The sequence below is a fragment of the Phaethon aethereus genome, assembly GCF_964289735.1.
Source record: "Phaethon aethereus genome assembly, chromosome: 2".
Classification (NCBI taxonomy): Eukaryota; Metazoa; Chordata; class Aves; order Phaethontiformes; family Phaethontidae; genus Phaethon; species Phaethon aethereus.
This window is the reverse complement of record NC_138582.1, coordinates 79,467,682-79,539,770: the sequence shown is the minus strand read 5'-3', so window position 1 is coordinate 79,539,770 and position 72,089 is coordinate 79,467,682. Positions and strand designations below refer to the sequence as shown.

The window sequence follows — 72,089 nt, the reverse complement described above, 5'->3', positions numbered from 1 at the left end:
ATATATTGAGACATATGGGGAATTTGCCCAATTTCCTAACCATTGCGTAGCACTAGCCCATACAGCATAGGAATCAGTGTATATGGCCTATGCACCATTTCTAAGAGCTAATACTATGGCATAGAGCTCTGCTAATTGAGAAAAACCTTTTATTTGCTCAGTTACTACAGGTTCTTTGGCTACAAATACAGCAGCAGCCATTCCTTGCCATTCAGCCTGTATTTTGCAAGCACCTCTGTCAGTAAACCAGACACCATCTAGTTGACAGGGGTTGAATCCAGGGGTATCCTGGATAGAAAAACAAAGGGGTTCTATGTATTCAGTGGGAATTCCTATCTGCTTCATAATTTCAGTAACTTTATTCTTCTTAGTTAAGCCACCTACAGTTTCATGATGATAGATACACAGTACTCACCTTTGTACAGGGGTCTTACATGCTACACCTAAAGGTACTGGTTACGAGCAAGCATAGGTTTAAGAATAGGTATTGACAATGTAATTTTATGCTCCTTCCCTGGGTCAAGGGTTCAGTCACTGCCAGTCCTTTGTAAGCTGCTAACAGCATCTTTTCAAAAGTGGAATGACTGTGCTTATCAAGCTGCGAGATATAAATATATACTGCACAACAGTGACCTCCTGTGGTAATGTTTCTAGTTCTTTAGACAATACCGTCTGAATGATAGTCAGACAGTTTAAAACATGCACTAAGGGAGTAAACTTATACAGCGGACTCCCTGCCCGATGGAAGCAAATTGCTCCCTATCTGCATCTGGTACATATCATAGAACCATAGAATACCAGGTTGCAAGGGACCTCAAGGATCATAGAATCATAGAATCATAGAATAGTTTGGATTGGAACAGACCTTCAAAGACCATCTAGTCCAACACCACAGCAATGAACAGGGACGTCTTCAACTAGTCGCTTGATCAACCCCAACTCTCTCAGCCTGTCCACATAGGAGAGGTGTTCCAGCCCTCTGATAATTTTTGTAGTCCTGCTCTGGACCGGTTCCAACAAGTCCATGTGTTTCCTGTGCTGAGGGCTCCAGAGCTGGACACAGTACTCCAGGTGGAGTCCCACCTGAGTAGAGGGCCAAAATCACCCCCCTTGACCTGCTGTCCATGCTCCTTTTGATGCAGACCAGGAGATAGTTGTTCTTCTGGGTTGTGAGGGCACATTGCTGGCTCATGTCCAGCTTTTCGTCCATCAGCACCCCTGAGTCCTTCTTGGCAGGGCTGCTCTCTATCTCTTCATCCCCCAGCCAGGATTGATACTGGGGGTTGCCCTGACCCAGGCGCAGGACCCTGCACTTGGCCTTGTTGAACCTCATGAGGTTCACATGGGCCCATTCCTCAAGCTTGCCCAGGTCCCTCTGGATGGCATCCTGTCCCTCAGGTGTGTCAACCACACCACTCAGCTTGGTGTCATCTGCAAACTTGCTGAGGGTGCACTTGATCACTCTATGTCATTGATGAAGATATTAGAGACCCCTGAGGGACACCGCGCATCACCGATCTCCATCTGGACATTGCGCTGTTGACCATCCAACCAGTTCCACATCCACCAAACAGTCAAATCCATGTCTCTCCAATTTAGAGAGAAGGATGTTGTGGGGGACCATGTCAAAGGCCTTGCAGAAATCCAGATAGACGACATCCATAGCTCTTCCCTTGTCCACTGATGTAGTGTCCTGGTTTCAGCGGTTAAACCATGACATGTAGTCACTGCATCACAGAAGACCACTAGGTTGGTCAGGCAGGACTTACTCTAGGTGAAACCATGGTAAGACCATCGTCTTGTCCAACCTTTCTTGGCAAAGGTGAGGGTTAGACAAGATGGTCCAGCACCCTGTCCAGCTGAATCTTAAAATTGTCCCATGTTGGGGAATCCAGTGCTTCCCTGGGGAGATTATTCCAATGGCTGATTGTTCTCATTGTGAAAAATTTTCTTCTTGTGTCCAACCAGAATCTCCCCAGGAGTAACTTGTATCCATCACCCCTCATCTTCTCCAGGTGACTCCTTGTAAAAGGAAGTCTCCATATTCTTTGTAGTCACCCTTTAAATACTGGAACATGGTGATAAGGTCTCCCCTAAGCCTTCTTTTCTCAAGGCTGAACAAACCCAGTTCTGTCAGCCTTTCCTCATATGGCAGGCTTCCAAGTCCTTTGGTCACTTTTATGGCCCTTCTCTGGACCTTCTCTAGCCTGTCCACATCTTTTTTGTACATCAGGGACCAAAACTGAATACAGTATTCCAGGTGTGGCCTGACAAGCACTGAGTAGAATGGGATAATTCTTTATCTCTGCTGGTGATGCCCTTGTTGATGCAACCCAGCATCCTGTTGACTTTCTATGCTGCAGCAGCATAGTGTTCACTCTTATTGAGCTTGTTGTCCACTAGGACCCCCAGGTCCATTTCACAGAGCTGCTCCCCAGCTGGCTAGATCCCAGCCTGTGCTACACTGCTGGATTATGTTTTCCCAGGTGCAACATTTGCCTTTGTTGAACTTCATAAGGTTCTTGTTAGATGACTCTTCCAGCCTGTCCAGGTCTACCTGCAGGGTGGCTCTCCCTTCTGAAGTGTCCACTTCTCCACTCAGTTTGGTATTTTTGGCAAACTTCATCAGGGTACACTTGATCCCACCATACAGATCACTTATGAAGATTTTAAACAGTGTTCAGTCCAATATCGATCCCAGGGGGATCCCACTTGTGACAGGTTGCCAGTTTGAAAAGGAGCTATTTACCACCACCCTCTGGGTGCAGTCTGTCAGCTGGCTCCCCACCCACTGCACAGACCACTTATCTAGACCGTAATGCATCAGTTTCTCTAGGAGGAGGCCTTGGAAAAGATATCGAAAGCCTTACAGAAATTGAGGTAGGCAATGTCCATCGCTCACCCCGCATCAACTAAGCAGGTTACTTTGTAGTGGAAGGTGATCAGGTTTGTCAAGAACAATTTGCCCTTGGTGAATCCATGCTGGCTTTTCCCAGTCACATATTTCATTTGACTTGTGATAGCCCCCAGGAAGATTTGTTCCATAATTTTCCCAGGGACTGAAGTAAGACTGATGGGCCTGTAATTTCCTGGATCCTCCTTTAAGCCCTTCTTGTAGTTGGGGGTGACATTAGCCTTCTTCCAGTCTTCTGGGATGTCCCCCGATCTCCACGACTTCTCAAAGATTATGGAAAGCAGCCTTGCAATGATGTCAGCCAGCTCTCTTAACAGCCTCGGGTGGATATTGTCAGGGCCCACCAAATTGTAGGGGTCAAGCTCCTGTAATATATATACCAACACTTCCTTCACTGGCAGTGGGTCTGTGTTTGCATCAACCTGGATTTTTATTCCCAAGGCCTGGGGCCCAACAGTGCTGCTAAAGACAGAGGTGAAGAAAGTGTTGAGAACCTCTCCCTTTTTGGCGTTGTTGGTGACTAATTCAGCTCTCTTGTTTAACGGCGGGCCAATATATTCCTTCTGTTTGTTGGCTATGTATCTGAAAAATCTTTTCTTGTAGTGTTTGACATCTTTGGACAATTTCAATTCAAGCTGAGCTTTTGCATTTCTAGCTCATCTCTGCATGCCCTGGCAAAGCCCTTGTAGGTCTTTGTACCCCTCAGTGGGTATTCATCCACTCTTCCATCTCTGGTGCACTTCTCTTTTAGTTTTGAGCAGACTCAGAAGCTTGCAGTTAAGCCAAGGGCATCTCTTGCTCTGCCTACTTCTCTTACCTTTAAAGGAGATGAACCACTTTTGTGCTTCCAAGAGAGCGTTCTTGAAAAACTCCCAGCACTCACCAGCTCCTTTATCCTCCATGGAAATTTTCCACAGAACCTCTCCCAGTTGAGCTCTGAGCGAGTTGAAGTTTGCTCTTCTAAAATCTAAAACCTTTGTCTTAGTACTAACCTTCAGCATGCTCAACAGGATCCCAAACTCCACAATATTGTGATCACTGCAGCCAAGGCTGTCACAAACTAAGATATTACAAAGCAGGTTTTCTTGGTTTGTGAACAGCAAGTCCAGCAGTGCTTCATTCCTGGTTGGTACACCTAACATTTGTATGAGGAAGCAGTCTTCTGTGCATTCCAGGAACTTGGTGGATGACATGTGAGCTATTGTATTGTTCTTCCAACATATGTCTGGGTTGTTGAAGTCACCCATAAGAACCAGGTTCTGTTGGCTCAGAGCTTGCTTAAGTGATCCAAATATTGCTTCGTTGGCCTTTTCATCTTGGTTTGGAGGTCAGTAGCAGATGTCTACTATAAGATACCCCCTTGGAAACAACCCCTCTGATCTTGACCCAGAGGCATTTGATAGGGCTTCTACAATTGCCATAGCTGATTTCTATACATTCAAGGTTCTCCTTAACATAGAGAGTGACTCCTCCTCCTCTTCTTCCCTGCCTGTCTTTATGAAACAGCCTATAGCCATCCATCACGATTTTCCAGTCATGTGAGTTGTCCCACTGTGTTTCAGTTACTCCTATGATATCATAACTTTCTGACCAGGCACAGAGCTCCAGTTCCTCCTGTTTATTCCCCAGGCTGTGTGCATTGGTATACATACACTTGAGGTGGTAGGACTTCTGGTTCTCATCTTGGGAGGCAGCTAAGGAACTTTTGTCACTGTTCTGGTTGCCTTGGCTTATTCCCCAGTTGGCTGCAATGGCATGAGCATTGTACTTTGGACCTCTCCCCGCAAGTCTTTCACATCTATAGTTGCCATCCATGGAAAGGCATGTTAATTAAAAGACTTGACTATATCAGTTACATTGGGAGCAGTTTGTTGTCAGCATTCAGGGCTTTATAATCCACTGATAGTTGCCACTTGCCATTAGGTTTCTTTATAGTCCATACAGAAGAATTGCAGGGGTAATGGGAACAGGAATTTTCCCCACAAGTCCACTCATGACTGGCCCTTAGATACATCAATGCATAAGATATTTTGAGGACCTAGGAGTAAGGTCAGGTGGACTCATGCATTAGGCAGAATAAATTTAGCCCTGGCCAGTGGGTTGGTAGTGACTTGCTGATTGATGCCTACAATAGAAACTGGTAGCTTGCTAAGTGGAGGCCACCCTTTGCAAGTGTTACTTACCATCAACATCTGGGCTCCTGTATTGATAGGGAACGTTGTAAAGTAGCAATCATTAATTGCAACCATCACCTTGGGACTTGAATCCTTATCAGTGGGAGCAGCCACAGCAAGTACTTCCACTGGATCAAGCCACCCACCCCCAGTTTCCTATGTATTCATGGTCTAGGGACAATGTTGATAGCTTTGTACATCTCCCTCAAGTTCACATCCCTAACATACTCCAGCTCCCTAGGCATTACTTTTTTAAATCATACAGTGTTACTCTCATCCCCTGATATGGATCCCAGAGAAGTATCATGAGGAGTCAGTGGGAGAAACCAGTCCAACTGCTACAAAATGGGAATCAGCAGCCCATTTAACTGACTTGGTGAGAGTCCTTTATCTAAACACATTTTCTATAACCTCTTTTGCTCCTTCTACTCCCTTTACTATGGGGCAGAAATGTGCTAAGAAATCACCTCCCAGGGAATGGGCTCTGTGGGAGGTGTTTGTTCAGCACCTGGGCAAAGGGTGCTGGTCCTTCCAGTTCAGCTGAAACAGAGGTTTTCAGGAAAGCAGTCTGCAGGCTGGCTGCTGAGGTCCACTGCCATGCACTTGTGCCCTCATCATCATCAGGATGTAAAGTATGTTTATGTTGCCAATATAAAACACAAGCCCAGAGACTTCTAATTTTTGGCCCTGCAGTATCTAAAAATGTTACTGAACCTAATGCTAATGATCAAGCTTCAGTTGCTGTAAGGTGGAGCTGGTTGGCTCTGGCTGTTCAGATTTGTGCTGGACAGACCAAGGGTGTTTCCCTCGGATTAGTTTGATATCTCCCCTACAGATCTCTTAATTACAAGACAGTAAACCCTCTGGTAGCTGTACTAAGGTGAGGTGATTTTTGTGGCCTATTGTTTGGACTTGATAACTGGTGTCAAAACTAGGAAGGGGTGGGGGCTGAACAGGACAGGAGAGATAATAATCCCAATTATCATCTGGCCCTGAGAAGGGACCAACATCTGATTCAACATATTCCCAACCCAATCGTCACCACACAAGGTACAATAGATTTTAACTGCGTCAATCATAGTGGTTTCCAGCAACCTTCTCTTGTGCCCTTCTGCATTTGTAATTAACTGGGGCTAAAGTTTTGACTAAAGCAATTTAGTTTGCATTTCTAAGTATCTAAACTTTAGTTCCCAAGTACTCCTTCCATTATCATCATCCTCATTTTCCTTTTTCCATTGTACAATTTCTCCCTTCGTCAATCTTATCTGTTGCTGCTCTAAGACAACTGCTTAATAGGCAGCATATAGCATCTTTCCCCTTTTCCGTTCTTTCTGTTACACCAGTAAGATTACTACCCCATGTCTGAAGTCCTATCTTTCAGGCATTTGCATTAGATAAATGACTAACCATTTGCTAAAGGATGTTTTTTGCATGGGTTGAAAGGAGCGACTCCTTCAGGTAGCTGTGAAATTCATACAATAATAGTCAACGTACTCCTGGTAGAAGGATGTTGGAAGTCCCTTGTTCATCATGGAATTCATGTTCTTTGTTGCTGTTTTCACCTCTTCAATTGCTAGCTTCCCTAACTATATTGGGGAGACAGGGAGGTTACACCCGCACTTTTTCAATTGTTTTGCAGTTTGGACTAATAAACAAGCACACTGGCCTGGGACACAGGCACTTACCTAGACATGAATTTAGAAATGGCCCAGTAATGCACCTACTCACTGCCTCATCAGGCTGAAATTTCACCAGTGGATCACACACATCCACGTACTTTCTTTCACAGGCCTCTCTTGTAGCTGCTACCCAAACCCTCGGTATCTCCAGTACCTGGCTCTTCACCTACTCACCAGTTAATCCAGTTTAGTTGCTAGGAGATCACACACAAAAAATACAAAATTGTAAATAGAGTTTATAGAATGGATTGCAATCACCAGACACAGCAGGATAATCACATAGACCAGCAGCCTGCTGACTTGTCATGGACCCTTTTCATTTCCCACCTCTTGTCTGCTTTCCCCCACCTTGCTGTCCCTGCTGGGCACTCTCCAGACTCCCTCGCAAAGGGGCAGCCCACTGCCCTCCTTAGAAGGGGCATGGGATCTGCAAGTCCCGTCATACAAGGGGGGCAGGATCGATTTCCCCTGCAAGCACCTCCTTTCCTTGCACAGTCAGACCCACCTCCTCCTTCTTTCCTGCTGCTCATGAGGGTGCTGCCTTAATCTCCTGGCCCTAGTGTCCCAGCTGCCCTACTGCTATCCCTTGGCTCCATGCCCAGGGCTCCCTGCCAGCCCAACAGCACCCTGCATGACAGCAACTGTCATAGAAGGTACTTCTATACAACTGTTTCCCATATTTTCCTCCTTGAGTTGCATCTAACTCTGTATTTTCATGCTTCATTTTGATATGAGTGCATATGATGTGGATTTTGTAAAACTCCCCCAGTGTCTGTTTGTGCTGTATCCATCAGCTCTCATCATAAACTTGAAAATGAAGCCCATTATGACCTGTCCAGAGGGCCGGTTAAAGCTGCCTGTTAGAGGGAAGTGTTTTCTTTATTGTTAATTTTAAATACCTGCTAAATATCTACCAAGCTTTATGATGAGTTTTGGCACAAATGGGAGGAGTACCATTACAGCACCACAGAGTAAAAAAGGGTTCTTAATTTTGGCTGTTGTATTTTATTTACAAAAGAAGCCATTTTCTGGTGGGCCCAGCTTCATGGATATTACTGTCCAGGTACCTGTACTCACCATTACACTGAAGGCTGCTGCTCTCCTGTCCTCTTGCTGGGCACAGCAACCTCAATTTCATTAGAAAAAGCCTCACAGAATATCTGCCCAGTCTGTTGGAAAATGAGGGTTTTTTTCACGTTTCTCTCATTGTCATTGTACCAGAGCAGTATCTTTCCAAGAAAGCAGTCGGTCTCACATGCCCGTTTCCCACTGAAGGAGATTCAGTCCTTCAGCTCTACTGTTTCCCTGGCTCCCGACAGCCCTTGAAACCATAGCACTTGCAGACACAGCTGCCTCTTTGGTTTCTCAGCACTGTACAGGTTGTGTCAGGCTGAGGATTGTCTGCTCCTTAAGGCATGCAAAGCCCAGAAAAGACTGTGAGGACACCTCCTGGCAGGGCAACTGCGCTAATACCCACACCAATACCCACGCCACAGCACGTGTCCATTGACTGCCTCCTACGGACAGGCTGGGACCACCGAACATGAATTCTGTTTGCCAAGAGCGGTGAATTGCATGGGAAGCAAAGCCTAGGAAGACAGAAACTAACTACTGGCTTTCAACTACACTGAAACATATGCACCACATTGTGTGATTGAAAACTGCATTTCTGGTTCCTGTGCTACACCTGCAGCACTTAAGAGAAACATGGATTTATTCTCACTCGCTAAATGCAATATAAAAACTGCAGAAGCTCAGGTGGACGACAGCTTCCCTTCAGTAAGAACTCACAGGCCCAGCTAGAAGCATCTTCACAAGCACTGCTAACAAAGCGACATCTCAGAGTGCCTCACCATCCTACCTTCTTTTTCTCTGCATTTTCCTTGTCCTCAACATCCCGCTGACAAAGCCTTTGCACATCCAAACTCAAAGGCCGCCTTCTTGGCCTCTCTTCTCTGAGAGCTGGTGTGGAGGTGGTGGAAGGCAGCAGCAGTCTCTTCGGTCTCTTCACGAATGCCAGGACTAGGCCTAGAAAGCCTGTTGTCTCTGCGAAATGAGGGGCGAGCCCATTTTGGATCACATGGGGGGACTCCCAAGCGGTTGCCCTGATACATTCTGCCGTAGTAATTGTGAGAGCTTAGCGCAGTCGTGTCTTGTGCTCTCACATCTCTGACCTGTCTTGGTTTTCCTTTAGACCCAAACCAGTGGGTTTGACTTGTGTTCCTGACAAATGAGGTTTCCTTTGGAAACCGGGTCAGCTCCTCACCAGTGGTTTGCCCTAGGAGAAAGAGCACAAGATTCTCGGGGGGTACAAGAATTTTTCTAGTGGGACAAAAGGGGCTTGTTTATCCCTGATGAAGTGTACACTGGAAGCCTTTCGAGAGCCTCCTGGAACAGGCGGGAGGAGTTCCTGTCCTGCAGAGCGGTGTCTGCTGTCTGTTGGCAGACCAGGCTTCAGGGGTGCAGCACAGGGCCTAGCCATCAGGCTGTTTCTTTGGAGTTTCCCTGGTTCCTCCAGGCTTACCAGCATGCATTTACAGGCAGCCCTTCCTCCCTCTTTACACACTCTGTATTTATGGCAAGGAAAGGGCCAGCGATAACCCGGATGCTAAAGAAATGCTGCTGGGGGAAGACAGACAACCCTCCCTGCACTGGGGGTACAAGCTGGGTAGCAGCTTCCCTGCATGCATACCTGTGCCTGCAGCTGTGGGCTCAGGCAGTTCCTGGCAGCCCTTCCAGGCAGAAATACTCAGGCTGTGAGGCTGAAAGGGTGTTTTGTTTCAGTGCAGCCTGTTTTTCTTAGCCTTCATGAGACCACTTGTGCAGGTAGTGCCTGTCTTGCATGTCTAAAGCTCTTTGTAGATGATCCCCAAGCCAAGGGCCTGCTACTTTCCTGAGCACTGGGGTCTGTGGGCAGGACCAAGCCCGGCTTATGCAGCCTCAGCCAGCATGGATAGCAAATCTGCTGCTGTACTGCCCCGGTACTGCCAGTTTCACTGTCCTTTTCCTCCTTGCTGTTCCATAACAAAGCAAAGGCTTGGAAGATGGTGCCCCGGGCACTGCTTGTTGATCTGGTCTCTTTTGGTGAGTCTCTGTAGAGTTCAGACCTGAGAATGGTACTTTAGGAGGTACCTAGGGCTCCCTTCTGCCTGGGTTCGTTTCCCCTGCTGTGACCAGAGAAGCCCATCTAAGAGCAGAAAATCCCTGGCAAGGGTGTGCCAGTCCCCCCTGCTTCAGAGGAATGGGTGTGGGAACAAGGAAGGGGTGACTTGCCTTCCCCAGGAGGGCTAAACCAGTTGTCTTAAGCTGAGGGAGAGGCAGTGGCTACGTTTGCCTGCCTCAGGAGGCTGAGAAACTTCTGCAGGACCAGAAGCATATTCCAGGGGTGGGAATGTCCGTCTATTGCAGAGCCCATGCACCACAATATCCTCTTTCAATGACTACAAGAGGAGAGACGACTATGACACCTGGGAGAGACAGAGAAAGGGGAGCAGGCAGCCCAGGGCATAACCCAGCCTTAGACCAAGTTCTAATTGTAAGGAGATCTTTAGTGTATGTCTGACAGGTGTTTACCACATGGGACAGCTTGGCAAAGAAAGCCTCTGGAGGACTGCAGGAGTATGCCAGGCCTATATCTCCTCCTATGTTCAGTCTCTCTAACAGCAGATGACATTTAGGTTTCTTCAAATCAGGGCTTGTTCTGTCAGCGTAACTCCAGGACATAAAGTGCCACTCATTAAAAGCCTGTGGCTAGGTCTAGGTACAGTAGCCACCATGGCAGCTCATTCAGGTGAAGGTCAGCTGGACCCAACATGTGTGTCCACAGTTCAGGTCATTGCACACAGCTGACAAAGAACAATGATTAGGCAGATTTGGGCCTGTATATGTTTCAGCGAAGCACTGGCTTCCATGTGAAGACTTGAGTGCCTTGGTTTTGATCAGTAGTAGAGTCCTGCTGCTCCAGCCTTCAACACGCCAACCACTTTAAAAATCAATTTGTGGGCACGTAATTTGACACGCAGCTTCATAGCAATGGAACTCCTCAGGGTGATACCAAGAAAGGACCTGTAATAGAATCACCCTTGGAAGTGTAGCAGGAACCTGCCCGATAGTAGTCCAGCTGCCAAGGAAGACAGGAAACTGAAGGAATACCTGAAAGAGGTTGCAAAATAGGGCCATTCCAGCATTCCTTACATCTGAGTTTCACTTGGTCTCAGTTCACCTTGGCTGTGAACTGAGGGAACTTGCAGGGGAGCTGCTTGCCCCGTTCCTTTTCCTTCTAACAGGCGCTCTCCTTTGTATTCCTTCCCAGGCTGCTCAAGAGATAATCAAGTCTTGGAGAAGCTGGAAGAAAGCCAAGTCCCAGTGCCTGATTATGCCCTCAAATCATCAAGTGCCATGACACTGTACAAACCAACCAGTTCCAAAATGCTTCCTGTCCAGCCTGACAAGACAGGCATTTGAACACGTCCAGTGGTAGGACAGAAGGGGTGAGAAGGCATAGGCCACCCTCTGCCCTAAAAATGTACCTGCTGACAGAGTCCGTAACGGGCCAGACCACATGTGAAGAACAGAAAGCCTCGCTGACATTCTTTTCTTTTTCCACAGCTCCTTAGGACAGTTTGATGAGTCCCTGCTGTGTGTTCCAGAGGGGTCATACCAGTAAGAAGGAGGGGAATCCCAGTGTAGGAGGTGGATGACTACTGAGAAGCATTTCTCAAGTCAACAGTACAATAGTTCCCCTAACATTGCTCGATGATTGTGCTCATGTTTTAATTTCCAGGGGCTGCTGTCATTCATTCAAGGACTTCTCCATCCTTCTGGAACATGAAAGGAAAAGCTTTTTTGTATTCCCTGCTGCTGCTAGATGATGTGAAGTCTCCTGAGGTTATTCTTGAGGTAGGAGCATCAAGAAGCAGAAAAACAAAGGTGGGGAGGAGGAAACAAAGGTGCTGCTGAGAGTTGCCTTTACTCTTGCCTTTGCTCCTCCAAGTATCCTTTTCCTGCCTTCTTGCATGGACCTACTTACCTCCTTGTCTCTGTGCTGAGTATTTCCTCTCCTGGAGTGTCCCAGGTGCTCTGCGTGAGCTTCTAACAGGCTGGCTTGGTCCTGCAGTTTTTGTCTTTCCAGCCACTGTGAAAACTGTCAGCATGGCATGGAAGGAGAATGGACAAGGTGCCTGCAGAGGTTTGGGGTTTCAGCTTGCCGGGGATCTTAGTGAGCACAAGCAGGTGCTGAGAGCCTGCACTGCTGGAGGGCCCCACATTGTGTTTCCAAGCCATCCTGGCACTGTTCCTGAGCTGCCTGCACGAATTGAAGAGTTGGCTGATGCCGGTGGAAGGAGGTGGGACTGGATGAGAGGGAGCTGTTGCTTCCTCTTAGAGGAAGAGCTCATCTGGGTGGGTGCTTAGTTGCCACCTGCTCTTCAGCCACACCATCCCTTGTTTGTTCATGGCGAGTTGCTCTGGACCAGAAGAGGTCAGAGAGCTTCCACAAGTGCACCCAGCTCCCTGCCATCGAAGTGCTTCTCTGCTGAAGGGGTCTTGTGAGGCATGAATTCTTGTGACTGCTTCTCTGTTCAGTACCCACAGGGTCCATCTGAAGGCAGTGGAAGTGGTTTGGAGCAGAGCTGATTGGCCATATCAGTTCTTAATCCTCTGATGCTCCCGGCAGGAATGAGAGCCAGGGCACCCTTCTCCACGTGAACACAGTTTCTTCTTCTCCTTTCAGCCTGAAAATCACCCTGGAAACTGCTGGCCCTTCACAGGAAGTCAGGGACATATCTTCATCAAGCTGTCCATGGAAATCATTCCCACAGCAGTCACCATTCCCATGTGTGGTGGGTTTACCTTGGCCAGACACAGGTACCCACCAAAGCCACTCTAGCACTCCCCTTCTCAACTGCACAGGGGAGAGAAAGTATAACGAGAAGCTTGCGGGTCAAGATAAGGATAGGGAGAGATCATTCACCAATTACCGTCACAGGCAAAACAGACATGACTTGGGGAAAGATTAAATTAATTTACCATGAATCAAATCAGAGTAGGATAATGAGAACTAAACCCAAATCCCCAAACACCTTCCCCCCACCCCTCCCTTATTCCTGGGCTCAACTTCACTCACAATTTCCTCTACCTCCTCCCCTCGAGTGGCACAGGGGGACGGGGAATGGGGGTTGTGGTCAGTTCATCACACGCTGTCTCTGCCTGTCCTTCCTCCTCAGGGGGAGGACTCCTCACACTCTTCCACTGCTCCAGCGTGGGGTCCCTCCCACGGGAGACAGTCCTCCCCAACTTCTCCAATGTGAGTCCTTCCCATGGGCTGCAGTTCTTCACGAACTGCTCCACAGGGTGCCGTCCTTCAGGAACAGACGGCTTCAGCGTGGGTCACCCACGGGGTCACAAGTCCTGCCAGCAAACCTGCTCCAGCCTGGGGTCCTCTCTCCATGGAGCCACAGGTGCCTCCAGACTCCTGGTGTGGGGCCCTCCCTGGGTGCGGGTGGAGATCTGCTCCAGCATGGAGCTCCATGGGCTACAGAAGGACAGCCGGCCTCACCAGGGTCTTCACCAGGGGCTGCAGAGGAACCTCTGCTCTAGTGGCTGGAGCACCTCCTGCCCCTCCTTCTGCACTGACGCTGATGCCTGCAGAGCTGTTTCACATATTCTCACTCCTCTCTCTGGCTGCAGTTGCTGTGCTGGTTTTTTTCCCCTTCTTAACTATGCTATGCCAAAGGTGCTGGTGGGCTTGGCTTTTGCCAGCAGTGAGTCTGTCTTGGAGCCGGCTGGCACTGGCTCTATCGGACATAGGGGAAGCTTCTAGCATCTTCTCACAGAAGCCATCCTTGCAGTCCCCCTGCTACCAAAACATTGCCACGTAAACCAAATACACCATGGACCATGTTTCAGGGACGATGTTCCATGGAGACAGTATCTCCAGAGCTCCGGAACACTTTGCTGTCTACGTAAGTGCTTTCTCTGGAGTGGGGGGCAGGGGGTTGCATAGCATTTCTAAGCGGGGAGTGAATACAGGTGAGAGATTCCAGTGGCCTGTGGCTTCCTCCTGGCTTGCAAAAGAAACAAGATCCTCGGAGTTGTTCCCTTTCCATTGTATTCCTCTTTTATCCAATGTACGGCTTGAAAGGAAGCCATCAAGATGGTACTCCAGGAGCCACAGGGAATAGAAGCTGGCACAGTGCATGGTCCTAGACCTTCTTGGCTTCCAAACCCAGTGAGCATTTGTCATCCTTAGGTTACCCTCCTCTCACTGGGAATGTCTGCTCCTTTTCTGTCTGGCAGCCTAGACTTGTTGAGTAGGCAAATGTGGCATGCTGCCTAGCTGCAGCTTCTTGGCGTCTTCTTGTGCTCGTTCTCCTTGAACTATGTAGCCAAAATAAACTAGTACTTTACTTACTGAATTTAAGTCTTCCCATGGTGTAACAGGCACTATTGTTTTCCCCACCCCTGTCTTTCTCTAGGGCCTGAAGGAAGAACATGAGGAGCAGGGAACATTCCTGGGACAGTTCACTTTCCTGGTGGCACTAAATCCCAGTCAGGCTTTCCAGCTGAAAGGTACAGGGAGAAAGAGAGAGGGGAAATCTAGGAGAGGAGGAGAAATGCGGTTGGCTGGGGAGAAGCTTCCCTGCCAAAGGGCTATAGGCAGCCCTCTCCTTGAGTGTGTGCCACACTGGCCTGTCTTCTGCTTTAACTTCCTAACGGCGTGTGCCTGGACCGACGTTGTTGTGTTTTGTTTGAGGTTTAAGTTTCAGCGCTTACAAGCACCACAGTTGAACCTGAAATCAGCTTGATTGTCTGGACTCCAAGTGCATACAAGTGGCCACATCCCACAGTGAGCACTGGTACTGGCCTGTTAGTTAAAGCCTAGAAATACTGGGTTTTCTGAGGATTCTGTTGTTGCTGGTATTGACTAGTGACAGGGAGGCCTTTCTGTTTCAGTGGCGTTTTAGAGAAAACAATGAGACATTGTACTAACACCACTGGGTCTTCTGACTCTGGAAGCATGTGCCTCAAAGCAGGTGAGAAGGACTTGCCAATCTATTTGCTGAAGCTTCTGGTAGCTGCTGCTTCCTTTACTGTTCTTACAGCCAAATGAGGTAGAGCAGGATAAGAACGTTTTGACCGTGATAGGTCAAAAGACCTTGCAGGGCAGCCAGAAGCAAGTTGTTGAATGAGTCCATTTCTGCAGCACTATTCTGTCAGTAGTCACATGCCAGCAAGGAAAAGGGAACTCATTTCTTCTCATTTCAGAAGGAGCTCCCTGGCATTGTGAATTACATCAGGCTGCAAGCGCTGAGCCACCGTAGGCCCTGAGCCATGACACCAGCCTGTATCCACTCAGAGTCCATGGTGTTGAGTTAGGAGAAGCACTGAGTGAAATGACTCTGGAAGAACACTGCACGAGTTCCAGGAAGAGCTTTATCACCTGTGATGGAGTGTAAAGGATGTCACCAGGTATGCTCTCCAGGAAGACTTGAAGTAGGCTAAGCTCCCAGGCTTTACTGGATGGGTAAGGGGACACTGCAGAAGGCTCTAATCAGGGGCTTCTCTTCTCCCTCCAGCATGTATCCTACTCCAGATCCCTGTCATAGCTAGCCAAAAGGCTGGTGCTGCTGGAACAAGTGCTGTGCATTGCCACGCTTCCTTTTCCTGTTTCTCCACACTTCCTTATGAGGGAAGAGAGAGCCATGGTGGGAATTAGAGTTGTCTTAGTCGTACCTTCCTCTCCATCCAGATCTCCTCGAGAGAGGACTGGGAAGAAAGAATGGTCTCAGCAGTCCATATTTACACCTGCTGCTGCAGATCTGGTCACTGCAGCCCTACTCTGTCAGTAGTTACATACCAGAGAGGAAAAGGCAACTAATTTCTTCTCATTTCAGGAGGAGCTCTCTGAGTTTGTGAATTACATCAGGCTGCAAGTACTGAGCCACTGTGGGCCCTGAGCCACAACACCAGTCTGTATCAACTCAGGGTCCATGGTGATCGTCCTGAAGAAAGAGGAAAGGTGTCGGTTTCATCTGACAATAAATTCCATTAATTTTCACCAAGTCGAGTGCGAATCTGTTTTGCCTGTGACGCTAACAGGTAGGAGAGCGTGGCTGGGTTGGGTAGGAGGTGGTGCCAATGGTGCCGCAGGCAGCTCACGGCTTTTGGCATGTACTGAAGGCATGATGGCAGGCACACAGGCCAACACAGAAAAAGAACTCAATTTGATAGTCAGGATACACAAATAGCAGATGGAGAGAGATAAGTCTCTACTCTTGGCACCAAAAAGAAGTGCTAGAAAAGGAAGCCTAGTAATTAAAGAGTTAATTAAAGGGCAGGGAGAGGGACGAAGCCTAGAGAGATTTTGTCTAGAGATGGACAAAGGCCCAACTGTCAAAAGCAGAGTCAAGGAAAAAAAGGGGAAAGCAAAGGCAATGAGAAAAGACTCGACGGCTGCCAGCAACGCTTGCGCACTGTGTTACAGCCTGCCTGGCTTTTCTTGGAATTAAATGAGACAGGCTAGCATAACTTGCAGGTATCAAAGCATTCCCTACTGTTCAAATCAGCTAATGAGTGACAAAAGGAGCAAGGGAACAGATTGGAATTTGGTTTTGGAGGGCACCTGCAGTCCTGTCCAGTGCTGCTCCTTACTTTGCTGAGCAAATTCAGCAGTAAAAGCAGATCCTTGTGCCACGACACCCCAGTGGTTATAGCTGAGGAGGCATTTTCACTTGGACAAGCCTCTATTTAACAGCCGTCAAGTTTCCCAGATAAAGCGAACTACTTATGTTGGACATTTTTTATATGTTCTCAGTTTGAAGCGTCCTCTCTCTTTGTGAGGAGATGGCAATGACACACCCTAAAATTTACTACCTAAATTTATTATATGTACACATTTATTAGTCTCAGATTCAAGAAACACAAAATGTGATAGGTATTGTGCCTGGCTGGCATATGAAGAAGCGCGTGTGCTGCTGGGCACATATGCAAACAACCTCCAGCAATTTACCCTGGATACCTGAGCCCGCCAGAGACCACCTCAGCCAATGAGTCCACCTAGGAGACCCCTCCACCCATGGGAGGTGTGTGTGACCACGACCAACAGGTGACCACAGTTCAGATCCAAGCTGACTATAAACAGGGCCCTGCTGGAAACCCCCTGCTGGTGGGGTCTCCTCCAGGTCTGTGGACAGGAGCCTTCCCTTTGGATTGGGATGCCATCCAAAATAACTTCCTGGGATTTAGCATTGTCGCCTTATGCGAGTGTTCTGCGCATTTTGTGTCATCATTCTAAGCTTAGAATCAGACTCACACCATGTAGTATTAGCTCCTGACTGGTATCTTGAACCTGTAAATTGTGTCTGCCAAAGTGTTTGTAATATAAGATCCCTGTTCAATTTGACTGTTCTACCTTTTTCCTGACCCCGTTAAACTCTATTTTTTAGAACATATTTTGTCGGCCTTGCACTTTGCGACACCAGGTTTCCAAAGGAAACCTCATCTGTCAGGAACACAAGTTAAATCCACTAACAACAGAGGAAACATGGTGTTCTTCTGGTTCATTGTTGAAAGGAAAACCAAGACAGGTCAGAGACATGACCCATCCTGTAGAGCACAATACACAACTGTGCTAAGCTCTTGCAATTACTACGGCAGGATGTGTCTGGGAAAGTGCTTGGGCGTCCCCCCATGCTACCCAAAATGGGCTCATCCCTCATTTTGCAGAAACAACAGGCTTTCTAAGCCTGGCATTTGTGAAGAGACTGAAGACACTGCTGCTGCCTTCTACCACCTCCAAACCAGCTCTCAGGCTGCCCTCGTGTTCTTCCCCTGCCCAGCCCCCAGCCAGCCCAGGTGATGACGTGGAACATACACTTGGGGAAAGGTGAGAAGGATTTTTCAAACATTAGATCTTTTCCTTTTCATGGCTGTCTCTCTGTATCTGCTGCGGTGCGGGCACCGTACATCCTGCTTGCTTGGGACCAAGCGAAAACCTCCGTAATCTCTGTTCCTTCAAGACCGAGGGTGGCAAAGGTGCAGGGACAAGCCCAAGCTGATGCCCTGCTGTGTCCACCTCAGCACTGATGACGTGAGGTGGGTGGCAGGGCAAAGGGTGGCAGAAAATCATCAGCACGGGTACATTACGGTGTGTTATGGACTACCAGCTGCTGCTCTTTCTGTAAATCAAGACCAAAAAATGGAAATTGACAGAAACAAGAGCAAGACACATTTACAGCCTCCTTAAAGGAGGGCCATTTTCATGACAGCCTGTAGTGTGGTCACTTGGGCCCCGGGCCTTGCACCCCAAGCCCCCGCTCCACACTGCCGACCCAAGCACGGCCAGGATGCTGAGAAGGCTCCCCCAGAGAAAGGCTCCAGCCTCCCCTGGTCCCAGCTATGCCCCAGGGTCTGCCACTGACGGTGGGAAACGCGTCGCTTGTCCAGCCCAGGCCGGGAAGAGGAAGCCCAGGCCGCAGACTGCGAGGGAAGGGGCAGGGAGTGGCTCTCCCGCCCGCGAGGCAGCGACACCCGACACCCACCACTCCCCGTCAGCTGGGCAGAAGAAGATGGCAGCGCTCGCCTGACTAGGGGGAGCGGGGCGGGCCTTGGTGATTCAAAGAAATCCAAACTTAAGAAATTTAAACTCAATAACATCAAAGTGTTATTAAGCAGACATCTTTATTGCAGCGTTGGACGCATGGGGGATATCTCCTCCTAACATGCGTGTGTTGAAACAAAAGTTCATCCTTTATATTCCTTAAAGACATGAATATTCACACATTTTCCAAGAAATCACTGCCTCCTTGCTTATCTATTACATTTACATAATGCTGGCGTTGCAAAACTGCACTACGCATGCGTGGGGGTCTTGGGTGGTCGTTTGGGGAATTAGCCCCCTACTCCTTTTTCCCTTTTATGGTCATGGGTCTCTTGAGGATAATTTCTTCTCCTTGGATGTTTGCCCCTTCTGTTGTCCAGCCAAGCGGTTCCTTCATATCATCCTTGTTAGAGCATTCCTGCCAGTCAGTCTCTATGCTCAAGGTTAAGATATCTTGTCTGTTCTCTTTAATCTCTCAGTCCTTGCTCTTAACTCTTCTTTGTTTTAATTTTCATGAGGCCTGCTTTCCACGTGATTAACCATTTACACGTAGGTACAATGTTGGCATTGAGGAAATACAGCCTAAGGACTGTGAGAGTAGGCCGTTAAACATAACCACACCGTTATTAGGCTAAAGAATTCTATACTGAAGTCAGACTAATCATGTAATCAATAACCTTCCATATATTAAGAAATTTGCAAAACTCAAGAGTTGATTAATGACACATGCTGAAACCTTATAATTGTTTTAGATCCTTGTTTCATTGGGCGTCCCCCGTTGCCATGGGGACGGGCGGCGCTTGCGGCGGCGCGGCCGGCAGCCGGAGAGCGCTCCGTTGTCCGGCCCGCGCGTGGGGAGGGCGTCCCTCCCGGGCGGCGCTGCCTGGGGCGAGTACCGCGCTGCGCTCAGCCTCCCGCGGAGGGAAGGCGCGTTAGCCGGGCTGTCCCGCCGTGCCGCCGGCGTGAGCCCTCCTCCGCCCTGGGGCTTGCCTCCGCCTCCCGTCAGAAGGCGGCTCGGGGCGCTCTCCGAGGCGGGCGCTGGCCGCAGGCGCTCGGGAGCCGCTCGGTCGCCGCCGCCTTTCCTGCAGCGCGGGCCCCCACGCGTGCTCCGGCAGCGCCGGGATGCGCCGCTACCCGCCCGGCGGGCGAGCGAAGGAGCTGTCGGTCGCCGCGGCCGCTTCGCTGGTTGTTTTCGCTGGCTTCTCTACCCGCGGTGGTCGCGGCCGCTGCTCCCGGGTGAGGAGGGGTGCCGCTGGGGAGGCTTTCCGTCGGGCACCGCGGCCCGCCGCTGTGGGGTGGAAGTTGACGGCCCGATAAGGTGCAGCTCCCGCTTGTTTAACCCCCGGCCTTTTATCTAGGATTGATGATCCGTTTTAGAGGAAATCTCGAAACATACATATATATATATATTTTTTTTTTTTTTTTTTCCGAATTTTCAGCCATTGCATGCCGTAGACATCAAAGACAGCAGCAACCCAGTCAACTAAAAAGGAGACCAATTTGCGATAATTAGGTCGAGCAGTTTCAGATGGAGCAATTAGTGAAGTGAAAGAGAACAGAGTGTAATGTTTCTTTGCCTCTGATACCATGGAGAGTAAGTGCTTTGGGTTGTTTTTTCTTTTGGAGACGAGTTTCAGCATAGCAAACACTTGTGTTTACCTATGAGCTCCTTAATAGGCTGCCTACCTTAAGATAGTTTCCTTACACCTACGAAGTGGCATTTGATGCACTTGGAGTCACTTCTGTGAGTGTCCTGTGCACCTTTTATGGTGTAATTCCTTAAACTGTTTTTTTTTTTCTTGCCCACCACTCCATTTTCCCATTAATGAGTATTTATTTATATTTTCTTTTTGCTTCCTAGAAGTTGAGAAAGGAATGTGTCAGGAGGTAGGATGTTGGGTGTTTCTTTTTTTGGGGGGGGGGAGGTGGGCGGTTTGGGGTTTGGTTGGGGACTGTGTTTGGTTGTTTTGGAAATCAAGACCTGCAAACAGATAGGTACTGTCTTTACTTTTGTTAATGGGTGAGGAGGAAAGGAAACCAAAGGTTTAAGTGTTTCCTGCTGTCTTCTGTGCCTCTTACTGCTCTTGGCGTCTTTGGAAGTTGTTTTCTACATGAAGATGCACGATCCCCTGTATTAGAACGCTTTATGTGAAAACCTGAATGCTGTTTCAAAACTGAAACCAAAGCGTCTCTATGTTGCATCTGATCATCCAGAAGTTGTGTGTATTCCCCCAGAATAAGCAAGCCTGGCTGTCTGCTTCCAAGCTGGAATGCAGCATGTTGCTCAAGTTTCAGGTGGGCTCAATTTGTTGGTTGCCTGAAAAAGGGATGCTAGCAGTTAACTTTTACCATAAATATTTTCTTTTCCATTAGTGCAGGACGGCAATACCACATGCCACTGAAACAACGAGAGAGGTTGGTAACCTTGAAGAGCACACTTCTTCCAACATCCCAGATGCTGGGTCTCAGTGACTTTGCAAAAGCTCCCCATGAAATGCAGTCTGAATGCTGCAGGCAGTGGATCAAAGAGACCGATTCGGCTTACGTCAGGCTGGCAAAGCAAGGAGGCCGACCTGGTGAGTGTCTGTCTGTCTTGTTTGTTTTTCCTTTGTTTTCCTTGGCTTTGCTTGAGTGTAGTGATAGAAAGTGCTTGTAGGTACTACAGAAGAATCCTCTGGAGTTTTGAAATTAACCTATGGAAAAAATGAGCAATTGAAAATGTGACATAAGAGGTCACCTTGTCAAGACACCCCTGCAGTCTATTGTGTATAAGTACCTTTTAGCAACGTGTAATTTTGCACTGTCTCTCATCTAAGTAGATGATGACTTTTTAGCTGCATTTGAGTGAGGTCTTTACAATTTATGCTTGGGCTATTTAAGTAGCAGTCTGGTGAAAATGATTATGTCACAAAAAAAATAATCAGAAAACTTGGTAGAGGTTTATAAAGTGGGGTTTTTTTGTGATGACTTTCAGTTTGTTACATTGCTGTACACAGTCTGTTCTTGTACCAAGCTGATCCATGGTTTTGTTATCTCCTTTATTAAAGAAAGAAACTTGAGGAACTTGAGCAAAATGTCTTGCACGCATGCTTAGAGCAGGGTGACAAATCCAGAAATATGAATTAACAGACTGGTAGAAACATGCTGGAGTGTTTAGAGCAAGATAAACAAGGTACGGGTGGAACAGAATGCTGCAAGGTTCTGACTGTCTGTTTTATCAAGGAAGACAAATGCTTCTTACTGAATAATGTAAGAAATTTCTTCCTTATAAAACAGTAACCTGAAAATGAAGGTGATGCTTTTGCAACCAGATAAAAAGTCAGTGGCTTTTGTGTGGGGGTTTTTGTGTGGTTTTGTTTTTTTTTTTTTTCTCCAAGACCTCCTGAAGCACTACACTCCTGTGACAAGGAAGTCCTCTCTGGCAGCATATGCTGCGCCTGACTGGTACTTGCACTGCTCCAATCCCCCAGCGACCAATGAGCCACAGTAAGTTTGCTGAAACCCTGCATAACTTCTTGGGCTCTCCCTTCACCCGTTCAGTGTTTCAGAATACTTTTGTACTAACGTGCAAGATATGTAACCCTAGCACAAACAAGAGTTAAATCTTTGCCTGCAGGAGCTCTGTTTCCTCTCTACCTGATTATATGATTTGCAGAGAGTTCAAGGCTGATGACCATGATGGTAATAGTTACAAGATGAGAAGAGGGCCTTTTGATTTTGATACGAAAAGTGTTTGGCAGCGGGATGCTGAGGACAAGGAAAACGCAGAGAAAAAGAAGGTAGGATGGAGAGGCACTCTGGGATGCCGCTTTGTTTGTAAAGCTTGTGAAGATGCTTCTAGCTGGGCCCCTGCGTGTTCATACTGAAGAGAAACTGTCGTCCACTCGAGTTTGTGTATTCCAAAGCAATTTTTATGTGGCAGTTAGCAAGTGAGAATAAATTGTGTTTCTCTTAAGTGCTGCAGGCGTAGCACAGGAACCAGAAATGCAGTTTTCAATTGCACGATGTGGTGCATATGTTTCAGTGTGGATGAAAGCCAGTAGTTAGTTTCTGTCTTTCTAGGCTTTGCTTCCCATGCAATTCACCACTCTCTGCAAACAGAATTCTTGTTTAGTGATCTTGGGGGAGGAAGAAAGGAGGAGGAGGAAGGAACAGAAGACTGTTCTAAAAAAGGAGTTTGTTTTAGTCTAAAATGCAAGAGAGTGATGAAAGATACTGCACTAGCTGTCTTTGAACGGAAGATGTATCCAAGACAAAATAAGTATAGCACAAGCTATGCCTAGAACAAACCTTTCTGTGATGACCTTGACGTTTTGTCCTGGAAACCTCTCTCCCATCCTCCCTCTTTCATCCTTCCTGGCCCTGCCCATTTTAGATGCTGAAGCCTTATGTTTTTTTAATATCCTCTGTAATCTTGGTTGTCTCATTTACCATAGATCTTTGGAGTATACATGGAAAATACATTTGATATACTTAAAAACCAGTACCTCCCTTCTTGAATGGAGGGGCAGATGTTGGACATTTTAGGAAAAAAAAAAGTCCTTAGCCTTTGCTGAGATGAATAACTAGTGCAAATTCAGAACGACGGCTTGTGTAAATGGGAACACCTAATTTCTGAATAGGCTTGGGAATGTTTACTTAATCTGTGGAAATAGGCAATCAAGCAGCCTGTGCTTAAACTATAATTTGCCTGATGCTTGTAGGTGAAGCTTTTTTCAGTCAGAGATTTAAGGCACTGAAAACAGAAACTTAGCCTTCCATGGAGTCTCTTAAAGGATCGAACTAGGAGGGAGAGGAAGTGCTGTCCTTTGCTCCCTTACTTAAGAACCAATTATGTCCAGTGCTCTGAGAGTCAAATTTAAATTTGATAACAGTATCTGTAATTCAAGTCCATGTGGTGAATGGTAAAGTGAGACTGAGGTCCGTTTCTCTTTGGGTGGAGTTTGATCAAGACCCAGTTTCATTCAGTCACGTGAATGAAAGTTCACATGTGTTTTATTTATCACCAAATACAAAGTGAATTTATGTTACAGATTCATCTCAGATTCCAAATCTGTTGAGGCCCTGATATATAATTTATACTGATCTTCTGGAAGCTGAAGTTGAGTTTTGTTTAAGGTACTAAATCTACCAAATCTTTTTCTTTAAGATTAGGTGCCTGAGAAGGCAGATTCTGTGTCTCTAGCTTTAGCTCTACCTCTGAAATGGTTGTCCATCACTGTTCTTTTCTTGTACTGTGAAAAGTGTCTCATATCTTGAAACACCACGTGGTGCTTCTTTCACAGCTGTTTCTTGTATCTGTTCTTATGGGAGGTTTCTATCCTATGATTTAAGAGTACTTTCCTGAAGAGTCTTCAAGTGAGACAATGGAACTCGCCCTACCAAACAGTATTGGTTTTAGTTTTCTCACCATTGTTCTTGTGTATTCAAGTGTTGGAGATGTATTCCAAAGCACTGCAGGCAAACTTCTAAGCAATAGGCAACGTATTGGTTTGACCAGGTGATGATCCCGCAGCAGCAAACTACTTCAAGTATTGAGACTGAAATATTGAAAATATTTTTCAGTCCAGTCTGAATAAGTAGCTGTTCAGGAGAGAGATGTGTGATGCAATCGTGGAGATAATTCCCAAAGGGCTCCTTTAAGGGACAAGTGCAAAAACATTTTAAGCTCTAAGGATACCTGATCTACTCAGTTTGGAAAACATTGTTCCCCAATCGGCCCTTGCTCCGGGCCTTTAAGCCTTTTGTGCCACTTTGTTCTGAAGTATTAGAATCTCCACCATTCCTCATATTATGGTTGTCACTGTGTAGAGGACAGCTGGAGATCAGGGGGACCATTACATTGTTCTTCATGCTTTGGGATGGATCCCGTAGTTCCTCCCTAACACCTTAATCACAGGGATAATTCTTGTTCTGTGAAATTTGCGAAGTGGAAAAGATGTGTTAGTGCATGAAGGTTTTAGCCTTTGTACTCATGGCAAAGTGATGGACTACTAGCCCAGGTGGAAGCATCCTTTCACCTATGCATCATGTGGACCAGCTGGGTTGGGTTGAAAATGACCTTAAGAAGGAGGCAGGCCTGTGTATGGGTGGGTGATCCGTTGGAAGTGGTATCAAGGTTAGCATCAGCATTAGGCAATCTTCCTGCGGCGCCAGTAAGATCACTGCTTCATGTCTGAAGTCATCTCTTTCAGGCACTTGCCTGAAATGTATGTGTGTATATGCATGCATATATACACATGTATGTATGTGCTGTAGCAACAGGATTACTCATCTGAGGTCAGGAGTTTACCTCAGAGAGAGATTTGAAATGTAGTCTAGAATTTTTCCCTTGATCACAGGGGAGCCAGGATTTAATCCGGAGGCTTTTAGCTTTCCATGCTCGCAGCAGGTAGCCATTGTTCTTCATATGCCAGCCAGGCACAATACGTATCACATTTTGTGTTTCTTGAATCTGAGACTAATAAATGTGTCCATATAATAAATTTAGGTAGCAAATTTTAGGGTGTGTCATTGCCATCTCCTCACAAAGAGAGAGGACGCTTCAAACTGAGAACATGTAAAAAATGTCCAACATAAGTAGTTCGCTTTATCTGGGAAACTTGACAGCTGTTAAATAGAGGCTTGTCCAAGTGAAAATGCCTCCTCAGCTATAACCACTGGGGTGTCGTGGCACAAGGATCTGCTTTTGCTGCTGAATTTGCTCAGCAAAGTAAGAAGCAGCACTGGACAGGACTGCAGGTGCCCTCCAAAACCAAATTCCGATCTGTTCCCTTGCTCCTTTTTGTCACTCGTTAGCTGATTTGAACAGTAGGGAATGCTTTGATACCTGCAAGTTATGCTAGCCTGTCTCATTTAATTCCAAGAAAAGCCAGGCAGGCTGTAACACAGTGCGCAAGCGTTGCTGGCAGCCGTCGAGTCTTTTCTCATTGCCTTTGCTTTCCCCTTTTTTTCCTTGACTCTGCTTTTGACAGTTGGGCCTTTGTCCATCTCTAGACAAAATCTCTCTAGGCTTCGTCCCTCTCCCTGCCCTTTAATTAACTCTTTAATTACTAGGCTTCCTTTTCTAGCACTTCTTTTTGGTGCCAAGAGTAGAGACTCATCTCTCTCCATCTGCTATTTGTGTATCCTGACTATCAAATCAAGTTTTTTTTCTGTGTTGTCCTGTGTGCCATCATGCTTTCAATATGTGACAAAAGTTACCTCAGATTGATGATTTCTACTTGTCTAATTAAATTGGTTTTGTCAGTTGAAACTGTAGGTAACTGTGTCCTGGATCTGAAACTTCCATGGTATGTCAGATCTGAAATGGTAAAGTTTAATGATAGACAGAAAACAGTGTTGTCACTTTTTGCACATTTGGGCAGCATTTTTGAGATAAAAAGCACAAATAGAACTGCTTTTCGAGTCTATTAATGCTATTCTCTGCTGAAGTAGCTTAAGCAGCTAACTTGTCCAACCTGGGGGTTAAAAAACAACAGGCACCCTTCTTCATCTGACATCACTGCCTCCGACATCACTGCATGCTCCTCCTAGTATCATCTCTTCTTCTTTGACAAGTGTCCCAGTTTTTCATCTCTTTAAGCTTCAGCATAACATCAGCCAGGCTGAAATCTCATAGCCCATCCACTTACTCTACCAGATTCTGGAATTTTTCTTCTGGTGAAACTCTGTCTCCACTGAAGTCTGTAGGGATTTCAGCACTGACTTAACAACGTTGGTTTGCACTGACATCCTGTTTCAGAATCAGTAGAACTGTCTGTCCTAGGCTTCACTTTCTCCCAGGTCATTCAGGTCTGCTTCTTTTAGTGGCTTGTTAATTAGGTCACTGATTGGATGTATTCAAATGCTATTATGCTTTTCTTTGCTTTTTCCATACTAAATGTGCACAGGCATCTTGAGAAGTCTGTGGTGTGTTTACATCTATTTTGGAATCTCCTTCTCATGGATGTTTTCATGGGAGTTGTTTTGTAGTGTCTGCAATCCAAGTGCAACTGCTGCTGATGCATCTAATTTTTGCACTCTGTTCATAATTTTTTGCTCTGTTAACTGTATTGCAGTAGGTATGTCCACATAGGTGAAAAGTATCTTTACTTTTAAATTTACAGAGCAATACGCTTCACTTGTAGTTATCCTGTCCTGATTTTTTTCTTAAATAACCTGCAAGTAATGCTCTTATCCTATGAGGTGCTCTTCTGTGTTGCATATTTAAAAGAGAAAATGGTCAAATAATATGTAGGTTCTAATTAAAAGGATATACTAGTATAACACAAAAACTTTATTAATAAGCTTTGAAAATTTTGTGCTATCTTCAGGACTTTTTTTCTCCTCTTTTCTTCATGCAATGAAGGAAGCTGTAAGTAGTCTTTAAAGATGTTTTTTCTTTTCTTTAACCTCAGAATTTCTTAGCAGCTATTAGTGAAAAATATCTGGGAGGTGTTCGGATAGTTAATTTAATGCTTTTATTTGAGAGGGAAGTAAGTTGACCCTTGAGCAGCTGTTGATTTTGATCAAAATGAAAATAAACAGCTTTGATATGTGTTGCTAGTGTTTCTTCATTACTTTTTGGTTTTCCAACTTTCAGTCTTAGAGATTGTAATGTCATTTTACTGGCTTTCTAGGTGTTGTCTTATCTCTCTGTCTTTCAGTCAACACTGAGTTTCTTTACCTGTCATTAGCAAGTGAAAGTTGATAAAAATAATACACACATTTCTGTTGTAGGCTTTCCCGAATATGTCTGCATTTGTTTGAATTTCAACTCCCTAATTTAATGTACTACAACTGTTTTCTTATTATATGGGATGCTTTTATTAAAAAAAAAAAAGTAGCAGGTAAATTGGAAATGAATTTCTGGTTCCACTGCCTTTAGTAAGACTGTGATGTTTTCATACACTGCATACAGAGAAATCAGCCAAGATGAGAGGTTGAAATGGATAAGTTTGAATTTGAAGTTTAACTTTGGATAGAACTGTACTGTGAAGGAAAAGCTTGTGGAGAGCACATTTTGCGTTACTGACATACTGAACAAACAGCTGATCTTATCTAGAATTACTAAGGTGCTGCTTTATCTTTTGCTATTCCTTTATATTCCTCTACTCTTACTTATGGAAATAATACAGATAACAGTAAAATTTGAAGACATTTAGGGCCTTTAATATAACCTTCACTTGTGAAGGTTATATTATCGTATAATCTTCTTGGTTATTTTTATCATAACTCCTTTTATTAAGTTAAGATTTCTCTACCATAGGTAAAGCTCCCAGCTATAAACCCCAAATATCCAAGCAGAATTCTGAATGTTTCTGCAAGCAAGGAATTCAGTGGGAAAAATAAGCTTTCCTTCCCACCTATGTAAGTAGTATGCTTAGGAAATTCATTAAACTCCTTAGCCTTCAACTATTCGTGCATGCAAGTAATATTACTGCTTGTGAAATTGCAGAGGTTAGTGGATATATGTATGGACTTGTGGAGCCTTATTGCTACTAAACTTGCTACCATGTCTGATACTAAAATAGCTTTACAAACAACTAAAATAATAGCACTTTAACTTGTATAGGAAAGCTTTTCAATATAACTTTGCTTTAGGAAAACTAAACATACAGTTGCATGTCCTCATGTAGTACGCTTTTATTGTATTCTGAATTGCCTGTTTTTTTTTCTCAATACCAGTGAACAGATACAAACTATAACGTACGTTGTTAGTTCTGTAAGCGTAGGTTACAGAGGCACAAGTAGAACTACCATTTTAAGAAAACACATGAACTGTAGCCTATATAAGTTCAGGCACAGCAAAAATACTGTAGTGAACACCTAGAAGATAATAGACTTCTAAGCAAATTATTATCATCACTTGTGATGTGATGTAATCAAATCATCAGCTATGTGCACTACTGAATTGTTTTTGCGTACTTTGTCTTAAAAATTTATTGCACAATCATCAGTAATCCCAATATGTTTTAGAAATATGTTAATGATGCAAAAGAAGTGTCTAATGAACTTCTGAGCAAATCTGTGACAAAATTTCAACTTTGTGCAGCACAGAATGAGTATTGTCAGCCTTTTTTACTTACACATTCTTTGTGTGATTTCACTTTTTCATCTCTAAGACCATAACTTTGTAAGTATTATACATGTTAAGTTCCAATAAAATGGATGACTCTTCTCATGTAAAATTACGCATTACTGAATCAAGTACAGTACTTTGTTGTTTTTTTTTTCTTAGATGATTACATGTATAATATATGTTTAGTTACTTCTAAATAAATTATGTTAAGGCCATTGCCCTTTCTGTGTGAAATAAAATTTTCCCACCTAATGCCCATGTTTGTTTACTTATGCTATTGTTTTCCTTAATATATTTGGATTTACAGGCCTGCTCAGAGAAAAAGCGAAGCAGTAAACTTTAGCAAATTAATTTGCAATGGTTATGGGACTGACTGGTTTCAGCAGTGTACTGGATGGCAAAAAAAGATTCAAGAAACATCAGAAAACAGTGAGCAGTCCAAAGCTAAAATTATTGAAAGCTCTTTCTTTTGAAGTGAGTTGGGATCTCAAGGTAACAGCAGAGGGTAGCCCAAATAATTTGTGTGGTGCTCTGAATATTGTGAGACTTACTGAATTACCATGCTTAGCTTACAATACCCTATGACCAGCTAAAGAAAAGAGTGCTCCTGTTTATAGTTAGAGAAAGCAGAGGCATTAATGTTTTTTTTTTTTTCATCTTTACAATTGCAGAAGTGTGCTCTGATATGTTCTGATCCAAGGGCTTCTGTGTGACATGTTTTTGTAAAATGCTGCAGAAGCACAGCTGCCCTCCTGCCTAAATTTAAGCAGACTGTAAAATACTTGTTGCCTATTTGTTATGAATAGTCTTTAGCCCCTAATATTTTTCTGAAAACTTCTGTGACAAATGTCATTGGTAGTCTTAAGAAATAGATTACTGTTCATAAAAATTTGTCAAAATAAATACATGCGCATCATTGACGACAGTGGTGTTGCAACTGTTCTATTAGAGAGAAAAAAAGTTATCCAATGTTTACCTATGATTTCAAACCTTACTTTTGTCAAAGACCTTTTGCTTAGACTTTTTACAGTGGCTTGGTAACCATGGTAGGAATATCAGTTTTCTATAGCAACCTTTTAAAATGCTATTGAACATACACATTGCAAGCTCCAGAATTTTTTCTTTAAATGTATTGGTGAATGCTGGGGATTGCTATGACTCCCTTGACATATCGGTGTGTGGAAGTCTTAGAAGCTAGTTAATTTGGTTTATGTGACACTTTAGCGCTTCCTGAATTCACTGAATTAATCTTTGTGTCTTCCATTAATGTATCTACAGTAATTTTTTTTGTGTGTGTACAGAAGTTCTGCTTCCAGGTGAGTATCAGAAGAATACAGGCAAACAGGAAACTAGAAGTTGTGTGTTTACTGTTCAGAAGAAAAACTGCTATAAATCCAAGGGATGAAGCCAGATCTTGGTCTGGATGTGAAAGCAGATGAATAACCTGAGAAGCCACTCTTCAAAGTCAGCTTAAGTATCCAAACTCTGATCATGCAGAGGATGCTGCCTTGGGAGGTGCAATGACCTAGCAGTTCAACTGTGGAGCCTAAAAGTGCTCTTCCTTAGCATGAAAGAAACCCTTAATATTCTTTTGTCTTCAGGTTCTATTTTACTTTCCTGTGCACTGACATTTTCCTTTTCTGTTACCATGAGTAAAATGAAAGGATTTGGGATTTTTAAAACCTCAAATTAATTCATTTGGTGAGAGCTGATTTCTTTAATGTGATGTGTGCCTTTAATGGGATATTTGGGATATAAAGCAAGCTGAAGATTTTTCAGAGTAATCATGATATTGGTGTGTTTATACCACTTAGGCATAGAGAACAGAATGATACCCTAAAGACTGCTGAAAAGTCAGTATGCTGCATAGCTTGATATACAAATACATCTTATTTTTGAGATGCTTTTCTTTCACAAATTTTTAGACAACATGACACCTGCTTTGCTTGTACTGTGCTCCTTTGTCAATCACAGCTATTCCAATTGAGATTGATTCTGTATCTCAATGTAAAAGGAGTTTTTTTAAAATGCTCTTAACAGTATGGTTTCATCCAGACATGTACCTTGATTCAGTTTTGGCCTTGTCCTTTTCACCCTTTCAGGTATGCACTCAAGGTAGTGCTTGTATTTCCTTCCCACTTGGGTACTTCTGTCTGCTCATCCAAAGCAACTGGCAGCATGAGCCACTTGCTTCTTTTTGAGGTGGAGCTTTCTCTGTTCTCTCTTGCACAGGATAAGTCCAAGGCACATCAGACAAGAGATATAACCCATTCTGTATGTAAATCTATAACCCTTTTGCATTGGGTTATAGATTTGCATCATACTGCAAACTTTGTAGGTAGCTTGTCTGTCTTGTTAATTAAAAATTGAAAGCACTGGAATTTGTATGAATGTTGATGTGAGAGAGAAACTGAAAAGTTTAGTTTACCTTTTTGTTCTTACAGTTGAAGTTATCCTAAGAACTTTTATCTCTTTATTGCAGATTCAGAGCCATCACAATCTGAATCAGGACCTGCAAGACATGAGTTGAAGCCAGTGTTTCAGGGATGTAATAAGTAACTTAAAAGACTATTGGGGAAAGTAAAGCCTTATATGGCTTATATAGTCCACTATTTACATGCTTGTTAAATTACTTTTTATAGTTGAACTAATTCCTGATTTAGAAGTTAATTTGGTTTATAATATGGATGAACTTCATTGTGTTTGATTACAGCAAACTTTAAAGAACAGGCAACAGCTGTCAGTGGGTATTCCTAGGATTTTTCTTAATATAATAAATAAAATAAAGGAAAACTGAAGTTCTTTCCTACACCAGACTAGTGCCCCTTTGCTGTTGTCAAATAGGGTTACCATATTGCTGCTGAGTTGACTAGACATGGGCATGATATCGGTGTGTCCAAACCAGGAAGTCTCTTTATTTAACTACAGCTATGCTCATGACTTATGTCATAAAAAAAGATGAAGGGGATGGTATGGGATGAAATGTAAATAGAAAGAATTGAACTGGTATGGGTACTTGCAGTGAAAAAGTCAGACCTTCACTGGAAAGATGGTTCCTTAGTCCCAAATGCACACTTATTCAGCTTTCTAGGACAATTCTATTGCAATGCCTGCTGCACAAGAAGTAGTTGATCATTCATAGTGTTCAGCCACAAAATTAAATTAAGACCTGGTAGCATTTCCTGTTATAGTCTTGTTACATAGAAGATGAATCATTGGGTAACAGTGGTGTGGACTAAACTATGCATGATTTTTGCTATTTCAGCTATTAAATAAAAATTTTATTTATTCTGAAGTTTTGACTGAAACAAAAATGTTATATGCTAGATCTCCATGTTTATTCACACTAGCAAAACAGTTTGTACTTTGAAATAGCAATGTATATAAATTATTTTAATATTTTGAAAAAGTTAGATACAGTGATATTTTAACACTTGCTCTTTTATCTATTTGAATTAGGATATATTCCTGAAATCTTATGAATAATTAAATACTTATTACAAAGCCCACTAGAAAGTGGATGCAATTTCAATAAGATATTGTTTGCTAATACTATGAAATGTGAAGTTTTTAATAAGTAAAATGGTAGTTTCTAGTTTCGTTTTCAGAGTGCACTCTACATTGTATACCTGTGAATCCCAGAGCTGAAGGTTTTAAAATGTATTACTGAATATACATTTCTTTGAACAGAATGTTTAGAGGATTTGGCTTAACAGTGCTTTTCTTCAGAGCTTTGATATGAAAATTGATTGGAAATAGGTAAACCTATTGCTAATCTGAACCCTCAAAATTTTCAGTGAAAATTTATGGAAGTTTTGTTGTTGATGTTGTTAGACCCAGCATCTGAGTCTCTTTGTTGTTCTTTCTAACCAACAATTCAACTGTCTCAGTTGTATTTACAAAAAATAAAAGGCTAAAACATATGAAAATACCTAAATGTACAGTTATTGGTTAGTCAGAAAAATTTTCCAAATATAAAAAAGCAAGATGTATCTGAGAGGGGGGAAAAAAAAAATACTACCTTGTATCTGTTTTCACTTACAATTTGTTTTGTGGATTATGGTCAGATACATTGAAACCATTAATTTTGCTGTGAAAGAAGAGCTGTTGGTGAAATCTACTTTTCTAGGCTAGAGTACTAGACAATGCCAGAGCTGGAGCTCTTAGTATTAAAACCTGACCGGTAGAAAAACTGTCACCTGTCATTATAGAGAAGCACTAAAGAATAAGCTTGTGTAAAGAAGTTGTGTATGTATAACAGGAAAATTGTTGATACCCTTAGGATTTAAACTATAAAATTTTACACTTAATGCAGTAATTACCAGTAGCTGCATGATGTTCTCCAAAAAATAAGTACCATTTTATGAATTTTTCAGAACTATTCAGTCATATGAACATGCCTTATCTGGGAATTCAGCTATCTTTATTTGATAGAGTCTTTGGATAGGGTTATAATTTTTATTTTTAGTGTCTGTAAAAAATGTGTAATAGAGGCCTGGGTTTGTTGTGCCCACCAGTAGTAAACTACAACAGTAAAATAAGCTCTGTATTACAGCCTTCGTAGCATACTTTAAGGGTGTAACTATCATCAATAGTACTACTTTTCAGTCCCACTTTGATCTTCTGACTCCTGTTACCATAGGAAAAATTTCTTTTGCAAATACTATTTGCAGTTACATGCTTTACTGGCCAAAACATAAAAGAAAGAGGAAATACAAGAGGATGATGAAACTTTCCAGAGTTAAGTTGCTTAATGGTAAGGCAGCCATACCTTTATTTAATGCTCATCAGCTGAGTAAGAAGGTGTTTTGTTCTTAAGCATATATTGAATTGATTTAAATATCTTTTTTTTTTTTTTCAGAAACTTTTCTGAAAGGTATTTAGCATAAATTTACTGAAAAAGTTTGGGACAGTAATGTTACAACAAAAAAAACCCCCGACAACAAAACCAAACCCCCAAAACCCCACCTGTTCACATAGACTTGAAAGTGCTTTGCTGTGCCAAAGCCCTCAAAATTTATTCCATAAAATAAGAACTCCTGTGTGGCTGCAATACTGCTGACCTGCAGGTAAGAATTCTAATAATTCCTTGCTATATGATGGTCATCTTTTCTCGTTAAGTTCTGTACAAATTTTCCTAAAGTAACTTTATTACTTTGAGTTGTTTGATGTCTAAGTCCTCTTCACTTTTGAACACTTTTTCCTCAGTGTTGTAGTTCTGGTCCAAAACTGTCATATTTTTAGGCAATTGTTAGAGGCAGTGACAGAAAGATAACTGAGATCCTAACTTGGTCACTCAGCACTGTTACTTTGCTTTACTGTGGTTGTGTTCTTAGAAGTGTTTGTAGTGCTAGTTTTCAGACATTTTAAAGTGCATGCCATATCCTATTGTAAAAATTGTCTCTTTTTACCTTGGTCACCATCAGGTATTATCCACGCAAATTCTTAAAAGTTTGCTAACGTGTCGTTAATGTATACTCAGCTTTCCTTAGTCAAGCCAAGGAGATGTTTGATCTGCACTGTCAGTCAACTCTGAGTCTTCAGATCACAGGTTGAATACCATGAGTTAGAATATTAACAGCCTGAAGTGCTGCTTCAGATTAAGATTTCTCTTTATCAGAGCAGGTGAAGAACCCTGGAATTTGTGTTGGTGCATTCAGAATAATGGAGAGCTGCAGCAGAAGCATAATTTTCCAGCTCTCCAAGGGGTATCAAATCAAAGTAGTGTAACAAATAAAAAAACTCCAGCTGAATTCAAGGGTGGAAATGTTCTGCTCAAATTCAGCTTACCCCAGTAATTATGTTGTTTTTATTTACTTCCAAGTCAATGGTGTCATGCAAGTGGCAGTTTTCAGTCATCAGCATTTCCATGTAACAGTAGTGGAAGCTTCTGGGTCTAGGAGGGTTTTCAATGTTTATTTTTCAGAGAGGTGCTGAAGTCAAAAGCTGGGTGCTTGCTTACAAAATGTAGCCTTAATGTTTTAAATGCTGAAACGTTTATTTAGTTGTACTGTGCTCCATCTCTGACATGAATGCCCTTAAGTAATAAGTGAGAGAATTTCTTTTTTTGGATACTGATTTCTTTGCAAGCCCAAAGATAAAACAAAAGTGCAGTTACATTTTATGAGTTACATCCAAGTATACTGAATAGGTGAATATCTTTAAAAGAGAATTCCAGATACAGATTTAAAAATAACTAGGCAGTTTAGGTACCAAAGAGTAATTTTCCTTTTATGTGCAACCGTTTAACTGTAGCAAAGTCTAATGGCTGTTTTCATTTTAATGTGACCAAATCTATACTCCATTCTTATCACTTACGTCTTTTTAGACTAGACTAAAATATAAACATGTTTTCAGAGATTATGGGTATACATACATTAACTTTATTTGTGTAGCAATGCAATCAAAAGTTGAATTGGCCCACGCATTTCTTAAGCATCTAAAATTTCATTGACTTCATGACATTCTTAAACACTTAGATCTGTACTGAATATGCAGAGTTAGTTGTACAAGATGTAGGACGAAGCCCAATTTTTTTCCATAAACAAGTAGCCTGATACTCTGTTTTTGCAGTTCTCTGCAGATTATTTTTCAGAATGTAGTTAGATATTATGCTATAGCTTGGAAAAAAGCTAGAAATAGAAATATAGAAGTTCAGTCTTAGCATGTTAATAGTTTTAATGATACTAAACATCCAGAATTACTGAAGAATCAAAATGCAGCAGGTAAGTGTCTGAACAGCTGCACTGAATTATTTGACCAATTGACTATAATAATGGTACATGTTGAGCGGGAAGGAGTATTTTTTATTATTATTAAAGGCCTTTCTATAGATGCAAGTTTTCATCCATGCAATATAAAAATCTGTAAAGTGAGGCCAGTTGCAGGTTTTGTAATTTATTGTAATAATCCCAGTATGTAATTCTGTGGTTTTCACCCTTCTAAAATAATATTAACCTATTTTCTATTTTTACTTAAGAGGTATCTTTCCCAGTAAAATACAAAATAGAATGAAAGCCCAAAGATTACAAGAACAGGAAGCTTAAAACCAATTTAAATGTTAAGACTCATCTAGAGACAACTGAGAGCAAAGGTTACTACCAATTATGAGACTTAGAGATGCATTATTTACTGAATGTTTCAGACAAAGTAACTATAGTAACCTGATTATTTATTTACAAAATAAGTAATTTACATTGATTATTCTCTTAATATATATAGTTGAATGACAAGCCTCCTGAAAGCCTCAAAGCAGATTTTTCAGTGGACCCTGAGATGAAGGGGTAGATAATATTCCCATTTAAAGGAAGAGTTCTCCCACAGAATTAAAACACTGTTCTAAGGTGCTTCTTTTAGATTGGCCACTGCCATAGCTTTCAAGTTTTGACAAATATTCAAGGAACAGAAAAACAGAAGGTGCATTAGGAGGCTGTGCTTCTATTTCACCTGTTAGAGATTTAAACAAGTTGAACAGGTGACATTTTTCTTTAATTTGTTGTGCAGTTTCTCTTGCATGCCGTTCATGGCTAGAAATGCATCTGTGTGCATGGGATTTACCTCTCTCATATTCCAATACAAAGTCCTTTGGTGTGAGATACGAAATTAAGAGATTTGACTCTAAATGCCCAATACATGATTTTGTAATAAGTACAGCTTGGTAATGTCATGTGCCGAATGTGCTTATGCTCCTGATGTACAGAAGGTTACCTACCAAAAAGGTTTTAGTTTCTCTGTCTCCCAAGAATTCCCTACTGTGACAAACTACAGTGCAGTTCTGGTAGGACAAATGATTAAAAAAATTGTATTGCAGGATTCTGTGTTCAATGTTTTCAGTTACTGTATGAATGATGTTGAATTATGAGAGTGTTTACGACTCTTTTTTTTTTCACTTTGTTTTTGCTTTAGTTTTCTTGCTAGTTGATGAAAAAGGATAATCCTTTAATCATTTTAAATTTGTTTCCAGCTTGAACCAGTTGTGCCAGACTAAGTGTAACTTCTCTTGGAAGAATGGTTGGCCTACATCTCTCTTAACAGACTACATAAAAATTGGAGACTCAACTCTATAAGGTAGACCTAGGAAAGTGTGTGTCAAGCTAAGTGTATTTTGCTGTCTGTCTAGGTTCCTTACAATTTCAGAACTCGTAGGAATGTAGCTCTATCTCCATTGCAAATGTTACTTCTGTAGCTAAATGTACTGGATCCCTCTTTCAAATATTTTCATTTCTTGTTCAGGATCTCACTCGTGCTTTATGAGAAACAGGTACCATCCTTTCAGAACTGAAAAATTCGTGAGCTAAATTCACAACTTGGTTTCACTTATTTTTCTCAGGCTAATTGGCTTAGCTCTAGCAAGGTCAACTGCATCAAAGTAACACTGGAGATGCCACAGCTACAGTTGTGCTGCACTTGCCTGTCTAGCTTTAAGAGCTGTGGGTATATTTTCTATTTCCTTGCTTTGCAAAAGCTTGAGCGTAGCTAGGAGCTACTTTATAGCAAGTTGTGGAGAATCTGTTCTTTTTATTTAGGCAGAAGGGACTTGTCAGAACTTTCTGAATCAACAAACAGTTGCAAGCTAGCTGCTTTAGTGATGCAGTGTTGATTGGTTCTCAAACTTTTAACCCTGAATGATCGTCTGACTTAAGATGATAGTGTCACACTCTGTAGGTTTTTCTGTATGTTTAGGATGCCAGACATAAATCAGGTTTTTGGTATAATGAAGATTGCCCCTCAGTTGTGTTGGTTTGATCAATGTTGAGAAGGTCTTTTATTTTAAATAATACATCATTATCACTGGCTGGTTCAATGGCCAAGTAAACTACCGGTCAGGTGACTCAGTTTCTGTTTCCAAGGAAATTTTTCAGACTCACATGGTGGTCTTTGCATCAACACTCGTTTTCCATCCAAAATGCAGACCGGCATTTTACATGTTTTGTAGCTGTTGGTTGGTTGAAACACTGAATTTGATACCAGTGGTGATAAACAGTGGTGCCTGCTTTGCTGAGTGAGGTACAGCTGAGTTAGTACTTCTCAAGTAAAGTAGAGGAAAATGTTGTGGTCCTGGTGCCAATGGAGAAAAGGCATCTATAGACACAAGCTGGTGGGACTGATTGAGAGCGCTTTAAACTAGAATCATTGGGGAAAGGGGATACCAACAGGAGTTCCAAAGGTAAACCAAGGGTTGGTTGTCATGGCATCACCTGAGAGTGTCAATGCTGGTGGGAACATTTACACTGCTCCTGGGAACATGGAGGTCTCAGGCGTGTGTCTGAAATGCTTGTACACCAATGCACACAGTATGAGAAACAAACAGGATGAACTAGAACCGTTGGTCAGCTCCTACAACTTTGATATCATTGGTTAGTGAGACTTGGCAGAATGAGTCCCATGACTGGAGTGCTGGGCTGGAGGGCTACAGGCTGTTCAGGAGGGAGAGGCAGGGCAGACAAGGTAGAGTTGCACTGTAAGGGAGAGGTTTGATTGCACAGCCCTTACAGTTAGTGATGATGTGGTTGAGAGCCTCTGGGTGAGGATTAGGGGGATGGAAAACAAAGGAGATGTTGTAGTGGATGTCTACTACCGATCGCCTAGGCAGGATGTAAGCACTGATGTGTTATTCTATAGGCAATTAGGAGGAATTTCTGGATCAGCAGCCCTTGTCCTTATGGGAGATTTCAACTTCCCAGACATTAACTGGGAATATTGTACTGCTGTGATAAGCAGATCTTGGAAATTCTTGAAGTTTGTGGAAGACTTCTTGTCACAAGTACTCAGTGAGCCAACTAGGAAAGACGCTCTCCTAGACTTGCTGTTTGTGAATAGAGAAGGACTCCTGGGAAGTGCAATGGTAAGTGGCCGTCTTGGCCACAGCGATCATGAAATGGTTGAGCTGAAAATTTTCAGTGTAATGAGAAAGAAAGGACAGCAGAGTTGCTACCCTGGACTTCAGGAGAGCAAACTTAAAGCTATTCAGGGACCTATTTCACAGAGTACCCTGGGAATCTGCTTTTAAGGGCTTTGGGGTCCACTAGTGCTGGTCAGTTTTTAAGAACCACCTTTTAGAAGCACAGGAGCAGGTATTTCCACTATGTTGTAGGTCAAGCAAGTGGGGCAGAAGACTAGCTTGGCTGAACAGCAAACTCCTTGTGGAGCTCAAGAGGAAAAAGAAATTGTATGATTTCAATCACCTGCCAAATGTCTTGGGGGTCTGGGGAGGTCCCCGCTGACTGGAAGATAGCCAGTGTTACTCCAATTTACAAGAAGGGCGTGAGGGAAGACCCAGGAATCTACGGGCCTGTTAGTGTAACCTCAGTTCCTGGAAAAATTATGGAGAAGATCATATGGGCTACTACTGAAAGACATTTAAAGAACAATGCAATCATCAGACACAGTCAACATGGGTTCACAAAGGGAAAGTCCTGTTTAACCAATTTGGTATTCTACAATAAGGTCACCCACCTAGTAAATGAAGGGAAGGCAGTGGGTGTAGTTTTTCTGGATTTTAGTAAGGCTTTTGATACTGTCCCCCACAGCATCCTTCTGGACAAGTTGTCCAGCTGTGGGATGAGTGGGTCCATGCTGCACTGGGTGACGAACTGGTTGGCAGGCAGAGCTCAAAGGGTTGTAGTTAATGGGGCTGCATCTGGCTGTCGACCAGTCACCAGTGGTGTTCCTCAGGGCTCGATTCCAGGGCCAGTTCTGTTCAATTTATTTATCAATGATCGGGGTGCAGGAGTTGAATGTACCCTTAGCAAGCTTGCTGATGATACCAAAGTGCGAGGTGCCGTTGACTCTCTTGAGGGACAAGATGCCTTGCAGAGAGATCTAGATAGGCTGGAGCATTGGGCAATGATTAATGGGATGAAATTTAACAAGTTGAAATGCTGGATTCTGCACAGAGTAACGCCAGGTACAAGTATAAATTGGGAGAGGGGTGGCTGGCGAGCAGCCCTGCAGAAAGGGATCTGGGGGTGGCGGTCAAGAGCAGGCTCAGTATGAGCCAGCCCTGCGCCCTGGCAGCCAAGAGGGCAAACCGCACCCTGGGGTGCATCAAACACAGCGTAACCAGCCGGGCAAAAGAGGAGATCGTCCCGCTGTATTCAGCGCTGTGCGGCCTCACCTTGAGTGCTGTGTGCAGCTCTGGGCCCCACAATGTAAGAAGGATGTGAAGCTATTTGCATGCACCCAGAGGAGGGCAACAAAGCTGGTGAAAGGGCTGGAAGACATGTCCTATGAGGAGTGGCTGAGGACTTCGGGCTTGTCTAGTTTGGAGACAAGGAGGCTGAGAGGCGACCCCATTGCTCTCTGCAGCTTCCTGAGGAGGGGACGTGGAGAGGGAGGTGCTGATCTCTTCTTCCTGGAATCCAGTGATAAGATGTGTGGGGATTGTTCAAAGTTGCACCAGGGAAGGTTTAGACTGGATGTTAGGAAGCATTTCTTTACCAAGAGGGTGGTCAAACATGGAAACAGGCTTCCTGTCAGTGTTTAAGAGGTGTTTGGACAATGCGTTTAATAACATGCTTTAACTTGGTCAGTTCTGAAGTGGTTGGGCAGTTGGACTAGATGATGGTTGTAGGTCCCTTCCAACTGAAATACTCCATTCTGTTCTCTTAGCAGGTCATCTCTGCTGTCTTGTCACCACCCTTTTTTGCCGTACCAAAGTGCTAGTAAAAGAAGTGCGGTTAAAGACAGTTTGTGGGAATATATGTTTACAAAGACAGATATAGATGCCAGCGTCTGTACACCCCAACCCGGCTCTGCAGTCCTCAGGGTGCCAACACGTGCTCATAGATTTACGGCTATGAGATTACCTGGAAAGCGGCAGCCTGGAGGCAGCTCGCCGGAGGACGAGCAGGAGACCCGCGCTGGCAGGGCGCAGCTCTCGCTTCCCCCCGCAGCCGCCGCCAAACGGCCAGTCCCTGGGCAGCCGGCCCCGCCGCCGCCCAGGCCCGCCGCCGCGGCCCCCCACCCCCCGACCCTGCGGCCGCGCTGCCGGCGCGCAGGGAGTTAACCGCGCCCGGTGCTACGGCCCTCGCCCGGGGCGGTGCGGGGCGGTGCCCGCCCGTCGCGGCCGGGAGGTGGCTTGGCCGTCGCGCCCCGGGTGCAGCGAGAAGCCCTCCGCGGTTCCCAGCGGCGGCTCCTGCCGACCCAGGTGAGAGCCGGGTCCCGCCAGCCGCCGCACGGGAGCCTGCAGCCCCCGCCCCAGCTCCTTTCTCGGTGCCGGCGGCGGCAGCCCCGCTCGCCGGGCGGCGAAAGCCCGGCAGCGGCGGAACCGTGGGTGCTGCCGGGTGGGGAAGCGGGTGGCGGCGGGCGCAGGGGCCTCGTGGGAGCGGCGTGCCGGTGTTGCCGCCGTTCCCGAGGTTGGGCGGGGTGGGGGGAGCTGCCAGCGGGCCGCCCCGCCGCGCGTCCCGAGCGCTCTGTCACCGCTGGTGCAGGCTGCGGAGGGAAGCCACGGTGTCCGGATCGGTTTTACGGTGACTTCGGGTCTTCTAATGGTGGACCGACACTAAACTAGGCCTCTTCGTTAAAGATGCTATTCGCTAAGGTTTTCCTCTTTTTTTAAAAAAAAAAAAAAAAAGTGGGCGGGGTGCGGGGGAGAAAAAAAAAGAGAGATAGTAACGAAAATGGATTCTGCACGGTTTTAAAACATCGGTCGTAGGATTTGCACACGTGCTAAAGCAGTCCGTGCGCCTTCAGCTGAGTCCCGCTGGGAAGATTGTTATTCTGGAACATCGGTTTTAACTTTGGCTCAGGAAGCCTGCAGAAAGTTTTGACGTGGCTACAAAAATTTCCATTTGTTTAGACAGTGTGAGAGTTTTGTGGCTTTTTATTAATTGGTGGCCTGTCAGCTACTACCTGATTGCTGGAAGGGTCTGCCGTGGGAAAACTGCTTTCTGCTTGCTCCTTTCTTCTGTTCCTGCCAAGGCGTCTCCAGTTGGGTGCTGTTGGAGAGGGTATTCTGGACCTTTGGACTGTCAGAACTTTGTTCTCAGTTTTTTGAAGTACATCATTACCTAGGTGGTGACAGAACCAAGAACATGGTTAAAAATCATGTGGTTGCTTAATACTGTGAACAGCAGCTGAATGAATATCTGCAGTTTATTGGCAGCCATTTGTCATTTAGGTACATAAAAATCACTTTGCTGCTGCTTCTTATCTTCCAACTCTTTGTTATTAGGACTCCCAGCACTGTAGTTTTCTTGGGAAAAATTACGCATTTTCCCCATGATGTACATGGTATAATAAAGATACCCTGTAGTAACTGTCTCCAATCATACGACCATAAAGATACATAACTGATTCTAAATGTGACTTTTATACTTAACCTCCTTGAGCATAGATTCTAGTATGTTTAGTACATCTAGTACATGTGAAGCTTAGGTCTGCTTAATAAAGGTTAATAATTTAAATGAAGAAAAATAATTGCCTTGGTAAATTTTAATACATTTCCATTATTCAGTGGCTTTTAACAGGCAGCCTTAAGGTTTATTTCATTTGGTTCTTCAGTTCTTTCAAAATTCATGTATTATGTAACTCTCTTGCAAGATCGATTTCTTTCTATTTCCTTGTAGTGTGATCCTGGGGTTTTTAAGGGTTATAATCCAGTCCCTGTTATAATCTATGTGCTGTCAGGGCCTTTGTAAGGGAGGGTAGAGCAAAACATTGTGATTCAATACTTCCTGTAGGGGCATTCCCAGAAAGTACCAACTTTGGCATGTAGCCTTAGTCATTTCTGAAAATAATAACAAATGAATCATTCTACAATTATAATTCTGTCATCGTATCAGCACCAAAGTCTCAGTGATACGTTTGTCTATTTAAATGTAAAGGAGAATGCAGAAAACAAGTTTTTTGGTATAGGTTAGGGTAATGGATTAGGAAAAAAGATGTTCAAGATGGATGATGGACTAGAGTGCTGGGACTTTTTGGAGTCATGTTTGGTTTAGTTTTCCTCGCCCTTAGGCAGCGGCAGATAGAAATGCTCTTAAGGTCAGTAGGAGTTTAATGGAGAGGATATTATGAGTAAGATGCTTCCTGGAGCTCAGGTTTCAGGCATATGACAGTTAGAGATAGATTTGGAGACCTTCTGGAGCCAGAGGTGAAAGGGAGGTAAAGCTAGTTCAAGCAGTCACTGTGGGAGGTATAGAAGAAAGAGGATTACTTAGCTATGAGACTTTCCTCTCTCTGGCCTGTGAGCCAGGTGTTATACATGCCACAGAACAGAGATGGTGGTGAGATGGGAATATGTTAGCAAGGGATTAGTTTAGGCTTCAGTGGTTTGAAAGTGGTGATGCTTGGCCATAAGAAACTGGAGATGCTCATTTTTCTACAGCTATAAAAGCTGCAGTGTAGCTGGATTATTTTGGGATTGTAATACTCATGACAGTATCATCTATATAGAAAGTTTCTATCGCTGTTAATGATGCTAGCTTTCCAGGTGAGACTATTCTGAGGCACTTATATCTATTTTTTTAAAATATAATTCTAGGTATAAGCATACATGGCTCCTGGTGTCTCAAATGAGAAGAAAACTGATGATGAACAGTCTTCAAAGTAAGATTCAGAAATTAATTAGCTTGTCAAAGTTTACACTTACCTTCCTCCCCAAACTCATTACATACTCATTTAGTTTAAGATAAAGTTTATGATACGAATGTTGATTATAATGTCAAATATCTAGTAGAAACTGTTTTGGCAAATTGAGTCTTTATCTGCTTTAACCACATCTACACAGAAGGGCTTTGCTGGCTAACCTTTTTCATTTATCACCACAGTGAAATTTTCCAAACATAGGTGATGTTTTTATTTTATTTTTTTTTTTAATCCAGTGAGCTGTTGAAATGTTGACTTTGGTTGCTGCATATGGCCAGACCTACCTGCTTCAAAAATTTGAACAAACATTTCAATCTGTTTCTCTAATCTGTACTTTAAGCTTATTTTAGTAAAACCATACATGCATGTTAAGTGCTCAGATACTCATGTTTTGTTTAATCCCCAGAAGTGTTAGAAGCTTTACAACAGTGTGAGGGGAATAAATTGTCTGCTCCTTAGAGTTACAGGCCAAAGATTTTTACCGGGCAAACTTTGCCTCTACTGTAAATCCATGGCATTAGTCCTAGGTACACATAATAATATGCTTACTTTTATTGCCCATTTTACCCCAGGGTCCAAGTCCGCAATTAGATCTGGATGGGCAGATAACCAATGCAAGTTAGTAACAGCCCCTAGCTGCAGTGAGGTGGTGGGCTGAAGGGCATTGCTGGTGGGGTATGAGATGAAAAAGGTGAAATATAGACACTGCTGAGGAAGGAAGCTGTATTTAGGCCGGGTGTGAGGATAGTGGTGTTGGCACATACCACATGAATTTCCCTGTACTTTCAATAGAGGCCTTGCCTCTTCCCAGTTTATTTCCTGGAGAGAAGCTTTTATTGCTGATCTTCTCATAAAGAAGGAAATATTTTTTGCTTGCCTGAGAACCAACTGTAAAGTGATTTCAAATCATATTCTATTCGTATGTAAAAGCCATTCCAACAAACACCACCACAGCCAGCTATTTGATCTGATTAGTGAGTGACCCATTAAATATGGGTAGAGAGCCCCACAAAACCAAACAGGAATAATTCAGAGAAGGCAGCCTGGAATTTCTGCTTATGTTGAGCTGGCAAACTCCTGGTATGTCTGTGCCTTTCTGAAGAGCTGTAAACCTGCTCTTTATTTCTCCTGGAGTCAAACAGGTCTCTCAGAGGGAAGAAAGGCAGCTGAAGCCTTTGCTTCCACTGCAGGTGGGATTTATATGAAGGCAAATGGGGCATTTGGGAGATGGAAAGGAATTACTACTGAAGGAACAAATGAACCACCTGCTTTGTTGGGCTGCTTTTGCAGTTACTGATGGTGGCAGTCTGTGGTGGGCAGGGACAAGCAGGGTGGATTGGGATGATACCTCTTATTTCGGCTGTGCATCTGCATAGTTGGTGACACTAGAGAGAGGATTTCAACAACAGAAAGCATTGATATACTCAGAATATTGGGGTTTTAACTATTTTCTTTGCTCTCTGAGGAACAGTTCAGTGACCTCAGTATGGGCAGCTAGACCACTTTTGGCTCCTTAAGGTAACCAATACATCCTGCACGGGATTGGCAGGTAAGACATAGGACCTACAGAAAAGCACTGCCCTTCTGGAGAGGCATTAGAAGATGGACAAGATAACCTAAACCATCTAAAATAGCGCCTAAACGCCTATGTTTAGGCTTCAGAGTTGTTCCTGAAAACTCTTAACATTTTTTTTGCATAAGCTCCAGGCAAACTCTTTTGTTTGTCTCCTCTGACAAAGCAGTTTGAATTTGCTGAGCTATGCTGTGACTGCAGTGAACCTTCATTAAGCTATTAAGTCATCTTCTTGTGTCTGGAAGATATTTATTACTTGATTTCATCTCTCAGAAACTACTTTGAAGTAATGGCCAAAATAGTATTTTGCTCAAGCTTGTGATTATTGGCTAGTCTTTCCTACCTGTTTCAATTGAACTTAAACCATCAAGCACAGAAGGCAGACGTGTTATGAATCATTCAGCTTGCTTAGTTAGTCCCCTACCAAATTTTCCATGAAGGTGATCACACATGCTAAGTAGTTTGGTTGTCTGTTCTTGCCTTGTAGTTTCCTTTCTTCAGAAAGGTTTTGTTTTTTTTTTTAAGCTCTATCACTCACTTACAGGAAGCAATTTAAGAGGAAGTGAATTCTTACCTCTTCCTCTTTTTCTCTTTTCTTGCATTTTTTTCCTTTCCATGTTTTTTTCTTTGCTTCAGATTTCCATTTGCTGCTTTCGTCTCCTACTTCAGATCCTCTGTGCTGCTGTTACCAGCCTCATGCCATAGAGTTTTTTCCCTCTTGGCTGGATGACACAGTTAAAGTGGGCCAAATTGCCAGAAATTCCATTTGTCTATAAAGCCCAAATCTTCCCACCGCTCTCCAGTGGCTAAAAGGGTTGGTCAAAACACAAAGGCCAATTTTGCTTTTCAACTTTGCTGTAGATTTTCTAGGTAATAAGGTGGTCTACTGAATATTCCCTGGTTCTGCTCCCATTGTTCTGCTCCCCATAAAGACCCTGGTTCACAGCTTTAATATTGTTTAAGATAAAAGTTGCACTGTTACAAATGCAACAGTGATGCAAGAAAACCATCTGGGCTTTTCTTCAGCAATTTCATCCTGTGCAATGAATGAAATGTTAAATATCATATGTGGTTTAGTATGAGATGTAAGATGATTATGAAATTCAGGATTTCCTTAATGTAACACATGAAGAACCAAAATAAGATAGTGCAGCCATACTTAGGTGTGGCATTTCCCAACATTTCCTGCTTGACTTTGCAAAGTTAGCATCTGTTCAATGTAGGCTTTTGTATATACTCTATACACCTCCCCTACGAGGGCAGACTGAGAGAGCTGGGGTTGTTCAGGGTGGAGAAGTCTCCAGGAGGACCTTATTGCAGCCTTCCAGTACTTAAAGGGGGCCTATAGGAAAGATGGGGACAGACTTTTTAGCGGAGCCTGTTGCTATAGGACAAGGGGTAGTGGTTTGAAACTAAAAGAGGGTAGATTTAGCCTAGATATAAGGAAGCAATTTTTCCCGGTGAGGGTGGTGAAACACTGGCCCAGGTTGCCCAGAGAGGTGGTAGTTGCCCCATCCCTGGAAACATTCCAGGTCAGGCTGGCTGGGACTCTGAGCAACCTGGTCTAGTTGAAGATGTCCCTGCTCACTGCAGGGGGGATGGACTAGATGGCATTTAAAGGTCCTTTCCAACCCAAACTATTCTATGATTCTATACATTTCACAATGCTGCTGTCCTGACAGAGAGAATTTTATCCATCTCTGCAACCCTCACCTGGAGAAAATGAAAGAAGACATCCTCTACCATTTTGCTCTTGGGACTGGTACCCATGATTTCCCGGCATTGTTTGGAGATGTAAAGGTAAGAAGCTTAATTTCATTGAGCAAGCCTAAGCTTTTCTGCAGGAGGTGGAAGCGTAGCTGTCGTCAAAATAAGACTAAATTTGTCGGCATACCACCAATTGAGGAATAAATGGAAAGGAGATAAGATTTTGTGGGTTCTTGTCACTTTCAATATCAAGCAAAATGGAGGATAATTGTTTCTGGTGTTCTCTTTCCATCCAGTAGAATGACAAATGCTGCAGTCTTTGATCAGATAGAATTCCCTTTTGGGGGGTCTTCAAGTCAATATCTGTCTTTTACTAGTTTAAACAGGATGAAGGCACTTGAGTGCTATATAGAAGGGTGGGGGGTTTTTTTGCATAGTTTTTCTTCATAGCCTTTTAGAATGATTATGAGAAGAACCACATTTGGGAATAGCTTTGTGTTGACTGACGGTGTTTGCATCCTTTTGTTGATCTTTGCATGTTCTTTGATATACCAAATCATGCAATTGACTTTGTTGTGCTGAATACTGTCCACACCAGTTTGTATGTGTTGGAGGAAGTCCTTCACGGATGAAAGCTTTTATTGCCTACATAGCTGAAGAACTGGGGCTTGGGAGCCCTGGTTGTGACTATCCCAACATCTGTGCGGGAACTGACCGTTACGCAATGTACAAAGTGGGACCTGTTTTGTCAGTCAGTGTAAGTACCTCACTTAATCAGATATCGGACACAGTTCAATGATGCTGTTCAAAGTGGAAAATATGAATGCACACTTCTTTTAAACACTTAGTAGAGTCAGATCTTTAAGATTGTATCAGCCATGCTCAAAATAGTGCAGTCGGCTAATTAAGAATTACTTTTTAGCCCTTTCATGTAAAGGGGCAAATCTCAGAGACCTTCGTTCCTTTCTTGCCTTCTTTTTCTGCAGTATGCCACTGAGATGTTGCAAGGATGGCCTTATAAATTTTTGAGCAGACTTAGTGTTGCCTCATCCCTGTTCTGTATCCTGAACAATGGGGAAAAAAGCTGGCCCAGTGCATGTAGAGTATTGGAAAAAATGGCATCCATAGCTAAGTATCTAAGGTGGCATTGTCGAATGTGTTAACGTAGCTTAAGAGTAGAATTCCATGGGACTTGTGCTGCCAACTCATGTATGCGTTTTAAAACTTCATACCTTTAATTTTAAGATACAATTTTAACTTTAAGATACAGTTCCATAATTTAATTGCAATTGCATAACTGTAGTATCATGCTGCACCCTTTCTTTTGGGTTGTAATTACCATATTTTCATGCAAGTTGAGGTGGACATATATGCTGAACTTGTGGCTAAACCACAATGTCTGTGTTTTGAAAAATTTTAGCTTAACTACTTACTAGCACTTCAGGTTGGTAAAAAAATCAGAATGGGTTTTTCTTGTGTTTAAGAGAAGTTATGTGATGAAGTGCATTTGTCAACTATTAGTAAAGGAAACTGCTTATACTTTTGAAAATGTAAATATTATAATTAATGATTTTTAGAAATATCGTGCTTTGTCCATAGTCCACCGAAGTCAGAGGCAGTCTTTCCGTTTACCTGCAGTAGCCTTTCAGTAGGCCCATAGGTTAGGGTTTTTGTGGGAGTGAGTTAAGTGACATTTGGGAAAAAATATCAGGAAGGAGATACTGTCCAGCTCCTCCTTCCGTATATATTTTGCATTGTCTGTGTGAATGTTGAATATGAATTTCTGCTTTCATTTCAGCACGGTATGGGCATTCCTTCTATTTCAATCATGTTGCACGAGCTGATCAAACTGTTGTATCATGCCAAGTGTTCCAACATAACCATTATTCGCATTGGCACCTCTGGTGGAATAGGTATTTCCCCTCTTGGTTTCTTTTTTTAATTCAAATCAAAGCATCTTTTTAGGAGAGTAAAGCATCTCTCTGCAAGTGATTGATGGTCAGAACAGTTTTGCACAGATGAAGAAACGTTTTGCTTCTGTAATTTTGAAAGAAAAGGCAATATCTGCCTCTCTGGATAGAGAAAAAGCATGTAGGAGATCTGACAAAGTAAAGAGAAGGACATTCCTGTCCTGTACAAGTATGAGATAAGAAAGAATATGTAGTGAAAAAGTAAAAATTTAATTCGTTCAAAAATTATTTGTAATAATAAACTGAAACAGGTAGGCATGCACAAAAAATTTTCTTGTGAATTTGGGGGCAAAATTGCCACCTTTAAAAGAAGCAGAATTTGGTCAAGATCTGTGTTTTATGTTTGTGGAAACAAAGCATTAACCACATTGTGAAGCTATTTTTTTTTTTTTTCCCCCCCTCCGTAGGTCTGGAGCCAGGCTCAGTGGTTATAACTAGACAGTCTGTAGATGCCACCTTCAAACCTCAGTTTGAACAGGTTATTCTGGGAAAGACTATAATTCGCAGTACAAACCTAGATGAACAGTTAGCTAAGGAACTGATGCAGTGCAGTGAAGAAATCAATCAATTCAATACAGTCATTGGAAACACTATGTGCACTTTGGATTTCTATGAAGGTAAGGCTGGTGACAGACTAACAGAAGTATACTGGTAAGCAGCAACAGATAAATATTGAATAATATTTTAACATTAAGGTTCCAGTTAATTGAACAGAATGCATTCCCTTCTTTGAGTTGTCACAACCGTAATTAACCTGTTTTTTGTATACGTAAAATCAAGCGTTGTGCTTAGCAGTTTGCTGTATTGAACTTTTAATTTTGTGGAGGTTTATCTCCGCCAGCTCTAATAGATCCTCTGAAATACACATAGTCTACTATACACTTTTGACATACTTGTCGGTTAGGTATGTTTGTCACAAGATGAGGCGTCCTGGAGAGTTAGAGGAGTGAGAATTATTCGTGGTTGTTTTGGGATTTCCCCCCCCCCCCCGGTTAAGTGTCTAAAGTAAATCTTTCCTAAAAGAAGTGTTGGAACTTGTTTCCCATGCACATTTTAAGCAAAGCAGTGATCCGACAACTGAAGGCAGTATTTTGCTGAGTTGTGTCAGTGCTGCTACGTAGGAGAGGCAAACCTCCAAGGCTTACTTTGGGTAAGTGTATAGGCATTCAGGTGCTTTTCTGATCTCCCAAGTCTATTTACAAACATCTTTCAAACGCAGTGTAGAGGGGAACTCGTGATCTTCACAACAGTGCTCAAGCTTGGCCAGAAGCAGACACTGTCAGTTTCTGTATCTCCTCAGACACCAATCACACTGAAAAAAAGTGTCAGGAATGTTTTCAACTCACACAGCAAAAACTGAGAACAAACTCAAGGCCATTAATGTAGGAGTACATTTCCTGAAAACTGAAAGGTACTGAGTAAAACACTGTGTAATTTAACTTTACTGTACATAACCTAACCTGCTGCCGTTTTGTCTGTAGGTGTTAGTCTTGAATAATTTGCATCAACTAATTTTCCCAAAAATTGGTAATAGTATTACCTAGTTAACTTAAGAGATGACTCTTCTCTCACCTTAGAGAGTCTGTAAATAATAACATTTTCACACTTTTAAAGTAGCATCAGGAGGGCATTTTCAAGCCTGGCAGTTTTTCTAAGCAATGTTTAAACATACTAAAAATGCAGCACTTCCATACAGCTTAAAATTTGTTGCTGGATTTTGACACATGCCCCACATGCAGGAAAATACTACGTACATTTTCCCGTTTATGAATTTGAGAATTTAAGCTGGAGAAGACCAATTAAATTACTGTGAGTCACATTATAAAAAATACAAGTAAAATGTAGAAGCTCTATCAATAGCGAAGAATCATTTTGTCCTGTTTGTCTTGTGCATGAAAATAAATAGTAGCAGTAAAAGCTGCACACTGTATAGGGGAAACTGCAATAAGTGGGTGTTTTAGAAACTGAATTTGTTCTGTGACTTCATCACTGAAAATTTCTGCAAAATGACTTTGTAGGACAGGGCAGGTTGGATGGTGCAATCTGCTTGTATAATGAAGAAGAGAAGCTGCAATATCTGAAGGAAGCTTACGATTCTGGTGTCAGAAACATAGAGATGGAGTCTTCTGTATTTGCTGCAATGTGTAATCTCAGTGGTGTCAAAGGTAAACTAACTTAAAGTCACTTTATTCAAGCTGCAGGAAGTTTTCTGCGTTGCAGGGGATTTGTGGTAAAAACTGTGAATGTGTTAGCAGACCAGAACTGTTTGGGGTTTTTTATATGCAGATGGTTATAGTTCTGTTGCTAGGATTGTTTTATTTGTGTCATATGTATTAAAAATTTATGCAAACTTCATCACATAGTTCTTACACAGTTTAGTCCTGTCATTTGGTATTCCAGCCTGTGGAAAGCACATGGATCATTAAAATACATCATTACCCTATAACATTAATTTGTTTTCTTCAGTTTTTGAAGTTTACAGGAAGCAACTGGTTGATTTAATCAATCAGGTGATTCTCATATACATAAAACTATAGTAACTTTCTGTACTTTCTTATCAAATTGAAAATAGATGTCTTTTGTGTAGACATTACTGCTTTAATTCTTAAAGAGTTAAAGATTTTTAGTACCATCATGATAAACCATTCCTAATCATAAAATGATTTTTCAATTTTTTACACAAGCTAATTTTCAGTAAAGAGTAGAAAAAAATATAAGCGATTACAAAGAATGTAATACACTGCCTTTCTACTTACCGTGTTTACTATAGTCTCTCACTTGGCAAGGAATTTGCCGATTTTAAAACACTGATGTTTCTCAAACTTCCTTAAACTCAAGGAGGACGAAATGAAGAAAAATAAGTAAAAAGACCTTCAGTTCATTCTGACTTGTGAATGCTTAAAAACCCAACCCAGCCTATCACTGAGCCTGGTCCCTTTTGCTGTCTTGACCGTGTAGGTCTGTAATGTGTATTACTGCTTGTACTCTGCAAGTTGTCACAGGTACAGAAGATCGATGGTAGAGCTCCGCTGGAGTGAAAGGAGGGGTTTTACCTTTGGGGTTCTGGTTACCAAAAGGCAGCAGATACGCCTGAGATGATCCATGAGATCCTCATGTATTTGCTGTGTTCCCCATCCATGAATGTGGAAGCAGCTCATCTGCTGGTTCCTTGGGGATGGGATTTCGGCACAGAGGTTTGAGTTGGGGGTAAGGTACGTAGCAGAGGGCTCTAACTACGCCTGCTAGAATAGCGTCTCTGCTCAATTCCTACCAGGCAAGTTCTGAGTACTTGTGAAACATAATTCCTATCCAGAAAAACATAAGAATCATGATATAATAGCAAGTATCTGCAAATGCCTGAGAGCTCTTGCTCTATTAATGTAGCAATCGCTTGTCTTAAACTATTTGTAACTTTTTTTATATCATCCACAGCATACTAGTCCCCTAGCACCTTATGTGACTGTGCACCATTTTGGGGGGGTTTGTTTTCTCTCATATTTCTAATTTTCTAGCTGTTAGTTCAAATGTTTATGCTTTCGGACTGTAGAAGTCCCAGAATGTCATCCCTAACTAATGCTGTCTTTTAATTTCTAGCTGCTGTAGTGTGTGTCACTCTTCTGAATCGGCTTGAAGGGGATCAGATTAGTAGCTCACATGATGTACTTGTGGAGTATCAGCAGAGACCACAGAAGTTAGTGGGATATTTCATTAAGAAAAGTCTTGGGAAGGTATGAAATATCCATCTATGTTTTATAGAAGCAGAGGCTTTTGCACAGCTGAAGTCATGGTCACGACTTCTGTGCGTTAAAGGTCTTATGCCTCAGAATAACTTACAGCATTCCATGTGTCTGCGGGAGTTAATCATTTCTGTCCAGTGCTTTGGGAACTGCATGTGCTGAATGGACTTCAGTTAAGTTTTGTTAGTTATGCTTTGCTGGATATGAGACTCACTTTTCTGTGAATTGGAAAGTGGATCTGTTGTGAAGGACAAGCCTCCTATAATATATGAAAAAGCTTTATTTATCCCTGCTATAAAAGAAAAACTAGTAAGAAAATCAAACTTTATTTGCTAAATACTTACAAACTACCAAATTAAAATTAACTTAAGAATGCTAATCCCTTTCTTGTTGTTATAAAAATTATATAAATAACAATTGTCTTTGCTGCTTCACTTGTAAAGAAAACTTTATGAATGCAGTTTATTTTTTGCAAACTTTGACAAATAAACAATACTATTTTCATATATTAAAAATCCATGAAATTGCAAAGCGTGGGACTGAATTTTCTAAGCATTAAGGACTTGACACTGAGCTGTTGAATATCTATACTTCCTAAATATTAATCCACAAAGATCATTCATATCCCATTTTAACTTTTTTATAATTCAATTTTAAGATTCAAAAAGGCGAAGTGCAGGGTCCTGATACCCCTGATATCAGTACAGGCTGGGGGATGAAGGGATTGAGAGCAGCCCTGCTGAGAAGGAGTTGGAGGTCCTTGGTGAAAGAAAAGCTGTACATGAGCCGGCAATGTGCGCTCACAGCCCAGAAGGCCAGCTGTATCCTGGGCTGCATCCAAAGCAGCGTGGCCAGCAGGTCGAGGGAGGGGATTCTGCCCCTCTACTCCACTCTGGTGAGATCCCACCTGGAGTCCTGCATCCAGCTCTGGAGCCCTCAGCACAGGAAAGACATGGACCTGTTGGAGAGGGACCAGAGGAGAGCCACGAAGATGATCAGAGGGATGGAACACCTCTCCTGTGAGGACAGGCTGAGAGAGTTGGGGTTTTTCAGCTTGGGGAAGAGAAGGCTCTGGGGAGACCTTACTGCAGCCTTCCAATGCTTAAAGGGGGCCTATAGGAAAGATGGGGACAGGCTTTTTAGCGGGGCCTGTTGTGATAGGAGAAGGGGTAATGTTTTTAAACTAAAAGAGGGCAGATTTAGACTAGATACAAGGAAGCAATTTTTCCCACTGAGGGTGGTGAAACACTGGCCCAGGTTGCCCAGAGAGGTGGTGGTTGCCCCATCCCTGGAAACATTCCAGGTCAGGTTGGATGGGGCTCTGAGCAACCTGGTCTAGTTGAAGATGTCCCTTCTCATTGCAGGGGGGTCGGACTAGATGGCCTTTAAAGGTGCTTTCCAACCCAAACTGTTCTGTGATTCTATATGATTGAATCAATACCCAGGAAACATTTATGCATTAACTAATTTTGCTTTAAAGAACTTGAAATCTTTTGCTGAGTCAAGGTTCCTGCTTACTAAAGAGAAACCAAAGGCATTGAGAAGATGCACAGCTTGTTTACAGGACTGCATTATGATAGTTCATTTTTTTTTTTCTTTTTACTTTGTTCCTTTTTAAATCGGTTTTCATCTCCATGTCTTCAGGACAAAACACTTACTGTTGCAATGGTTTCCAGTTCTTCTGAAGAACTGGAGAACACCTATCGACTGTACATGCTATCAAAAAAATTTCTGCAATTTTTCCACTACCATTGGCCTAGTGTGTGTTTCTTTTTTAAATCCTACTCATTGCTGCTTTACTGCTGTGGTTAGAATATAATTATATGGTCAACTAAAGAAAAATGCATTTATCTTTTTTTCTACTGCAGTGAAAAAAGAGGAGTCACAGACAGAAGAGTCTGAATAAACTGTAAGAACAGCTGTCACTGATCCAGCTAAATGAGATTTTTCTTTTCAAGGATTGTAGTCTGCAACACTATTAACAAGCATGAGCGAGAGATCTAAGAGGGACTGATGTAGTAGTAGGCATATTCACCAAGAAGTGCTTCCAGTTCCTGTCAATGTGATGAGAACCTTAAAAAAGGAAGGGATGACTCGTGTAAATAGGAAACTGCCAATGAGGATTAATCTCCTTAAATCTGATGAATTTTCAACTGGGAATATAGTGGGGATGCATAGTGGAAAAGATAAAAACATTGTTTGTTTGTTTGTTTAAAAAAACCCCATGGTTTAAATACCTTTAATTTACTAATTTAGTCTAATTTTAAAAACGCTTTTTCTCATTTGATGCTTGAGATATACAATGAATGTAAGTTTTCAGTGAAAGCCTTTTTCTCTCTGAACATAAGGGAAGGAGTCAGGTGGGAATGGCTCCACATTTTGTTCGAAATGCTCTTTTCGTATTAAAAAAAAATACATCTATGCTTAACTATGCCTAGTGCTTGCCTGGGCATTGCACGAAGTGCTGTGAGTTCCCCTGGGAAATGTGCAGCAAAGCACATCCTTGCCTGCAACCTCCTATCCCCAGAATAGTAGCAAGGAGATAAAAAGGAGATCATTTAAAAAGCAATGTGCTGCACTCTAGGCTGAAGAAAAGCTTATACTGAATTGACTAGTATGGATTTGGAGGAGACAGTTTGCTGTTGTAAAAGAAATACTTACTATGAATTACCTAAAGAAGAGAAAAAATACTTTATGAAGAAAACAAAAAAACACCTAACGTGACTGTGTGAAGCTTTTGGCGAAGCATGCTATTGCGGTTATCCTGAAGGTATAAATCTACAATGGTGTGATTTGTCTTTTCAAAGGAAGGACAGCAAGAATCTGGAAACTGGTTAAAAAGAAAAAGTTCCTTGATTAAAACAACAAAGCTTTTGTATTAACAGTCATATAAAGTAGGCGCTTCTAGTTTGATAACTAAAATGCAAGCTCTTATGTGCCAAAATACAACTAGCACTGGGACTTGGCCCAGTTCGAGCTAAGGTTCAAACATTCATGGAGTGATGCAGCTATTCTATGAAATCAATACACAAGGTGCTAGCAGAAACCTCTGGGAGACTCAGCCATTCACTTTTTGCCAAGTGACCAATATGTCAAATTGCCAAAGGACCAATATGTACTTTCTCCTTCCTGCTGTTCCTTAGGACATTGTACTTTTCTTTCTGCTAAAATATTTTCTTCTGTGCTTCTTAATAGATGGAGTAAAAGGGTGTATGACACTTAGAATTCAAAGGAGAGCAAATATCCTGCTGTTTCCCACTGGTCACCATGCTGCAATGCTGTATTCCTAATGCAAGAGGGTGCTCTATAGACACATCTTACGTGCAGTAAAATACTTTTCTTAGCTTCGGAGGAAACCTGCCAGAATGTTACCCTGATAAGAACAATTTGTGTTTCCCCTTGTGACTGCAAGTGGACAGAGAGATAACAAAATGACTCAGCTCTGTGCATCCGGCAGTGAAGTTACCTTCCTGTAGATTTTACAAAGACATCCATAAAGAATTATAAAATATTTAACAGGCTTTTATATGTAAATCAATTTTTTAATACTAACCACTCACATTATTTCTGTACCGTATAGAAAAGCAGCATATGTAGGCTGCAGAACATGAATCAAGATTTGGAGAGGTGGTGTTTTTAAAAGCATATATGATTTCATATATATGTTTGATACTACATATGTATTTGATAATACATAGTGCAGTGTCTCCTGGTAGATCTACAAATCCTGCAAACCCTGGAAGCCTCAATTTCAAATCAAAGGCCCACTTTTGTTCTCTATGCCACCCTGCACCTAGAAATACGCTACAGAATCAGTTTACTCAAGAGGCCAGAAGGGATAAAAGCAATGGAGGAAGGTAGATAAGAACATGATGGAAGTATGAAGGGAGAAAACTGGTTTCTACCAATAGTTTGTTCTGTGATTCATGGTGTTCTTCAGGCCTGTTCCCACCTTTTTGTTAAAGACATGGTTGAGACCACAATGGAGGTAGGCTATAACACATTTGTTTCACATTTGCAAAAGACTGAGAACGTGCAGTAACTTGATTAGTGACTTGAAGGAGTGGGTTTTTGTTTTTGGCATCCTGATATACTTCAGAGAGGATTTTCTTTAATGGTATGTATGAGAAATCCTGAACAGGAACATTTTGGAATGAACTATTGCCAGAAGTACTTAGGGTATAAATGTTTTTATCCATCCTTTAACAACCAAACAAATAATTCAGTAATTTCACTAGTTCTTGAAAATATAGACATGTAATACACAATATATTTTTTTAACGTTCTGTGCTGCTTTTGGCTGGGGTGGAGTTAATTTTCTTCAAAGTAGCTAGTATGCGACTATGTTTTGGATTTGTGCTGAAAACAGTGTTGATAACACAGGGATGTTTTTTATTGCTGAGCAGTGCTTACACAGAGGCAAGGCCTTTTCTGCTCCTCACCCCACCCCACCAGCGAGCAGGCTGGGGGTGCACAAGAAGCTGGGAGGGGACACAGCTGGGACAGCTGACCCCAACTGACCAAAGGGACATTCCCTACCATATGGTGTTATGTTCAGCATATAAAGCTGGGGGAAGAAGAAGGGAGGGGGTAGACAGTGGGAGTGATGGCGTCTGTCTTCCCAAGAAGCCATTACGCATGACGGAGCCCGGCTTCCCTGGAGATGGCTGAACCTCTGCCTGCCCGTGGGGAGTGGCGAATGAATTCCTTGTTTTGCTTTGCTTGTGTCTGTGGCTTTTGCTTTACCTGTTAAACTGTCTTTGTCTCAAACCACGAGTTTTCTCCCTTTTACCCTTCCGATTCTCTCCCCCATCCCACTGCGGGGGGAGTGAGCGAGCGGCTGCGTGGGGCTGAGTTGCTGGCTGGGGCTAAACCACGACAGATTCTTCCTAAGTCCTTGCAAAGGATTTTCAGTGCATTATGTAGCAGAACTAGATTTCCTTCTCAAGTCTGAAGTTCCTTCTCAATATATTCCTAAATAAGATGTCCATACAGTTGAATCAGAGATGTGTTTTATTTTCATTGACAAGGTAGGTGAAAGAAACTAAAGTGTGAGTGTTTTTAGATTTGCCCATCAGCAGTCTACTCTCTTCCTAATGCAGCGCTCAGTGCTGCGAGCAGCAAGCTGAGCTTTGAGAATTCGATCTGCATGCAACGACTGACTACAAAAAAACACAGTAGTGTGATTTGATGGCACTGTTACGGTTTGCTACAAGATGTTGAAGTTTGCTTTCCCTGAAAGTTTCTCAGTTTTTAAGTTGGAGTGACTTAAATACATACTTTCTAAAATAATTACCATTTAATATTATACTCCAGATTATGAATTAAATTACAGTTAAAAAAGTGTTCTGCCTGAAGAGAAAGGAGGACACTGAACAGAGCAACATTAAATCTGAAACTCTATGGTACAATAGTAGAAGAAAGAGTAGTGCTGACAAGGGCAATGCTTTTGCTCAGGCTACAAACAAAATGCAGCAGCAGAAAAAGACAGAGCCGGTTTTACACAACACAGAAACCTGATTCTAGATGCTTCTTGTTGGCCCTGAGCTTGTAACTGTGAGAAAATTTGCAGTTTACTATCAGTCTGTCATATTACAAGAATAAAATTCCTAGAGCGGCTCAGAAGTTCAAACAAACCACTGGCCACTTTGTGAGATTGGGTCTGTTTTGGGTTTTTTTTTTTTAATGTGTAGCTCCATTTTAATCAACCCGATTATTTGACCTTGCCCACAACTAACATTTTTCATCATACCCTAACTTTGCACACAGGAAGTGCCTCCTAGGAAAGGTGCCACTAATTGATGTCATCCTGCAGGCGTTTCGTCTGCAAAACAGGTGTGTGCCATGTAAATATTTACAAGTAGTACTCCTAATAATGTTAAAAGGAAAGCTTTGTGATCACGCAGTAAACCTTATGAAAGAAATTGTGGGTGGTGGTAGGAAAATATGCTGGTTTACCACATTCCCAGCCATATTCTCACATGATTTGACTGCATTCCTGTCTACCAAAAGGTATTTTTGGCTCCTGGGCTTTAACCTATTTAACTTATAAAACTATGTTTCTTTGAATGTGCTTGCCAACTTACTCTAATTAGCCTGTATTAAAACTGCAGGCTAGACATGGCGTGTTGATGGTATCATATTATAAAGCAGTCAAGTTTTAAAACCAGAGATAGATGCTGGAAGAAGGTTCTCTGCCTTTTCTGCCCCAGTGCTTTGGATATCTTGCGTATTCTACGAGTAAACTTTTAAGTTAGAACAAAGACAAAGCCTGCTAAAGCTAAGCAGAAGCAGAAAAGGGCAGGTCACCATCTTGTCTTCACTTGGAGACCCAGTACCAAGCATATTCTTTTTTTCCATTCCAGAAGGAATGAGTGAAACACATAATGAAACATATGACCTTCTAATTTTCCCTGCAATATTCAAGATGTTGCTCGTGACTAAAGCCACTTTGTTAAGGAGCCCTGAAAGCATACAGTTCATTTAGCCTACCAGCAACTGTGCTGCGTTTGAACCTTTTTAAGCTCTTTGTACATGCAACTCCTAAACGAAGTTGCTATTTAAGGCTGGTGCTTGCACAGGATAGTGCTTGACAGGCTACTGATGAAACTTAGATCACTCAAAAGAGCTTCCAGGATGGCAGCAATACCGCTGACATGTCTTTCCAAAAATATTCAGAACCGATTTTGTTTTCCTGCCTATGTGCTTAGTTTTTAATATTATCGTCTCTTTTGTGCCAAGAGTTTGTTGCGGTGGGTGGTGAGTGGTGGTTTGATTTAGTATTTCTCATATTTCTATAACATTGCAAATAACACAATCAAGCTCATACATCCTCTTTCTTCTAAAACTACTTTCAGAAATAAATTCCCGGAATGCCACTGCAAGGATTGTAGTTGGTTGAGTGTTTATGAGGTATCTTTTACTTTCATAGATTTTGTTCTAGAAAAAACCAAGTCTACTACTGGAGAACACCGTACCAGGCAAGAATTTTTTTTTTTAGGAAAGGTCGATGATGTATGAGGGCAAATGAAGTTAACAGAAGTGACGGGTGAAAGGTGTTTGTCTATTGGGTGTCTTACACAGGAAAATGAGGAGTCAGCAGTTCATTAATACTGAATTCTTATTCCATACAAAATAGTTGTTTCCTGTATCCATGAAAAGCTGTTGCTTAGCATTAAAAAATAGCATGCAACATTTATGAGTATGTAATTATATAGAGCATAATAAATTATGTACATCACACACTCAGATGAGCAGAGATTTTGCAGAATTACTTGTTCAAAATAATTTGGCAAATGGTTCACGGGAGAAGTTTTATCTTACATAATAGCCAGGAACTGTCTTCCGTATCAGCTGCTTTGATAAATAACTGCTTGTAATTCATTATGCTGACTGATTAGTTTATCATTTCCTCTAAATCATACACTATAGATTCTGCTCCCCAGCTTTCCAAAATGGCCATGTGAAACCATGCATATATTCACAATATGCAGTTATTGACAAATATTTGTTTAAAACTGCATACTTTGACCGCACACAGAATTTTCATCTCGGCTATCTCAGACTTTCACCTTCAGTCCTGGTGAGCAAAATTACGGCACGTGCTCAGAAATGGCAGGGATTTTAGCATTGCTTTACTAAAAGCAGAAAGATCCCTTATGCAAGTGCCAGCCAGCGGTGCGGTGGAGCTCCTTGGTGAGGCATGTTCCTCCTTTTGGGTTGTTTGCCCAGCCACACTCCGCCACTGCTGGGCATGCCGTGAGGAGAGCCCCGGAGACGGTGGGAGAGGTGAGAGGCAGGGGACGTGCCTCTGGGACACAGCGTGGGGGCTGCGCTGCGGCGCGGGGGGAAGCAGGACGATGGTCACGTGCGTGATGACCGCTGGAGCTGTGCGCTCAGCCAGTACCACGACGGAGGAGTGGAGTGAGACACGGGGGTTAGTGGAAGAACAGAAGATGTGCTCAGTAGACCCACCTTTCGCACGTAACTAGTTAATCCTGCCTCAGAGGTACCAACATGCTGAGTGTCATTCAGGTAAACACCGAGCTACTTATTTTTACAGCACATCCTGAGGACTTTCACATTTCTATTTAGAGCTAAGTGATTACTTCAGTCATTTTTTCAGTCTCAGAGCCGAGAAAATAAAAGGAAATCCCACCATATTTGAGGAATAAAGGTGTTCAACTAGTCATATGCTACCATGACTGCATCTGTGATTTCTGCTTTGCTGGGATGTGATTTTTACCAGTATGTAAAAATTTATAAATTCATGACACCTATGTAATCTGTTTTTTCTCTATTCCTTGAACCTACAGAAAATGTAAAAAATTAGAACAGAAGTTTGCACCATTTCAAATACAAAGATTTTAACCCATTAATCAGTCAGTTTAACCTGAAGTGAAGTAACTAAGCTTCACAACATGCTCTGGAGGGCCAAAAATTGCTGTCGGGTGACCCAAATCCAAAGCTTAGGAAAGGGAGGATCAGGCACTGGACATCAGATGCCAGCTGAACCTCATCCCATGGAAACTGGCAGAGCTCAGTGGACCTCCAGATGCACAGTTGCTCAAGAAGTAGCAGACTTATTAATTTTTTGGATTGCTGCCTTAGCCCAAGTCTGGTGGAAGTCGGATTCCTCACTGGTGACTTCTGTATCCAAAAAATTTTTAGATTTTGGGGGGTTTTACTCTTAATGTGGAAAAATATCTGTGAATGTTAAGATGTCTCTTTCATTCAATAGTAATACATTTTGCAGAAAGTGTAACGATGCAATTTAATCATCAATAATGAGAAATAAAGAATATTTATTTTCTTCAGTTCAGGCATCGCACTGTCCTAATGTGTGTGTATGTGTGATTCAAGATTCAGATTTTAGGAGGTTTGAATCACCTTCTATAATGGCTGTGTTATGTGTCTCCATTGACCATAGAGAGAGCTTTTGGGCGCCAGGTTCTGTCCTGGGCATCTCACCTGGGTAGAACAAAACACGCGGAAGTTCACTCCTCGGCTCAAGGTGGCGTTCCCGGTCGGTCGGGCAGTCATCCTCGCCCCCCCAGTAAAACGGCACAGGTCGGCACGGCCAGGCAGCCGCCGCATCCCCGCAGCTACGCGCGGGCTCCCCTCCCGCAGAGCCCGCCGCACGGCTGCGGGGGGAAGACTGATTGTCGTCCTGGGTGGCACGTGGCAATTAATTAACACGGTTTTCTGACTCGCTGGCATATTACACCTTTACGTAGGTAATGGGTACTGAAGAGGGAGAATGAAATGTCAAACACACACACCCTTTATAAGAGAAAATTAAACAGTCATACGATGATGCAACGGGTCCACCACAGTGACAGATACGTACTTATAAGGGTGTTCTAAAAGTATACAGACATTTATAGGGCTATGTGGTTAAACAGTGTACTTATTTTCCTACTATCCTTTTTTTTTTTTTTTTTTTTTAAATCTAAGCATATGCATGCAAAATGATGTTAACACTGCAGTGACAGAAAATCACCAAACTCTGGAAAAAGACAAATGTGTGTTACATAATCTTTTTTTCCTGTTGTTTGCATTAATTTTTGTTTCAGAAAAGTAGAAACAAGTGCAGAATATATGCTGTGGAGTAAAACACCCTGAAGGCATTTATACAAACCCATCCCCTTACTGTTCATTGCACTGAGAAGCAAATGGAAAGATGAGATTCCTCAACGAATGCAAAACAAGAGGCAGAAACATAATCTCATCGTTTCTCAGCAAACAGGCAAATCTCTTGCACCATTCTCTAGTGCTGGGATTAATCAGTTTCTGAATCATACATTCAGACTGCTTGGTGAGATGATTCTGAGTTAGAAAGTCCTCAAGAAGCCACTCTGCAAGTGGATGAAGGAAAGAAAAGACGATATGGGGCATGCTGTACACCAGTTCAAGGTTCTGTTTTGGAAGAATTGGCTCTGCCGTGTGAGGCAACCGGTGAGTTTTTGGAAATGATAAAAAAAAGGAATATTTTAAATCTTTTAATAACTGTTGGAAAGAGAGTATCTATCAATTTTCCCTTTCCACTGCAGATTGTTAAAGATAGGCTGCAAGTGATTCTTGTTTTGCCTTTGGTCTCCTAATTGTTGAAAACACAAAGAGAGAACAACAATGTGTTTTAATTCTAAAATGGCTGAATACAACAATGCTCCCCAATTTGCAAATGAGATAGGAAAGCTCATAAAAGTTTTGAAGAGCCACAGCTTATCTTTTAATTATCATTAGATACTACCAGTGCTTGTAGCAGTGGTGAGGATGAAAATCAATTTTCTTCACATTACAGGTACTCACTGGTAATGTAAGAAAGCTTGCACAATTGTGATCAAAATCTAGATATGGGGAATGCAAGGACTGTATATTAAAATGGCATATACTTCTAAATTTCCTTTCTTATCCACTCTACAAAGCCTAATTTAACCTTTCAAATTCCAATATGCAGAAGAATGTGGCAGCTACTTCAACAGCAGTCAAAATTAAAATAATACTCAAATATGAGATGAAATGTCATTGTTTGCTTTTACTGTGATTGGCATGTTTTTTTAATTTAAGATAGAAGCAAGCAAATTTTCTCAAGTGAGATAACATTTTTGTGGAAAAAAAAGTCACTACAATGAGTAGTTTCTCATTGATTTCCCTTGTCTGTGATGATCTGGGGATTTGCAATGAGGCATGTTGGCTGCTTCAGATAGGATTACCTCAATTAAATAAACATACAACTTTTCATTTCAGAAATATTTCACTTAAATAAAATTGTGATTTAGAGAAAGAATTTCTTCTCCAAATGATTTCAAGTGTTGTTTTTTAATATGAAAGACATTTTTGGGGAAGGGGTGCTGTTGGTTATATTCTTCTCCATTCCTAAACACTCCTGTGTGCTGCCTGTTCCTCATACTTCAATCGGTGTGCATTAAGGGGCTTCTCAGTATCTCCTCTTCTCCTCCATGCTGATCTATTTCTCTTGTTGTTCTAACTTTCCCTCTTATATATTTTTGAAGGGCAAAAATTTTCATTCATGTAAGTTTTAAGTTTGCCTAGTTGATAGCTTTCCTGAATAGAGAGGTCACTGAGATTCAGACTTCCCCAAACCAGGAATTGCAATGAAAGACTCAAAGCAGACTTAATTCTGCCTGTTCAGAGGCAGGAGCTGCCCTGGGGAATTTGCAAACCCTCCTTATGTGCTCATTGTGCGAACACTGAGCCATGAAGGCCCTCCATCTGCAGTTATGCAAGGAGAAATCCACCCATGCAAAGGGCAGGTCAGACCCTTGTGAATCTGAAGAGAGAAGCATCTCCTGAAAGATCTGATGTGCTTCAGGTCTGCATTATATTGTGTAGATCTATCTGTAGAAGGCAATTGTCTTCTCATGGTTATTTGTCAGCAGTTAGGGCTAGAAGAGAAGTGTGGTCTGTTGAACTAATAATGTGGCATAAGTGTCATGTGGCACTAGTTGATACTACACAGTGAAGGGTGAAGGGGCTGTGAAACACATAAGTGTTCTGTAAAGAGTGTTTTGATTGAAATTCAGACAGGCATCAGCGCCTCTTATTAACGTAGGACATCAGTTGGAGTTTAAAGTTGCACTTGTGTAGAAGATACCTTGTCACTTCTGTTTTCAGGAGCTTTTGTTTCTGAACTACGGATTCTGGAAGCTCAGGAGGTAGATACTACCAGGCAACTGTATTACTTAAGTTTTCTATCACTTTCTCATCTATTGTTTATATAGTATTTATTATCATCCCAATTTTCAACTAGGTAAAGGGTGAAGCATAATTCCCAAATTGTTCCCTCTTGTTCCGATACCCTAATTTAGAGGTGAATTGGGATTATAATCATGTTGTGAAATGCTTGGAGTGTGTAGTTGCTAATAAGGCTATTAGGAGAAAACAGAAACATAGCCTATCCTAAAACTATGCCTTTTTCAAAAAGTGGCTATTATTAATAATTTTAATTTTGGATTAATGTCAAGCATGAGAGAAAATGCTGGTATAGTTTTTGGTCTTCATCTGCCCCTACACTGAGTGTCATCTTTGCCCTGCTTCTGTCCTTTACAGTTCACACTCCTTTCTTCCACACTTTAAAAGTGTGGATCATATAAACAAGATATAAACATATAAATATATAGATATATTTGTATATATCATCTATATTATATATTTTATAATACGTATAAAACATATAAACATCCCTAAAAATTGCTTAGTGCTGAGTGCCCTCTCTTTTGCACATGTATGTTTTTGCATACATGGAAATGTTTTTGCATGTGGAAAAACCAATATCACATATATACTTATTTAAAGTACAAGAATAATTACATGAATCTGTACGTACTCACAAAAGTGTAAAAGATCTGAATGGGCAAAATGAAGCACGTTCTCTGTTCCATCTATATACCACCCTCCCCCCCCCCCCCAAATATTTGAAACTTACACAGTATGTTAATCATAGAATCAATAGTTTGGGTTGGAAGGGACCTTTACAGGCCATCTAGTCCAACCCCCCTGCAATGAGCAGGGACATCTTCAACTAGATCAGGTTGCTCAGAGCCCCATCCAACCTAACCTGGAATGTTTCCAGGGATGGGGCAGCTACGACCTCTCTGGGCAACCTGGGCCAGTGGTTCACCACCCTCAGTGGGAAAAATTTCTTCCTCATACCTAGTCTAAATCTGCCCTCTTTTAGTTTCAAACCGTTACCCCTTCTCCTATCACTACAGGCCCTGCTATAGTGTATTCTCTTGTATTTCTAGCCAGATGACACTCAGTTATACCTATAAATGGGTTATTTCTTCCCCTTTCTCTGTTTTCTACTTACCATCTAATAATCCAGCAGCAATTCTCAGTGGGTTAAACTCTCAAAGTTCAAAATATTTCTAAAATGTAATTGCAAACAAAAAAGCCCAGGAATAGGCCAAAACCAATTAACTGAATTCTACCTGAAATAAATGAACTTTTTTGGCTGCATCCCAAGTCCATGGAAATCTACGCGAAGAATACCACTCAAAGTTTTAGGCCAAGTGATATATCACACCTCATGAAAGTTGCAAGAGTGGGCCTCTGGTGATCTGCTATGGTCTACCAAAGGGAGTGTCAATGGAGAAAGTTCCAATTAATTTCACAGCTATCTTTAATGACTGGTCCTTAATGCAGCTTAATAGGGGAAATTGTGAGAAAAAAAAGGAAAGTCCAGGATGAGGGTATTTCTGTATTTGTTTGTGTGAAGTAATCTAGATTTTGAATTCAGAAGCTTGACTTATTCTGAATTGATAGGAAATTTGTTTCTCCATTAGTAACGTTTTGTTTTGTCTCAGTTAATGGGAAACACAATATGTTTCCTGCTTTTCTGTTGTGGCAAGCCAGCAGAATCTTTCAGATACCATAACTCCTATAAAACTGTTTGTACAAGCCCAAGAACATCCCACAGTGCTAGTATCATGCTCTTCCTCAATTTTAGTTTTAAGATAGTGTGGTATTTTTGATCCTATGTCTACTTCTCCAGAGACATTTAATAACATCTCTTCCACCCGAGAAGGCCGTTGTAATGATTAAAAGTTTTCAAGTCTCTCCATTCTCTGCTTTGTAGCACAAATAAATCCTTCTTATCAACATATTTAATCACTTGCATTTTTTGCTTGAAACCCTCTTACTAATTACAAATAACATGTTAGATTTCTTTGACCAAAGAGGTACTCTCACCACTAAGTGTCTTACTGAAATGCTACTCACAATTCACGTCTTCTTCGGTAAAGCCTAGATGTAGCTCTGTACAGTAAGACTAGCTTTTTTACTGACAGTTTGGTTACTGGTGACAAAGTCAGTAGGTAAAACCATTCCTATTCTATCCACATCATGAGTTCTTGTTAAATATAACCAAGAACCTCAAGGTTTTTTGGTTGGTAGGTGACAACCAGTGACTTGTTTTGGCCATAGGTCCAGTCCTGGGCTTTCAGAAGTAGAGCTACCTGGAATTAGCTGTGCTGTCTCCTTACCATGGTTTTACTTACATGACTTTGTGTTTTGTCCTGGTTGTTGTACTGAAAGAGCAAACAGCTGGCACAGTTATTTCAGTGCCCAGGGCTCACAAGTACAATTCTGGATATTGTGCAATAGAAACTATTGAGGCAGCACCACTTTCAGTTTCTTTATTTATGCTTGATCTGCTTGCAAGAGGTAAAGGAAGTCCTGGTTGAAAGTCCAGTGCAGTAGGACAGATAAAGAACAGAACAACAGGCTTGAAATCACATGACTTTGGTTAGTCCACAAGTTGCCCAGAAATGGTCTCCATGACACAGAATCCCAAGTGGCTTCTCCAGCTTACAGAAAGATGATTAGGAGCAAAGAAGAACAGATGATAAGTAGCACTATCCTATCGGAAGGCATTATCAAATGAATACCTAAATACATCTACAGCTCTGCTCACAGTTGTCAGGCCCTTGAGGGCACCGATATGTCTTGATGGCCCTGAACAGCCTCACCTGGAGCCTCCACCCACACGCCCAGCCCTGCCCCTACTTAAACTTAGTCTGGGGCCTTCAGTAGGAGTGGTAGTCTGGCTCAGCTGTACCTTTCTCATAGGCTCTGCTAGTGATTGCAGGACTGTGTCTGATCCTGGCTTCTCTCACTGGATGTGACCATGACCTGAAGGTTTATCTTCCTGGCTTGATCTTGGGTCTGTCTCATCGCTGTGGACTCACCTGGAGATGTGGACTCTCAGTGGAACATGGCTGCTCTTGCTTGGCCTGCTTGTCATGCTGGGGTACTGCAGGAAATATCTACAAAGATTATAAATAGAAGTGAAACCTACTTTTGTACTCTGAAAGCAGTGTATTTGGCAAAGTTATAAGGATTTTAAATAGAAGTCTTAATTACTAATTTGTTTTTAGTGATCTTATTTTCCCCTAAGTAGTTGTAGAGGGGATATTTAAAGGTTTTTTTTTTTTTATTAAAAGATATATGAATTTTAATGATTTGTTCCCAAATAACGTTTTCAATAGTACTGATGATGCTTTGATTTCCCTTTTCAGGTCCTGTCTCTCACTGAAATACTCTGGCCATGTGTGCTTTTCTTGATTCTGGCTGTAATCCGCTTCCAGGAGCCCCCAAAATACAAGGAAAACTGTATGTTTTGTTTCACCTGTGTTCATTCTGGTTGTCTCTGCTTGTAGAAATATTTAAGAAATATTAAAGTTATCCTAGAACCGGGGACTTAAATGTAGTGGAGTTATTGGAAAGAATCCTACAGTGGGATTCAGTCTTGTCTAGCTATGGATCTGAGCAAGTCATATTTAGGTGGGAAAGAAATCAAAATTTTAAGGTCTGACTTGTCAAACCAGTTTTAGACATCTACTCTGGAGTAAGGTGGATTACTTTGTATTTATGTCTTTCTATTGAGTAATGGAATTTAGATGACTGGCTCAGACATAGACAATTATGCAGTAGTTTTTAACAGTTAGACAAGATGAATTTTGCCCCTATCCACTTCCTGAGATTTAGAATGAACATTTCGTAAATAACAAATACTTCCATTTCCATCAACACTTTAAAATTTATGACTACTTCCACCTTATGAAGTTCTTTTGCTTTTGCCTTATCAAACATTCATTCAGAAAAGAGTGACTTATGATGCTATAGTCTATTCAGTTTATTATTCTGTTATTCACAGATGTCAGTAAGCTGGGGATAAACCAGCTTTAGCTACCTTAGAAATCAATTTGGTAAAACAATTATAGATCTATAGAGTGAAACATCTGGAGAGAATCTAGCCTGCACTATATATTTATTTTAGACTAGCCCTAGTCTGGACCCGAGGATGTAATGCATGTTAATGCTTCAAGTACATAAGTGTGCTCTTGGAGTACATCTTCTGCCTTGTTTTAGCAGAAAGGGGTCCAGTGTACGTGCTTGGAGAGCTTTCTACAATGTGAACTGGAGTGTGCTAAGTAAAAATAAGTCATCTGCAAATGGCACTGGTCATTCACAACTGAAAATGTTACAGACCAGGTACAGTTCCTGAGGAATGAAGGATGGGTTGACTAATGGTGCAGTTTCTAATGGTACATGTCTCAAAAAAATATTAGCACCTGAATTTAAATAAAATTGGAATTTTTAAGTATCATGTACATGTCGTAAATTACCCATTTCTGCATCTTTCAATTCTGAATACTCAGTAAGAGTGCTAGCCCAAATGCTAGCTTTCATATCTCCTCCTCATTTCATTCCCTTAATTTTGATGTAATGGTTGCCAAAAGAAGGTTATCCAGAGGAAGAGGGGAGTGAGCTTTCAAGTATTTCTCAATTTTAGCTGTTTTAAACAGAGAAATTAAGTTAAATAGGAACCCTATAGCTATTTCTTATGTTTCAAAATAAGCAAAAAGTTGTTTTCTATTTTGAAGTTTAAATTCTCAGAACTATGGACAGAGATGGATAAATTCCAGAGAAGTTTTGCTGTTTGGACAGTCTTGAAAGATGTACATTCAGACATTGCTGAATACCAGTTCCTTCATCTCATGAAAGCCTGGGAGAAAAGAGGAAATACTACTTTGCGACGAAGTCTATATTCTAATCTAGGTCACAAGTCATTTTGGACAGAGAGGCTAGCAAGCATATGACGTTGCAGGGGTGCTACTATTGTGAAAATCAGCTTTTCAAAGACTGCTCTCGAATCTTATACCTCGTTGTCGCAGTCTGACACAGAAGTTACTAATTTTCTGTGGTGAATTAGTTGTTTTTAAATGGGACACCTGCCATCCATACAACTTCATAGTTTGTAGGTGGCAAAGCCACTTTCTAGGAGGAGGGAACACAATGTGATGGCACAGGTTTGTAACTGCAGTGTCACTGGTTTTAATTCTGCTGCTGCTTGGTTTTAGGCTACTTAGAAGCTCGGGATTTACCAAGTGGGGGCCTTTATCCTTTCATGCGGACTCTTCTCTGTAATGTTGGTTCAAGATGCAAGAATACTAGTTATACAACACAGAAAAACAATCGCTTACGGTAAGTTGTACAAGTTTGACAGAGCTGTCAGTATCACAGTGTATTTTTTTCTCCAGCAGAGGTTCCTGTGGTCTTGTAGACAGGTAGCATAGGAGCTTTGTTACTCTGTGCTAAAAGTTTCCTTCGTTGTCCTTACGAATATAAAAGATGTAGGGCCTTAGTCGTGCCTCTTCCTAATTTGTGTTTGCCTTTCTTGAGCATTTCATGCTGTTGTTAGATACTGAAAACTGTTTTGGGGGAAAATTGGAGAGGTACCTTGTGATATTTTTGCCCTTCACTGCTGGCGTATTGAGAGCATACTTTTATCCTTCACTAGAAAGTCTTTTATTACATGAAGGTGAGATTGAGCGACAAAAAATATATCATACATGGATTTCAACTTTGAATATTTTGTGAGCATACATAGTGGAAAAAGTAAACACAGAAAAGCAAAACAAGGGTAACTCTTGTGTAAGACCCATGAAGAGCCAAAAAGGAGTAGCAGAAGCTCCGTAATAAAAAACTTGAAAAAGTAGTCTGTAAGAGGGCCTTATCACAGGATCCCAGAATGCAGAAAGAAAAAAGATGAACTTGAATTTGGGCTTTTTCTTTAAGAAATGTAGTGATTTCATCTACTTCAAAAAAATAAAAATATTGAGATACGAAGACACTTATGCAAATTGGCTGAAGGACATAGTTATAAGCAACCTTTCAAAATATATAACAATAAAATCATATTAAGGTGAGCTAATCAGAATATATGTATGTCAATATGCATGTTTATTCTTAGGAAATTGAGAGTATCTACCAAAAAAGATCTTAGAGGTTAGAGCTAGGTAAGTGTGTAAGAACATCAAGTTTTATGGTTTATTATTGTAGAGGTATTGTATAGGTACCAATAAACTCAGCATGTAGCAAGTTGGAAAGCTTCAGTATCACAGTAATATGCCATAATACTTACCGTCTGATCTAGACAGTCTCTTCTAGTTATTTGTACAAGTAGAGAACTCTTGATTGAGCATAAGACCATGTAAAATCTTGTTTATGGGCAAACACCTTCTACATAAAAAAGCAATATTTTGTTAATAGAATTGAAATCTTAACCATTTAAGCCATGAATAATTATTAGTCCAGATCTGTTATTACACAAAATACTCACATACAGAAATAACTGTATTACCTAAACAAAAATTCTCCAAATACTAACAATATGGTTAAAATTGTTATACAACCATTTAGTTTCTACTCCTTCCCCTGGGGTTGTGCTCAGCTTTCCACTGCTGCTCTGGGTCATAAGGTCAGTGGCTGCAGTCTGGTGGTGGTGGAATTGTTATGATAAGTCATGATCTGGAGCCTTTTACCTGGAGGAACGTGGTGTTGATGGCTTCTTTTTCATTCTAGGGTGCCCTTGGGGTCACTTATGTTTGCTATTGTGCTTTTATACCTTGCTTGTTCTCCATTGGTCTGCATCTCTGTGATACATCTGAATGTATATGGTATATTTCACATATGTTAGGTACCTGGGGTTTTTTTTGATGCTTATAAATTGGCTTTGTCTGGCTATAGTTCTGCATTTTAACTGACCACTGGTGGGTTGTTTATAGCCATGGGGCCCTCAGTGCCAGCCTGTGCCCCATCTCTTATCATCCCAGACCTGTACTCCAGTACAGTGCATCCTGCCTTTCCATTTCTGAAGGCCTCTACTGTTATCCTGGGAATCTGTTCCACTGCACTGTTTTGTTATGTTAATCATAAATATATCATTCTGTGCTGAATGATCACTTGTTACTATTCTCTGTATGAAACTATGGTGGCATTATACAATGATAAGTGAAAGTAAAGCAAATAGCCATAGCCATCTACCCAGAAAAAAAAAGTTAAAACTCAACCAAGTCAAAAACAAAACTGCAGGCAAATTAAGACAAGTTCAGACAAAGCAAAGGCAGCAAGCCTCTGTGCCATGGTCTTGCAAACTCAGTACAAAGACTGTAGCCTGTTACTTGCAGCAGCAATACTATATTACTGGATTTTAGAGTTACAATAGCCGTTGCCCTTTTAAAATATTGTTTCCCTAAAAGGGTAGTTTTTGTCTGTATCACCAGCCAGATGCCATCTAAGTGTGTTAAACCTCTTGAAACTGTGAACTATACTGACTGCTCTGCAAGATTATTTACACTGCTTTGACTGAACTGCCCAAATTATATTTCAGCTGAAAAGAAAAGCACAAAAGAATTTCCTGGAGGCAGTCTTAGACCTACTTAAGAATTGGAGAAATTATTCAGCGGCTTTCAATTTTTTGGCTGAAAAATGAAATGCATGCATGTATGCATATTTATACACACAATAGGCTACACTGAGTAACATACAGCCTAGGTAAAGAAAAGGGATAAAAAGGTAGGATGAAGTTCATTCTGAGGTTAGTCTATTCCAGCTGGTCCATCAGTGTAAATTAAATCAACCTAGGGCTGCTCTGACTTATGCTGGCTGCCAATAGCCTTAGGAATACAGACGGTAGGCTTGATCAGCCAAACGTAACTGAATCCTACAATGTCCTTGTGTGGACTGGAGAGAAGGGGTGGCATAGTAACAGTAATACCAATTATCTTTCCTTTGAGGAACTATATAAAAACATAGGTGGTTCTTTAATTTTCAGGGACATTTTTGCATCAACAATGTTGTTTATTAAGGATAAATCAAAGATTGTGCGTAGTTTGCATGGACACAACCCATTCGTTTTCAGTGTGTACCATATCAGTCCTATCAGTTTGAAATACAGTTGTCTTTTGGAAAAACTAATTCTATGACTTTTTTATTGGAACCTCTGCTATGAAAGCCATAAACTACACAAACAACTATTTGTCATTAAGCAGCCTGAGCAGGGCTGCTCCATGACGGGGGCTGAGCCAGGGGTTGAAGTCATCCTGGTGCAAGCCATGCCCTCACAGATGTGGTGCCATCCCCTCAGGCAACAGGCTCCATTAACCACTTCCCATGTGATGAGAAGATGAGCCAGGTGAAGGCTACAACTACCTCATTAACTTTGATTTGCAGCAAAATCTGCCACCTCCTCTGATGTCTCGGAAAGCATTCATTTT

At 42.0% G+C, this 72,089-nt stretch overlaps 1 protein-coding gene across 1 annotated transcript; it reads left to right on the top strand.

Annotated features, from left to right (window-relative positions):
• Nucleotides 1-42,724: 42,724 nt before the first annotated feature.
• On the top strand, nt 42,725-52,002 carry UPP1 (uridine phosphorylase 1; the record flags this gene model as incomplete). Its single annotated transcript, XM_082014900.1, has 7 exons — nt 42,725-42,979; nt 46,274-46,391; nt 46,897-47,055; nt 48,097-48,211; nt 48,676-48,885; nt 50,287-50,433; nt 51,863-52,002. The coding sequence occupies exons 1-7, from the start codon at nt 42,927-42,929 to the stop codon at nt 52,000-52,002; spliced, it is 942 nt and encodes a 313-aa protein (XP_081871026.1). The 5' UTR covers nt 42,725-42,926.
• Between the last annotated feature and the right edge of the window lie 20,087 nt (nt 52,003-72,089).